The sequence below is a fragment of the Seriola dumerili genome, unplaced genomic scaffold (genome assembly GCF_002260705.1).
Source record: "Seriola dumerili isolate Sdu_G_001 unplaced genomic scaffold, Sdu_1.0 BDQW01000149.1, whole genome shotgun sequence".
Lineage (NCBI taxonomy): Eukaryota > Metazoa > Chordata > Actinopteri > Carangiformes > Carangidae > Seriola > Seriola dumerili.
This window is the reverse complement of record NW_019174404.1, coordinates 1,964,870-2,035,789: the sequence shown is the minus strand read 5'-3', so window position 1 is coordinate 2,035,789 and position 70,920 is coordinate 1,964,870. Positions and strand designations below refer to the sequence as shown.

The window sequence follows — 70,920 nt, the reverse complement described above, 5'->3', positions numbered from 1 at the left end:
ACCCCCAACTCCCCCTTCCTTGCGTGTCTCCAATCAACCAGGCTGGTCACCGGGTAAGTGCCCTCTGCTCTGTGTTGGATCCCTGTTTTCTGCTTGCTCTTCTGCCTGCCACACTAACATGGGATTTGAATTGGGATTGCAAAGCTGTGGAGGTCTGCTGTTTCTGTGTCTCACAGCGCAACCGTGCAGTGATCTCTGCAAAGATGCTTTAATGATACTTTTTCTCAGCTGTTGTCCTAAACAAAAAACTTACTCATGACTCATTTAGCCAAATAAATACAGATTTAAGACAGCAGTAAACATAAAGCTTCCATATTAGTTTTCTAGAGCTTTTAAGAAACCTGTGGCACAGGTAGGGTAGGAGTAATATTCCTTAAGTTTTACGAATTAAATGTAGTATTTTTCCCTGAATGAAGGTTTTCCAATTCAGATGCTATTAGAAGGCCTGATTTTAGCAGTTGTTGGGTGAGATTAAAGCCAATTATGATTTATTTTGCTAGAAAAACAGGAATAAAAATTGATTGAGATTTAGTTACTCAAACAAATGAAATATTCAGCAGTGAGTTGACGATGCATGTGTATGAAGTGTCAAAAAATATTCCTATAATCGCAAACATTCAACCTTTGTCCCTCACTCACAGTTCCTGGTTTGTCTCAGAAATTCACCAGTTTTTCAGCTAATCTGATATTTGGTGAACGATGAGACCTTGAAATGTTGGTTTGTTACTCACCACAGTAGTAACTACTACTACAACTAATATTTGCAGAGTCTGTTTTATAGCCACTGGAGTTGTTATTTATTATGAGACCCTCAGGTTTGTTGGTGTTTGATTCTTTTTGACTCCTTGTATCCGTATGTCATATATCTGTTATTGAGTGTCTGAAATTCAACTGTGCTGTGTCAGTCCACATTTTTCCACTATTGTCTGTTTTTGGAATAAATAAGGAGAAACATTCAACACCCAGTTTGAATTCAGACAATCAATAGAGCTTTTTACTTACAAACATTGCTTATTTACAAGTTTGAGCTTTATGAATTTACCCTGATGTTTATCCACTGTACCAAATGAATCTGGAGAACGTTGTTGTTCAGGTGCAGTAACATAAAACGGGACACTATTTGGATTGTTTTAAAGAAGATAGAAGACAAATGAATGATAACTAACAGAGGAGTACAGTGGTTCTGGTGGAGTGTGTGTGCACAATCCTCTACTGCAGAAATGACCAGCGGCGTCCTGCAGTGCTCTGTCTCAGCCAACTTCTTCTTTCAATGTTCAGATGCCACAACACACAGTCTGCACTCTCCCAGGGCTCATCAGTTGGTAACTAACCTGAGTGTGTGTGTGTCTGCGTGTGTGCGTGTGTGTGTGTGTGTGTGCGTGTGTGTGATGCTATCAGTTGGTCCTGGTGTTAGGTGACCTGCACATCCCCCACCGGTGCAACACCCTGCCAGCCAAGTTCAAGAAGCTGTTGGTCCCGGGGAAGATCCAGCACATTCTCTGCACAGGAAACCTCTGCACCAAGGAGAGCTATGACTACCTGAAAACCCTCGCTGGAGACGTCCACATAGTCCGAGGAGACTTTGACGAGGTCTGTATGTGTTTGTAGACAAGTTACACAGGGATCTGCTCGTCCTCAAAAATCCCTCAAAGCATTGAAATCAGATTCTTAAAGAAAGGCCTCAGGAGGTGTCAAGGTTTCTTTAATCAGAGTTAGGGATAAAGATTAATTCTGTCCCTTATAAAACAATTGAATGCAGAAGAGGCACTCAAGGGCAAGCAGCATGTATCATATGAATTGGGCTGACAGTGTGGGTGCGAAATGAATATTTTAGTAGCTGACTGCACGCAGGTCGGTGTGGAAAGTCTCTAAGTCAGCAGGAGACATGCTGCTGTTATTTTAGATTCAGTAAAAAATAAGAAAGGAAAAAGAGGGGGGATCTGAGGATAAGTACAAAGCTAAAAAGCCATAATTTATGCAGCTGAATATTTAATTGCAAGGGGGAAGGGAACGGATCTCTTGCAGGTACTAAAGACTAATTGCTGTGTAATGAAATTGTAATTACTCCCTCCTCGCAAACTGAGTTTTTGAACCACAGCTGATTTCACTGTTTGCTGCGTCATGTTAAACCTGTGCACAGGGGCTGCTGCTAACCATTATTTTTATTATTGATTACTGCTTATTATCGTTTCGTTAATCAATGATTCGCTTTGTTATTGAAATGTCAGAAAATAGTGAAAAATGCCCGTTATAGCTTCCCACACCCCACAGTGACATCTCATCTTCAGATGTCTTGTCCGACCAGCTGTCCAAAACCCAGAGATATTATGTTAATCAACTAATTGATCATTGCATTTCTACAGTGCACATCACAGTTTCCAGTTGTAGATGATTTAGAGCAAGTGTATTGTGAGTAACCCTCACTGTGCTTGTGTTTTTGCCCCTTTGTTTTCCCTCCTGCCCCCTCTCAGAACCTGAACTACCCGGAGCAGAAGGTGGTGACAGTTGGCCAGTTTAAGATCGGTCTCATCCACGGCCACCAGGTGATCCCCTGGGGCGACATGGCCAGCCTGGCGCTGCTCCAGAGACAGCTGGACGTCGACATCCTCATCTCCGGGCACACGCACAAGTTCGAGGCATTTGAGAACGAAAACAAGTTCTACATCAACCCTGGTTCTGCCACGGGAGCCTACAGCGCACTGGAAAGGTAGGAGGGCCAGATACACTGATGAAGCTCTGTTTGCTTTTTAAACAGGAGCTGCACAAATGCAGACTGCAGGCCCTCACACTCAGTCCTTGTGGTTATTATATGAGATCACAGTGTTGTTACACATACTTCCTTTTTCCATTCTAGGATGTAACTCATATCTAATACCAATATGAACTTATAAGGACATCAAAAACACAAAAAACATAATTTTGTGTTAAGTTCTTCATTATTTACCACCCTAGAACTCACCTGGTGATCCATTAGATTGATCTGTGGAGCTCTTGTCGGGCTCCTGACTAGGGCTGCAACTATTTTTCATAATTTCTTAATCTTCTGATTATTTTTCTTGACTAATCAATACATTCTTTGGCCTATATAACATCACAGTTCAAAACCCCAAATAATCAATTTACTGTAATATTAAGACAAGAAAAAAACAGCAATAGGAGAATGTACATATAGAAAACACAACAAAAACAGCAACAAATCGTTTATTATGACACTTCTTTGTATGTATGAGAATAAACAGAAGAAGACGGACAGTTGGTTCTTGAGGAAACTGATTTCCAGTGTGACGTCCAGTACAACAGGTGTAACTGTAGAACAGGCTGAGTATAATTACAGGCAGCCACAGGTCAGGGGGGCAGGAAAAGACCTGACCTAAAACACATCTGTCATCTCTCCTTACAGCAACATCATCCCCTCTTTTGTATTAATGGACATCCAGGCGTCCACGGTGGTGACGTACGTTTATCAGCTGATCGGCGACGACGTGAAGGTGGAGAGAATCGAGTACAAGAAATCTTAAGGGATGTGACGGGGAGGAAGAGGAGACAGAGTTGGGTTAACGTGGCTCAGTTTATCATTTCATTCCTTTCCACTGGGGAGGGGGGGAGAGCAGCAGCACCAGCAGCAGCAGCTCCCCCCCCCACTCCTGCCGTCACCACAATGTTAATCCTGTAACAAACTGCTGAGTAAGTTAACTCTAAAAGACCTGTGTATTATATTGTTTATATGTCATCAGCATTTGCTTGATTCCAAGCCTTCATTTGGTAACTGTAGAGAATGCAATAACGTCACGTGTTTGTTATCAAAAGAAATATTTGGTGCCATTTTCTGTTTGTTCTTCTTTTTTAAATTCTAACGCTCATGTCCTGTACATGTAATCAACAAGACTTTAGCTTCATTTAGTCAACGTTTCAGGCATTTTTTTTCCCACAATAAAGATCTTATTTCACTCCATCTGTTGTTCTGTCTTCAATTACAATCACAACAATAACACCCATGCTTACTTGCTGTTGTAGACAGTAACATTTTGTAGTACAGTCCATGATTTACAGTGTCATTTTGTTGGATGAATCAGGTACCACTGACTATCAGGTAGTTAAATGTAGTTACAGTGGAAGAAAATGGGGGAACAAGAGAAATAAATTATACTCCAAGTAGGAAAAAACTGGAGTTTGTGTGAAATGATGTTAACGAATCTAATATTTGATAACTGAGAACATTTCACAGTTACAATACACAACCAAAACTGCAGGGGCACAGTAAGGTAACTAAAGTGGCTTTGGAAAATCTACTGAAATTGAAGAACAGTAAAAGGATCTGGGTTCCTGAAGTTGACGGGCTGACTCAGCTCACCGGTGCTTAGATACAGCAGTGGAGACTGGAGGCAGGAAGCTCAAAGTAAAAGAGGGGAAATCAGAGAATAACGAGGGCCAGTCATTTATGTACAGCAATGTAATTACTTGTGAAAATTTAGAGCTCAGCTGATGTGTTATCAGTTCAAGGTGTTTAAAAAATATAAACCAAAAAAGGCAGTAAAAAAAAAACAAACTGAAATCTACTGGATTTCTTTTTTATTTGACACTGAAGCTGTTCATTAAAAACTACGTATTTAACTCGTGGCCCATTCAAAGAACTGATCATGTGAACACTTACGTTTAAGCAACGAAATGTGATCCCAATGTTAATCGTTCTTGGAAAGCAGTCAGTGAGCACGTGACTTCCCGGACATTAAGTCTTTAAAATAAAGTGTCGTCTCTCTGACACTGGAGGGCGCCAGAGCACAAAGGGACTTCTTGCAGGTTTGTCCTTGTTAACAACACTGCAAACTGAGCTGCTACTCTTGATCTTCAACTTGACATCTCACACAAACTGAACTTAATTTTTTTAATAGCTGAGTTTATTAAGGAATTACATCTACAGTTAACCTTCCAAACAAAAAGTACAGAGTTTGACAACACGAAAACCTTTTTCTGGAACTTAACACAAACACACATATATACACAAATGAAAATACTTGATAACATATATATAAAGGTTTGTTGGCCTTAACTGGATCTATGAAAGTAAGTTATAGATTATATGGACACGAAATCAGGGTTTAAATCTATGACTTAACACTTTTTAAACTCCACATAGAATGTAATTTAATAACAGCCTTTAAATGAAAGAAATCAATGGAAACGAGTAAAGATGATACGGCCTAGAATTATTCAAGTGCATGAGATTATTGACATTTATCACATTTGTCTCCTACTCAGCTGCTTTCTCAGCTAAGAATATCATTAAATAATCATTAAACCTGACCTAGACCTGAATAAGCAGCAGGAAACAAATGGATAAATGGAAGAATTAATCAATTAAAAAAAGCTCTACATATGAATTTAGACATCAGAGGTCTAGGACAATGATACTGGAGGTTTTCTAGTAAGTTTTTGCAAACAACACATACAAAAGCACCTATCATTACTGCCCAAGAATACCACAAAGAACCAGCTAAGACATTTGTAAATGAAATTTAAGAGTTTTCAAAACCTTTAAAAGACATTTTTTAAAGTAAACTGAAATCAAGACTTTTCCAGACCTACAGAGACCCTGAAAATGTCACTGTGATGATGTTTTAAATTTCCAAAAATGTCATAAGTCTGTGAAGGTGTTGTCATCCCATTCTCCCATGAAGAGTGAACTGAAGCATTCATGCAGGGAATCGTCCAGTCCTTCCTCCTCCTCCTCCTCCTCCTCCAACAGCCTGATCCCAGCTCCTACTAATACATGGTACAATAAGATAAATGTTCTGGATATAATGAACAAAATGACTCTATATTAGAAGCAGTGGTTTTAAAGAAAGCCCCAGATTTAGCTCAGCTGAGGAAGAAACTACAGTCCTGAACCTTTTTTTTTTTTTACTTACTTCTCGGACTTCTTCCTCTCAGTGTGGGAGATGTTGTACGTTTCTTCATCTTCTTGTGTTTTGATGCTGATGCTCTGGAAGGACTATATTATAATTACACATTAGATGTTAAATGTCTTATATTTTCATTTTATCGATAACTAGCTAATTTAACCCTTTTCAAAAAATAAAGCTCATTTAGGATGACGATTTTAAGATGTTTAAAAAAGCATTACTTGATAACTTGTGTCCCACCTGGCTTGTCTGTTTGATTTCCCAGGATGCCTTGCACTAGTATTTATCTTCCCCTTGTGTTTTGCCCTGGAGGAAACTTGTGTTTTTGATGATTGATGTTTTTCACTGTCATTCTCAGGTGAGGTCACAACAATGTTGTCTCTCTCAGGGTTGTAACCTTCAACCAGAGCCAAGATAAACATGGTGTTAAAAGTTCCTGTGAGGACGTGAAGCAGCACTGGACAGTTAAAATATCACCAAAGGGTTATTTGAAATGCATTGTCACAAGAAAAGTGTTTGAAGTTTTGATATCTGTTGGAAGATTTATTTGTGGTTTTAAGAATCAAAAACCATCTGTATAGTTTTTCATCTCCTGTCTCAGGCTTCTCTCTGCAGCTCCAGTCACAACAGGTCACTGAGTCAATCAGAAAAGAGGAGGCTCTGAGCCTCTCTTCTGATTGGCTGACTCTTTTCTGAGTGATCTAAAAAAATATAGCAGATTTCAGGTAAAACACTCAGAGAAACCAGATCCTGCAAGGTTGGATGGTTGGTTCAGGTGGGCGGGGCTTGGAGCATGGCTGAGAGCAGTGACTGCTTTGTTGTGACACCACAAAGTTCAGGAAGTCCTATGTAAAATATGTAGATAAAGGATTCAAGCCAAAAGTCAAAGCTGTCAGAAATGTGATTTGAAGGACAAATGCAGCTTGAATAAAACACATCAGTTTTTTTTCCCCCTACCTGCTCGTATACGTCTGTGCAGCACGTTCATGTAGTGTTGGGTGATGACGTTGCGCACGTGTGCAGTGCTGTGGGAAGCTGCGATGGAGTACAGATATTCCTTCTGAGCTGGTGTTAGTGCTGTGTGCTGAGCGACAAACAGAGGTCAGGTTTCACCGCTGATATCCACAATCAAGCTCAGACACAGACACAGTGTCTTTACAATACTGCGCTTCATTGGAGTTGTATTGTGTTGTATCCTTTCACCTGTTTCGCTCATAGGATTATACAGGCGTGGGGTTACAGTTCTAACATGAAGTCAAAGGTAAATAAACTTGTAGCATGATGACACGATGGTTTACCTTCAGGAACGGGGCTGCAGTCATGGCTTTAGGGATTTCTATCATTGTCACGTGTTGGAGTCGAGGTTCAGTTCTGCTGATTTTCAAACCGCTGTTGAAGTTTGCGCCGGCATCTTTTAAAGCTGTTACCAGAGAGAAAACAGACACTAAACTCAAACAACAGCCTGCTGTTATAGATACAATCAACAGTTAGCAGTATGACATTCCTTTGTGTCTTTCTATTCTGTTTGGTTAGTGTTTTTATTGATTTAGTGATTGTTTATTGAGCTGATTAAAAAAGTTGTAAACATGGGAATCTTTCCCATCATCACCTTCCCTGTTCCCTCCAACATGACGTGAATGCTTTCAAAGTTTCAGTCAGTTCACTAGTTAATTAAAAAGTTATTTTCCAGTCTAAGACAATCATCTTTGGCTGGTGAAGTGTTACGTGTATTCTGTTACACCTGAGCCAAAACCGTAGTCGGTATGTCGGCTTTGTTAAACCATCAAACCAAAGAGCTTCTAATTAAGAGCGGCATGAGTCACTTTTCCTTCTGTAACTTATCAGGCGTGACTCAGGTCAGGTTCAGGTGTAGGATTTCCCCTATTTCAACTGATAACCTCACACCACTGTGCCCTCAATACAAACCCTGGCTCTCAGGTTTCCAAGCAGACAGGATACTAGGACATGTTTTGTTCATTAAACAAGGAAATAGTGCATGTACATCTGAAATCTGAACTGAGGACAGACAGTGAAATAGGCAGAATACAGTGGATTCAGTATGCTGAATAAAAAGTTGAAATGGCGCAGTCACTATTTGGGTTTCCTATATTTCTGCTTACATTTTTCTTCTGTGCTGAGTTGTTTATTTTGAATAAAAATGTTCACTGTAGGATTTTCACTCACCCAATTTCGACTCATTCATCCCAACACTCCTGCAACAGAGAGAGAGAGAGCGCAACATTAAAGTGACATTAACGCAAACTCACGTGTCAAAAAATATAAATAGCAGAGAATAGTTTTTGTGCACATACAGTGGAATTCAATCATTACTTTACCTTTGCAAAGCCTCGTCTTGATGGAGCCTGTGGACCGTCCGATTCTCCCTAAATGTCACTTGTTTTTTCATGATGGGAAGATGCACAAAGACTCAAATTATCCTTCGCACAAGCAGCAGTTTACAGACACATCGGTCCAGATGATTAAAGTAAAGAGGTTGTCTGGTCTTACTGAGGACCTTAAAGGCCAGTGGGAGTGTCCTCTCCCGTGAAGCTGCAGCTAGTTCACTGTAACACAAGAAAGGAAACTTTGAAGATATATTTAATCATGCACTAAAAAAAACATGGCTTCAACGCTCAACAAGACTTTTATTCAGAGTTTGAATGGTCTCATTTGCAGGTTCTTTTAGTTGCTCCGGTGTCAAATGCAAATCAGGTGAACTGAGGGTTTTGAATTGTGTTTAATGAATAAACGGTCATACATCTGTGCAAATATACCCTCGTCCCTGAACAGGAAAAGCAGGTATGTAAAATAAATTAAACTAATGAGTGAGTTATTTAGTTACCTGTAAATGTTTGGTTGCATGAAATCCACTTTTCTATAAATGCAATTTAAAAACAGAATTATGAAGCCAGACAAAAATGTACTTTATCTTTTAGTTTAAATGTTAGCTAGTTTTAGACATTACTTCTAAAATCATATTATGGTAGCCACAATGCGTAAGTAAAAAAAAGAATATACTTAAGAACTATCTATAGCTAGTTATAGCAATATTACTTTCACTATAGACAAAAGATAAAGTACGTTGATATAAAATCCTGCACATGCATTTTTAATTTTTATGTCTGGCGTTTGTAACAAACCGAACTGCTGCAAAATTGTATGACAATTCAGTGTGACAATTATGATTTAATTCTGGATACATGCCCTGTCTTAACAGACATACACACATTATGAGGTGTTGATGCAATGACTTTTTTACCCCACTGTAGATAGACAGATAGATAGATAGATAGATAGATAGATAGATAGATAGATAGATAGATAGATAGATATTTGGTGCTTGATGACTCAGCTCCTGATTGGACAAACAACAGTCAGACAAAACTCTGGCCTGTTTGAAAACACTTAAACAAAAACGACACTCTTTTTACGACCCAGCAACTCATCTGAAAGTATCAGCCAAGTGGTTCGTTTGAATTTGGGCTCCACCCACTGATGTTTTGCTCAACCAGTCAGACGTAGTCTGCCTCAGGTTGCATCATAAACAAATTGTGACATTACTACCGTGTCCGTTTGTTGGGATTTAGGGGAATATCCGACTGTCCTGTAACTGTTGGATAATGAATATCTGAGGCTGTCTCTTACTTTCAGACAGAGTGGGGGAATATCCCCGACCACTGAATTGTTCTTCTGGGGAAATTTAAGTGGAATACCCGCAGGATTGGACACGACCACACAAACTGCAGATGTGCAGAGATTCATTCATCAAACACACACTGTAAAAAATAAAAAATAAAAATCAACATTATATACAGTATGTTGAGGAAAATAATACACCTGATTAATAATTCTGTCTTATCTTGAATGATAGAGTAAACGATCTAAACACAATAAATATGGAGTTGAAAATAAAATACAGTCTTTCATTTTCCTAACCATTAGCCAGCAACAGCAGTGAAAAGGTTAGTCCTGTACTTGCCCCACAGTGGGGGAAATTGCAATGCATGAAAACAAGTGTAAGTGTTTCCATTTGCAAATACCTCTACCTATGACTCAGTAACATTGCAATGATAATACACACATAGCTGCAGGTGCATGGTAAATAATGACACCCACTCACTAGCCTGCTCTTTTGTTCTTTCAGGTTGGCAGCAAAAGAAGAAAGTCATCCATGCACAATGGGCATAAAAGCAAAACATAAATAATACTTTGACGCTATGGCTGTTGTTCTGATGTTAGTTTTGGTGCGTACAAAAAAAGATTGCATTGTCTGTGTTCTTTCAGTGCCCCATTTTTGAAACCTTAATCTAAACAGGAAGTTTCTGTTCTCTAATAGAAACACCTCCACTTCTTTTTACCCTAAAGTCACAACACAAGGGCAACAAGCTGTGAACACCTCAATGACATATAAAGTCATTCTGACAGTTGTATGCAGCAGAAACAGGCTAACCCTAATTGCTCCACTATGTTCAAAAAACATTTAATCTATATGACCAAGCAAAGTAAAAATGACTAAATGTGTGCAAACTTAATGTAAAAGCAGCTGAAAGTTGCATAGTCATCAAATCAGTTTCATTTAAACTGCAGTAACAGGGAAGACAATAAAGACAAAAGGCCTGTAAAAGGCTTCATGGAGCATGTTTGTGTTTTTTATAATTAAAAAAAGCATAATTTTACAAAAACGATTGTTTGTGTTTTGTGTGTTTTTATGTCCAATATATTGATAAAGCATGTCAAAATAAAACACAATCGTTAGGTCATATAGATGATGTTTTGGTGAAAAAAAAAAGATACCAAACACTGGCATGGTACATGTTTTAATGTGGTATAAAAAGCCTTTCTATAAGTTGTGCTCCGGAGTTGTTTTTTTTTAATGATGCTGCACTGAAAACAAGTTTCACCCACTCTGCTCACGTTGCCTTAAAAGTGAAGTGAAAGTGAAGTTAAAGGAACATTTCCATATTTCTGAGCTAAAGCGCTAATAAATATTACAGTTTGTATATCTATATTTACATCAGCACTTTCAATTATTATTATCCTTAGCTGTAGTAGTGATAATATTTATCCCTGCACATGATGTAACACTTTTCTCTTCTCCAGTGGGACTATAGTGGAAAACGAAAGTACTGAGTGATGATGATGTTACAGGAAATCCCCATTATCTGCCTTTTATAGAAGCTCACACTGCTGACTCAGATAACTCGCACACGACTGTGAGAGGGAGCGTGTAAACATCTGATGCACTGCAACATTCAACCTTCAAAACTAGATATGAAGAACCTTTTCAAAGGAAGAAACAAGGTTCAGAGGAACGAGAGCAGGACTCCTTTAATGAAGGAAAACAACAACAACGTGGAAGATGGTAAATGTCTGTTCTTATCATGGCTGTGATTTGTGGTTTGTATGTGTGTAGATCTGTATCGTAACACAGCTTGAAATTAGGCTTTTGAACCATCAGTCCATGTAGGTTAAATATAGTATTTTCTTTATCTGTGTTTATGTGTGTGTGTGTGTGTGTGTGTATGTGTGTGTATGTGTGTGTGTGTGTGTGTGTGTGCACAGACAGTCTTTTACCTCTGTCTCGCTCCTCTAAAACCCTGAAGCATGTTGAGAAATGAGAGTTTAAAACAAACAGATAAGCAGCAGATGTGGAGGAAAACTGTGACAGTGCAGTCCGAACTCAGACCAGATCAAACTGGTGATAAACGCCAGGGATGCAAGGGGATTCCCACGTACAGCACCTCTTTTTTTCCCCTCAGAAATGTTGTCCAGCAACATATTGTGCTGTTGTGCTTGAAGAAGAAGCAAGTTGTAATTTTTCCGTTCTTGTTGAGCCTGTAATGTGTAAAGTTAATTTATTTCAAGCCATCACACCTGCAGAAACCGGTTATTCTGCTTCGATGTGACTGAATGGAAAACCTTATTTGAAAAGGAGTAAAGGAGTCAAAGGATCAGCCAAGTAATAACACTTTGTATGGACAGGAAAAACACTTTTAGTTTTAGACCCATAAGCAGAAACTGAATGTAAAATTAATTAGATTTAATAACAAAATGGAGTTTAAAACAAAGGGGAAGGTTTGGGGAATCGGGGCTGGCGTGGGAGAAAAGGTTACGATGAACTGGGACAGGAAGGTTTGTGGTGTGGCAGGGAGCGGCATGGTGAAGCTGATACAGGAACCTGAAGTAGGAGAGGGAACTGAGATCCATATGAAGATAATGGCTGATGAATGTGGAGTGATGGGTGAGGCAAGCAGCTGGGCAGCAGAGGAATTCCCAAAGAAGAATCAATACTAGAAAATACTTCAAGTACAAGAAATTGTCCAAGCGCTTGTTACCACAGAGATTGCAGAACATTCTGGCAATGGGTGGAGACCAGAAGACCAGAGTATCTGTATTGTGGCTGTTGAGATAATACAATAATTAAATGCAGGTGTGGGGTAATCGCCAAGGGCAGGTAGAGAAAGCCACGCCCACAGCACCTACACACACACACACACACACACACACACACACACACACAAACCAGGGGGGTGGAGACACACAAGGGAATGCAGGTAGTAAAAACAGTAAGTAGTCGTCTGATGGAGCAAACTGTGGCAGCAAAGTCCTCATGATTCATGTCTGGCCACAACATTAGCTTGATTTAAAAATATTTCTCTCATTTCAAGATCAATACAAGAAGTCATAAAGACTGAGTCTGCAAAAACCGACGTGCATTTATAATTTCTTTAGTATTTCATATTTGTAGTGCCCTAAACATCTTAAAATCTCCCTCTCTCGTAGGATATAACCAGGCAGATGACACCTTGGCTCGGTACACCTCGAACACCCAGAGGGAGCAGGAGTTCACATATCAGGAACTCGCTGAGTTTCTGAGTGTGGACCTCCCCGACACCTTTGAGGATGGCTGCTGGTGCAAAGTTCAGCCTGGACAGCACAACCTGAACCTGAACATCATCCGCCTCATACAGAAATCTGTGCTCAAGCATTTTCCAAAGCCACCGTCACATCTGGACGAGAACCTTCCCCAGCACCTGCTGCATGTGCAGGGCACCGTGCTGCATGAGCTTATGAGGCTGGGTCCCCAGTTGAAGCGTATGGGGTGGATGGGATATCTGATTGATTGCTACCATCATCAGACATTTGAGCACCTGCATATTCTGCTGCAGAACGCCACCACCGCCAAGAACACCTTTGTGCTGATGAATTGGGTCCAACGTGTCTACCTGAGGTATCTGCCAACCTATACCTGCATTTTCACCTACTGCAACCTTATTTATTGAGTGTGTTTTCATGCACTTCAAACTCCGATAGTTCAGGGTTGACATTTTGCTAAATACTCTTATTCACCTCATACAAGAAAACTGATATCACTCAGTTCTCTTTACAATAAATATTAAGCTCCCCCCAGCAACTGTTAGCATAGCTTAGCATAAAGACTGCTATCCCAGCTCTCTTTAACTCAACCCTAACTCTAATAAAAAATCTACCTACCAGCCCCTTTAACTCATATCTTATTTGTTTGAGCCATTAAAAAAAACCAAAAGTATTGTTTTTACACTTTGGTTGTTTGGATTAAACAAACACAAAATATAATTAATGAGCTTAAGAGGTGCTCTTAAGTAGAATTGTTTCCTTTGAACAGAGCCAGGCTAGCTGCTTCCAGTGTTTGTGCTAATCATCTGTTAGCTGTAGGTTCACATTTAGGGGAAAAATATGAGCATCAATCGTCTCATGTAACGTCTTCTCAGAACTGGTTTCTAAGATGTCCAACAACACTGGAAATCAAAAGTGTTTAGAGTTTTTCAGAAAATCTTTAGTTTACCACAAAGACTCAAAACAAGAAAACTAGCTTAGCTAATTATTTATTCAGTATTTCTGAACAGTAGAATATTAGATAGAGATGTGAGACACGCTGCTGATGGTGTTTGTATTTGTGGTACTTTCCCAGTAAAGAGCTGCTCGGTCATCCTGACCTTCAAGAAATTGATCCCACTGGAAAAGTCGATGTAATGTTCTTCAAGGAATGGGACGCAAAAGCAAAGGACAAGCTGCTTGAGAATGTGCAGGTAAGAATACAAACTCTTCCAGTGTTGGGATTGCTTCATGCTTCATGAGTCATGAGGAAATGCATGCAAGGGAGAGTGCAAGGTTGAAGTAAAAGACATACGTGTTTATTGTTTCCTTTATCTTGGTGATGATGTTTCTTTCTCTTGTGAAATTAGCAGTTTCCTTGAGGCTTCCAGTGTCAAGTCCCAGACCTGATGTACGTCTGTTAGAAATGCAGCTTATTTTGTATTTATTTCTATTTTGTCCACAGAAATCTGTCGAAGGGTCCCTGAAGATCATTCTGCAGAATGAGATGGCCCAAGATCAATGTGATTGTGAGGAAACTTACATTGGACTCTCTTTGGACATTATTCAGGTACTTGGTACACCAGAAGTTATGTGATTGACCCTGGAGAAGATTTTTTGCTTGCTGTCCTGTTATGATAGATTATTTTAGTAACCGGGTATCTGCCTTTCTTTGTTTGTCTCTATTTAAGTGCATTGATGCCATGCACAATGAAGCGAAGAAGATCTCTTCAGAACTGCCTGATAGTGTGAAGGAGGTTTGTTTCCAAGAGCTGCTGATGTTTCTGAAGAGGTGAGCGTCTGTTTTTACCTCAGGAATACAATATTTATTGACAGAGATTCCCAAACCAGACTCTATATTAAAAAAATACCATTGATTTTGCCCTTGTAATGAAATCAACATAAATATCACCAATTAAACTCAGCATGTTTCATTATTTGGTCTGCATATTCTCTTTGGTTTTGAAGGTACGTCGCTGAGCAGACTGAGGCTCTGGGGGAAAAAGCAAAAATGGACAAACCAGAAACAATACATTTCCTCAGGACTTTGAAAACTTGTAAAGAACTCAAGTGAGTATTTGGGCATTTTTGTCTTTTGGACAATTATTAATTCACTTCAATTCAAATTTGTAATTGTGTCTTAGCACATTTTATCTGCAAACAAGGTTTAAAAGTTTTATTTCCCCTCAGGCAGTACGTCCAGACTGAGGGCGCAGGGATCAAAACTTCCCTTCTGAATGACATGGTGAGACTGCTTGAAAACATGGAGGCCTCTACTTTTAATCTTCTGATTGACATTGTAACCGACATCGCAGAGGTAGCTGTTCAACTTAATCACAAATATACAGTTTTCCTAAATTCCTAAACGGGAGAGCGGTACATTACATGTATATATTCCTCTGTTTCTGTCCCGCAGAGCCACCTGAAAAAGTATTTCAAATCCCATAACAAGCGGTTCCTCCTGTGTGCTGCTGTACAGAAGAATTTCCCCAAGCTGCAGTATGGTTTGGATGAACAAAAGGTGAGGATATACCACCGCTGTCAAATGTGCTAAATGTAATCTGTAAATAACTGTGTAATAAAAGTGTATTAATTTGCCGCCCTTTTCCATATATTTGTCTCTTTGTGTCTCTCAGAGAGTGATGGACGAGGCTTACAAGCTCATCGTTCGTATTTACATCAAACATCTTGTCCGAAGCAGCCAGAGCAAACTGAAGAAGCGCTGGAGTCCTAATGTTGGACAAACGGTCATTGAAGATGCTGAGCTTCTTCACAGCATCATGTCAGACCTGGTGAGATTACTTACTGAAAAGAGACTGCTTGTTCTCACGCACTGTAAATGACATTTACCCATTAGAAATTAACCGACCTGTATGTGTTGTGATGTGTTGTGTCAGGCTCCTGGTGTCCAACAGTGGAACCTCACGCTGCTGAAAATAGCAGAAATATTGGAGTGCAACAGCGTCGACACACTGAAGATAGAATGTGCAGCCATGCAGAATCACTGTCTCACCATGAGGTAAACTATACTGATGACACATGCTTATTTTACACACCAGTGTCCAATTTCTCCAGTGTTGTTTTGGCTGCATTTACATGCAAAAACCACCGAATCACAGATTGTAGAGAAATCCTGTTTTAGCTTATGTGACGTTAAGTTTCTGAGGAAGCATTTTGAGTTGATCTCTTGAGTACAGTTATGTTGTTTGGTTAGGATTAAAGTAATTTAGATTGTTAAATGTCAATGTGATTTATTTTTTTTTCGGTTGACTTGTATTTCCTCTGGTTAAGGGTTTTCCTGTTGGATTATCTTAAAGTCGCCATCCGGTGGTCATTAGAGGAACTGCATCTCAGTAACTTACCTCTCTTTTGTCCTCACCTGCAGCGAGGATATGGAGCTCCTGCCCGCCGTGCTGCGATGGAAGGGTGTTTCTAATTGGAAGCTCAACGAGGTGCTGTACGCCCTTCCTCCTGACCTTCAACCCAGACCTGATCCTGACCGTCAACCCAGTCGTACCAGATCCTGGTTCTGCTGTTTTAACTGACTTGGCTTCTGGTGACGACTGAGGCGCTCCACAGAGGATCAACCGAAACAAGCTTGAGAGATTAAGATTGTGCACACAGTTGCCTATCCATGAGAGTGTCTCTGATTTTGTTTCAAGTGTTGCTGTAGTTTCAGGAAAGGTAAACATGGTTTTTGATCTTGTTTGCCAAAATTTCCTCATTTTTTTTTTATTTATGTAAATAGAAATCATCATATACTGTATTTGAGATTTTGCATAATCGCAATTTCTTCCTCATTCATTCTCGCTTTGTAATGCACAGAAAGTTTACTAAGTTACAGGTCAGAAAAAACTGAATGAAGAAAAGTATATAGAAGTTGTTAAAGTTGTTTACATGTTTAAGTTTTTTTTATTTTTTATCTTTAGGTGGGATCTTGGTTGTGGGAAAATTTACATGACGTTTCTGAATGTTTGAACACCGTTTACAGTAAATTTAGATTTTGTGGAAAAGGCCAATAGTGATGATTCAGCTGAACTTCAATGTTACGTGGTTTGGAAAAGGAAAGTCATTTGTCGAGCTGAGTAGTGAAAAGAGCAAACGAACAAACTATTTAAAAGAGATTGTTAATTTAACTTATTTGTTACGTTTCTTTTTTTGAGCCAAAACCCTCAAATGCATTTTTTCCTTTTGTTTCATTTTACGTTACATGTGTTCATTTATTGTAGGTACAAAAATTGAAAGTTAAAGAATGTCAACATAGAGGTAGTGATTTAATTGCACTTTTTCATTAAGAGCTTCCACAAGAAGAGTAATCATGTTCTCATATTATTATATAATATTATTTATTATGTTTTGATTATTTATTTATATGAATGTACAATTTTTGTATTTACATAACTGACAAGAATTCACTAGGCTTCAATCAGTCATTAAAATCTAATTTTACTGTTAAAAAAAAACAATTCTTAGGAAACTCTTCTGAATTACACTTGAGCTGTTCTTTTAAAACTTTATTTTTTTATAAGATTTACTGTATAATTTACTATTGTACTGTAATTCTTTTGAAATTCTGAGCAGATATCTGCTTCAAAATCAGATGAAGAGCTGTGTTTACTTTTGAATACATAGTGTCCCTTTTGTATGAGGTGTACTGTGCTGGTTTATGGGTTTGAATTTGTTAACCTGTGATGAGAAGGGCTGTGAAAATGTGCCTGTCTTACTCTGTCAACAGTTTCATTAATAAAATTCTGTATTATTTACCACAAATGTTTTTGGCTGTGTATTCTTTGTGCCACCAGTGAACACCACTAGATGGAGCCTCACATCATCTAACTATAATGGGACTTGATGAGTAATGGTCCACATCGTTTTAGGGAGTGTTTCACAAAACAGATCCCAGAACAGTGGTTGCTGATCTGGGGTTTGGGACCATAAAAAATAAAATCTGAGGCTTCTCAAGGTGATTAAAGGAGATGGATTTCATACTTTTGTTACAATGTTCTGTAAAGATGTTTCTGTCTTGTGAAAGATCTGGATGTTTTTACCACTTTCAGACCTGAAAGAATCTTTAAATTAAGCTGCTCACAACTCATGACACACTAAAACCACATGTGACCTGTGATGAGAACTCACATCAATAAAATACAATTTATTCTAAAGGGTCACAAGCTATAACACACTGTGAACCGCTTCCTAATAGATTAGTATCTTACTGCATAAATTAGGCAAAGCAAAAAAAAAAGTTAATCTCATGGTGGCGGAAGAGGAAAAGTCAGAGTACCGCTGGAGGTCAGTAGGATTCAGCCTCTGGGGACCATGAACGTGATCATTGATCAAATTTCACGGAGAGCAATCCAATAATTGTCAAAACATTTTAGCCAAAACAAAAAATGCCAACCTCATGGTGGTGCTAGAGGAAAAGTCAGAGGATCACTAAAAGAAAGTAGGATTCAACCTCTGGGGACCATGAATGTCTGAACAAAATGTCACAGCGATTTATCTAAAAGTTGCAGGGATATTTCAGTCTGGACTAATGTGGTGGAAAGACATTACCATTCACAGTCACAGCGCTGCAACAAAGAATAGTTTCATTTCATTTCATCCACATGCATTACTAAAAACTGACAGTGAAGTTAAAATGTTTCAATAAATAATGAACATGCCAGCCTGATGACTTCCATGCAGTGACTCAGACACACTTTGGCAGTGGTCCTGTCCACAGCAGGAAAGCACCGTCGATTTCCACCGTGCGGCTTCCTGTTAACAGGCCAGCCTGATATTACGAGTAGCTTATCATCAGTGGCTTTAATGACTCTCACTCCCGCACGCTCTCCAAAGAGGAACTTGTAGCTGTGGCCTCTGTCTTCCCGAGCACATCCTTCCTCTTACACCAATATACAAACACAGACAGACTTTCAGGAAAGAAACCACATGCCGGCAGCTGCTTGCAGTAACTCCCTCTGTAGATTTACATCCTTCCCGTAACATCAAGAATGCCATTAGCCACAGTTCATTTAAGAATAAAGAACTTGAAACACCTCGGCCCGGTGTGTACAGGTTCTGTTCCCTGATGGGAATAATTATTTCCCAGAATTGTTCAAGGCTGATTTCACTGCTTGTTATGTGTGTGAGTTAAGTCGGAAAGGAGGAACTTCAGATCAGTGGTTTTAAGACTCTCCTGATGCAGCAGGACAGTGATGAAGAACTGGAGTCTTTACAGGCCCTGACCTCTGACCTGTGCCTGTGGAAATGTGTCATCAAAAAGCTTCTTGTTGTTTTTGGCTGCTCTCGCGACATGAATCCAAAGTCACCCGTCCACCACTTTTTCCTCTACTGCCACCAGCGGGTCAAACGTGTCCCTCACCCTTCCCTTACCCTGTGAAGTATCTCAACATCTACTCTGTTGACTGGCACATCACTTTTCAGGGACATTCATGGTTCCCAGAGGATGAATCCTGCACCGCTGACTTTTCCTCTAGCACCACTGTGAAGTTAACATTTGTGGTTTTGAGTGAAATGTCTCAACAACTGTTCAACAGATTGCAAGTTTGGTACACACATTCACGTTCCCCTGAGCATGAATCCCAATTGATTTTCATGTCGTTCCATCATTAACCCAAAACTGTAATATGTCTGCAATTTTGGTTTATGACCAAATACCTGAAAAGCTAAAGACAATCCCATTAGCTTCGGCTAGTTCTGCTAGTCAGCAAATATTAGCTCCAAGCACCACTGTAGCTAAGAGATGCTAGCTTGGCTGGAGATTTAAACACACAACAGCTGTATTGAAAATCACTGTCTAAACAAACTGAGGTTTCACCAAATTTATTTATAAATTTAATTTACATTAACATTCTGTTCATCAGATGAAAAAACATGTAAAAATATAAAGCTTGTTGTCTCCCTTATTGTACACGCATGGCAAAAAATACATAATACATAACAAATTTTAACATTGATTTGATATTAAAAAAATATAAACTATTAGAGGAATACACTTGCAATTACTGACCCTGTCCTTTTTTTTCCTAAAACACAAAAACAAACACACACTCACGCCAACCTAACCAGATTTTTCTTGCAGTGAAAAGGACCATATTAACCGGCACTAAGTTGAACTGTAGCTTATACATTCATACAGTAGCTACAACACTTGATCCAAGCTTATTGTACATTATATTTATGTTAGACGTAACATAAATCTGCCAAACACAGACATTACACTGTACAACCCAACTCTCAGCCGGCATTAAGACGACTGAAATAAGGAGAACTGGATGAGAGCGTCATCCAACCGTGCGGCTCATTTAACCTGCACTTTGGAGAAAAACGGCCGAGCGCCAACGGCGGCCGTTTCTCTCAGAGTGTCCGACAGAGTCGCTTTGACGGTTTTCCTGTCGGCTCTGGAGAAGTTTGTCTTGAGCTTGAGCAGAGCCGAAACATGTCTCTCACTGTCGGGGAAGGAAAAGAAAGAAAACTTTAAAATCAACATTCTGATCCTGTGCAGCATTAAGTTAATTAGTACAGGATTCTTATAACGATCCAATCAATTATGTTGGATAAAGCATAACTTTTCTGTTCTTCTCTACAACAATTATTTAATAGACGGTTGACATTTGGGGAAATACACTATACAGATGGTTAGCTTAGCTTAGCATAGAGACTGGAAACAGGGGGAAACAGCTAGCCTGGCTCTGTCTAAAGGAAACAAAATCAAAACAAAACTTCTAAAGCTAAGTAATTAACATGCTATATTTGATTTGTCTAATCTTACAGAAACATAAAAAGGATGGTTTGTTTTAACAATACCAGTGAGCTTAAGAAGTGCTGTACACACTCTCATATCAGTGTAAAGATAAGAGCCGTACTTTTATCATTGAACTCTTGGCAAGAAGGCAGAAAAGCATTCAAACCAAAGTATTTGCATGTGTTACAACTCTGACTCAAAGAACAGAGACTAGGACTTCAGACAAGACGGATTACTGTGTCACTGTAAACATTTCAAAACAACTCGACCTCAACAGACTGTTTACTCTGACACGCCACACAAAAGCTCCACCAGGTACTCCTCTGTTTCAAGACTATTTTTTTTTATCTGCAGTGCTTAGCTAGCTGCTGTTACTGACACTGATAACAGGGCCACTTTTTCTTGGCAGATCCACTGAGTTGTAGCTCATAATATCATCCTGCGGCCGGAAACATCTGAACACATCAGACGTTTTGGCCCCTTCTCATTTCCTGCTGCATTTCAGCTCTCCCTGAAAAGTGGGTTTGTTTATCCTCACCCTGCTGTCATGTAAACTACTCACATCATGATGCTATTCTGGCCTATTAAAGCCTGTTACACTTGAGACCACTGCACATGCATGTGAAGTATGCTGTTTTGTATAAATATATATATATATATATATATATTTCTGTTTGTGCTGTGTTAAAGATTGAAAACACAGAGTGAAAATGTTACCTCAGGTCAGGAAAAGCACTTCCCAGTGATGCCACTTGCATCTGTATGGCAGGGAGGTCTTGGAGTTTCAGCACTTCTGCAATCTTGGTCAGGATTTCCTTCAACCACTCCTCCTTTGAACCCTGTGGGAATGGAGTAGTTTCGTCAGTCTCGATCCCTCTCGTGTTAGGGAGATTTTTATCTTGAGTGGTTTGAGAATTTTTACTGTGGATTTTCCCTGGTATCACTTATTAGTCACTCTCTGTGGTCACTTCACTGAAGCTTTTGTATTACTGATACAGATAGCATGCTATCTGCATTCCCTATGCCCCTGAAAACCTTGCTGATACATTTTAATTTTGGAGTTACAAAATATTGTTTTATGTTCTTCCAACAAAACTCTCACCAGGACCTTGAGCCCTTGGCCTTATTCTGGCTTCTCTCCAAGCCTGATTCTCTCTCCTGTTTCCACTCGACATGGAAAGTCAAGTAGTTTTTGGCATTTTGTATTCTATTGTTTAATCCTGTGACATTATTTCCTATATTTGATGCTTAAACCAAAAACTAGCAGTCTCAGTATCAGATGTTCCTGTGCTCCTGTGACCACATCAATACAATGAATACGATGAAGTCTCACCATTCTGATGAATAAATTGTGCAAACGCTCTGCGTTGTCTGTCACGGTCATGTAGGCCTTCTCCTGCCGTTCCTTGTCCTTCAGCTTGACGTCTCCTTTCAGGAGCCTCTTCACATATTCCACTGTCACGTCCTGATGAAACTGGCCGATCAGCTCCTGAAATGAATCCAATCATCAAATCAGAAACCACACTGCGCTTTAGAGTTTTGAATGTATTTTCCTTAAAATACAGGCAGCCATTGGTCTCCATTAATTGTACAATATGAAAACCATTTTACAGACTCTTGAAAATTTGGACTTTTCAGATCAGTGACCTCATAATCTGTATTACCATGCAGTGTGAAAATCTGACTTAAATATCGCAGACTTGCTGATCATTTTAATGGATTATGTCCACTGACTGTCACACTGGATGGAGATGAATGAAAACAATTTGCTCTTTGGTGCTTTTTTACCTGGTGACAGGATTCTTTTGACCCCTGAAGGTTTTCGATCTGATCTTGAATGCGGATCAGCAGCTTCTCAAACAGGGGCTTGTTCAGCCATTCGCTGGTTCCCAGCTTGAGGTACTCTGGCTGAGGTAGAAACACAAGGCATTAGACAGTTCACTCCACAGAGTAGCACAGAGTTTGCAGTAAACATAGCATTGCTTACATGTCAAATAAAAAAACCTGGGTTATTCTAATAAATTCAGTGGAACATCCTGAGTATTAAACCTGTGAGGATCTATATTTGTATGTTAATACAACTCAGATTTCTGTGTTTATATAATAATAATCCATGCCAAATGCCTTTATTGTGAAGAAATTTGTAACCTTTATTTTGAAAAACGCCATATAAATAACTTGATTCAACTACAATTACGCCACCAAGATGACTTGGTGTACATGACTCCCACAAAAGAAAGCAGTGGTCATGTTTGAGATAAGAGTGAGGAAAAATATGTCTAGTCTGTTGATTGAGTCTGACTTCCTGATTATGCAGAAACTTTTTGTTTGTTGCAGTTAAATGATGAGGCTTCTATAAAATGCCAAAAATGGTTTCTACTGAAGATTTTTATCTTGATAGTTTCCTTTAAGAAAAACCCCAAGAGTTACATATAACAGCTGGACTGTGTAGTTTTGCATCAGGCTTTGGATACACACATTGCAATAGTCCCTTGGTCATTGCTGGTTTGGGTCTTTTCATGGGATTTGTTGAAAACAAGAAAAAAAAAGTCTTTATATCTCTTGTAAACAAACTTACCTTGAGGTCCTTGTGCACAGGGTTTAATAAATATGCGTGGGCAGATTCTTTCATGTCAGTCAGAACATGCAAACAGTTTTGCCGCACATCCTCCAGGAACAGATGGCCGTTCTTACTGAGGACTTCCCTGCAGATAAACCACAGAATCCACATCAGCTCACAGTGAAATACTCTGATGTTACATTGATCAGATCTTAATACGACCGAACTTCAGTCTAATGTCAGAACCGTACCTGAACTCTTCGACACAGCCGAGGTTCGCCTTGATGATGGCTTTGCTGTTGGGTTTGTTTTGCTTCATGACCTCGTCCTGGAAGATCTTGAAGCTGCAGGAGTTTGTGTTTGAATGAGAACTGTTGATTTTCATCTCCACAGTGTTTTTTTATTGCGTAAAGTGTAAAAACAGAAATGGATTTTCAAAATGAGACTAAGAAACCGATCAGTGTTTCTTACCTCTGCATTAAACTGTTCAGTTTGCACGTTATGGTCTGGGCCTTGTACAGATCTCCCACCACTTTCTCAGCAGAAGTCACCATACCGTTGATAAGCTAAAGAGAGATGGAGGACACAAGTCAATAACAGCATTTAAAACTCACTGTAGACTACTGAGAGAAAGCAAGTCATTCATTCATTTCGACCTCTTTCACATTGTTGTGATGCATTATTATAAAATATTGATTATAGCCTCTTTTTACATCATGTTGTCGTATTGATACTGTACCTGAATGATGTCGTAGGCCACAGGACTGACGTAGCAGCCGTCCTCTTTCGTCGGCTCCTCTCCGTTATTCCACATTTGCTTTGCTTCCTCCAGGACACGGCTGATGTACGTCATCAGCTCACTCTGAATTCAAAACAACATGCTGCTGTCACTTATATAGTCTTCAATACATAGTTCAAGTTTTAGCTAAAAACATCTCCAATTCTACCTTTAGAAAACTACACAAAACTCAAAGAATGGCACTGGAGACCCTTTAGATTTCTTGTTTACAACTGAATGTGGCCTGATGATGGTGCTTCAGATTTGAAACATTAGGAGTCATCCACTGGGGACCATGAATATCATAGTTGTTGAGGTGTCTCAATCTAAACAAAAGTGTTGGACACACTGAAACTAAACCTGAAACTCAATAAAAATAAACCAAAATCAGGTAAAGGTGAGCTCTGGTTACCTGTTGTTTGTTCAGGTACTGTTCCTCCAGAGGCTCCAGTAGCTCATTCGGCAGCAGCTTTCCCAGCGCTTCGTTATTTATGTCACTTGCCAACTCCCGCTTTTGAAGCAGTCTGACACCAGAAGACGAGAAATCATAACTTTTACTAACACAGTATTACATATTAAGAAAACAAAATTCAATTTCACTCAATCTGTGCTGTCAGCTGTGTGAGTTACTGTGTCCATCAACCAGCCTCAGTGTAAAGCAGGGCTTCCTCATTCATTTCACTGATTTCATATAATAAAATAATGACAAAACAGATTCAGATTTCAGAATAATTGTCTTCACCAGACAGTAAAGACGAGAAAAAGTCTAATTCAGCCCTGTTATTGTTGATCTCTTAAGCTGAGGTTTCCATCGTGTTTGGGTTGTAACCCCTTCAAACAAATGTCTATGTCTACAAAATGTGGCTAGTTTGACCAAGAAGTAATTTTCTTTTCTTAATTTGAATAAGAAAGTCATGAAGAAGTAAAATAAGAACAAGAAGAAAAGCAAAGATTAGCGGAAAAGTCTGTAATAATAAACATAGCTTTGTTCCCTTAAAACTGACATGTTAATTCCACTGAATAAAATGAAAGCAATAAACAGAATGGACAGATCTCTGGAGACCATGAATATCCCCAACAAATTCATGCAACAAAACCCAACACTTTGGTATCACGGACCAAAGTCTAGTAGGAAAACAACATGGCCACCAAAATGACTTGGAATCATCCTCTGAGGATCTTGAATATTGATACTGAAGTATTCAGATCTTTCAATTACATCAAGCATAAATTAAATTCATTACTCACTCTGGATAAAACTCGTTCACCCAGCGCAGGAGGAAATTGCAGTCCTTGTCCTCCAGACCATAGTCTGCAATCTTTCTGAGTCTGGAGCTAAAGGTTTGGTGGTACAGCCGGGCGTAAAAATTACAGATGTCCGTCTCTGGTGGGTAGCAACCCTTCACCACATCCACCACCATAAGTAGGTCCATCTTCAGCTGCCTGCCCATGCCGTTGATGTGTGCTGCCACAGACGACTGCTCTACCTGGCTGGGAGGGGGCATTGAAGGTTTGTCCATACGATCCTTTACCAAGGTGCGGAGAGTTTTGTCGTGGAGCTCCTTCCAGCCGTTGGGCCTCCAGCTCGGGGCTGTCTGACCCCTCTGCTTCCACAGTTGATCCTGCTTGTCCTCCTGGTAGACGGCCTTCACAGCAGACATCAATGCCTTGGTGCCGACCTCTCCCGCAGTGACAGACAGACTCTGCTGTAGACTCTGCTCGATGTGACGTTTCAGGACGCTGTAGTCTGCAGCAAGCTTGTTCACGTTTTCCGCATGATCTGAAAGTCCCTCTGCCTCTGTTATCTCCCCAAACAGACGTTCCTCTCTGTCCATCAGCAGCTGGCTGGCCTCACTAAAATGGCGTTCCTCGAGGTGTTGCTCAAATGTGATGATCACTGCGAGAGAAAAGCAAAGAGGAGGCTCTTTTAAACTGTGCCAAATGTTGTTTATAAGAAAATGAGGCATCTAAACTTCATAGAAGAAATGCAGATAAACAGAGTTTCTCTATTATTGGTTAATAGTTTGTTGCTGCATTATAAAATAGTTTCTCTATGGTTGCACACACAACCTGACAAATATTTAATATTTGTCAGGTTGTTTCCATCTCAAGGAGACTTAATTACAGATAAGTGATTTCCTATAGTATCACGTCAGTATTGGTGCAATAATTCCTCGCTGAAGTTGTATTTTACACACCATGTAAGTAATAAAACACTGCCAGAACACAACTGTACCTCTGTTCCTTGTGCTACTTGAAGGTGAAATGTGAACTGCACCCTCATTCAAACACATTCAACACAACATTAACATTAGCTACTGTAAGAGCAGGGTGTTAATTAAATGTCTGCTACCTTGTTGAGACAAATCATCTCTGGGCGAGGTGCGTCCATCAGTGGTGAAGGGGGCTGTGACACTGTCCTGACCTCTGGGGCCTCTAAAAAGTTTCTTGAACCAGCATCCCGCTGATTTAGTACCGTGGCCGGGGAGAGAGTTGAACTTGAAGCCGTCTGGCTCTGTGGAGCCTGACAGGGTCCGCATCCTTGTCCGGGCAGAGAAACGGGAGCAACGGACTGAGAAAGGCGCTGACAAATCTGTGGAGACAAAACAGCGCCAAATGTTGTCAAGGAAAAGTAAAAAGTAAGTTACAATCTGAAATTTGTATGTTGGCAGTTCACCTAAGGCTAACGCTAGCTAACTGACTTAGCGCGCTAAAATATTTGAATTTAGTTGTTGCTGCTTTCCTACTTTTTGTATTTTAGTTAGCGATTTTTAAAAACAATTCTGTCTTTTCGTTTTTAAAATACTACATAATGATATGTTCTTATATTTTAAATAAAAAGAAGGCTTCAAAATCGGTGCTAGCTAAACAATTAAGCTAGTATAACTTCCTGTGTTATTTTCAAAATAAAACCCTAATGAGCATATTTTGTTTTTTGTGCAAAGGCTATCGAAGATAAATATGAACCTATACTAGAAGATGAATCTGTAGTACAAGGGTTGCTTGTTTTTTTTTTTAAATTGATGAATAAATAAATACATTAACTTAAATTAAGTTACAAAACTATTAGCTACAGAAGAGAGCAAGTTAAAACTCTGTGGTGTTGTGGTTCAACATTATCATCCTCATCACAGTAAGTACAATCTTAATATTCCATGAGTAAAACAAAATTAAAATATATAAAAACATGAAAAAAGAGGGCATCAAGTAACATGTGCAAATATCAGGTAATCCAAATATACGTTTTCTATTATATTGCTCACATTTCAACCAAATGTATGAATAAAAATAATAAAAATAAAACAAATATGTATAATTAAAAACAATCTAGACATTATAGACATAACTAAAATCTAAATTGACTGAATAAGCACAAGGGAGTTCAAACTGAAATCTCACCCAGTCCCTACAAATTAAATTAAACAGTACTTGCTTTATGAGTTTAGTTGAAATATTCTTGAGGGTAAACACTCAATAATCCAGTCCAGAGTAGACGTGGACATAAAAGTCTGTTGTGCCTTCTTTTTCTTTAACTACCCCAGAGCATGTTACTCACCTCACAGCGGCTGTAAATGGTAACAGTACAGTTTGAGGGTCCTTTTAAAGCAGCGACAAGCTCCTCCTGTTTAAGCTCATGCATGTGGAAGATTGGAAAGTCCACACACACACACACACACACACACACACACACACACACACACACACACAGACTCACACACACACACAGCTGGGCTTTTTTTAGACACACTTGAGCTGAAGTAATGTTGGAATCTGCTAGAGAGGAAAGTATTTTATCAATACTTTTGAAATTCTGTACAGACATTCATGATGCCTAGAGGAGGAATCCCTCTGACTTTAGTGATCCTCTGACTTTTCATGTAGCGCCACCAACAGGTGGAAATCTCCACTTGTCCAACACCACTTTATGACAGGATGCCTAATGGCCAACTTCCTGCCAGAGATTCATGTGTTTATACTTTCATGTTAAGAATAGCATACTTCATATATGTAGGGCTGAAAGATTATTTTAATTTTCTCATAGTTTTCTCAGTTGGTCAATGAATCATTTAGTCTGTAAAACATCAGAAAATTACAAAAATACCCATTTCAATTGTCCTCTTTATGTGAATTTATAGATATATGATTGACTGTAATTAAACATCAAACAAACCCAGCAAAGTCTCACATTTAAGAAGCTGGAGCCATCAAGTGTTTGCTTGAAAAATAACCCAAGCAATTAATAGATGATGAAAATAGTAGTTGATTAATTTCTCTTGTTCAACTTCATGATTAGTTGGCAAATAGACTTTACATGTGTGATGAGCATTACAACCTCAAGGCAGCGCTAGTGTGGATGTGAACCTTCAGTGTTCTGGTAATTATTTCAAACTCAAAACAACCTAATGTCCAATTGAGTTTATTGTGACATGTAAATAATGGCTTCTGTCCTTCAGGAGCAAAAGCAGAAATGACATGGGACACCACTGTACACATCCTGAATACTGGTTTCCATTAGCCGTGACCACAGTCATACCCTCAACCAAGTACCAACACATAACCGACCGCAATAGTTAATTATTTTAACAACTAATTTGCAACAGTTAATACGTTTTAGGAAGCGTAATGCCGACCAGATTAAGTTTTCTATTTAACATAATAAGGAAATGTTGTTAATTGGTTAATATGAGTAAATTTTCACAGACAACTTAATCATTTTCTGCCAAAATACTGATCTTGCAGTACAATATTCACCCATACTGACAGTATGGGTGAATATGGGTGACAGTATTAAACTTAACTGTCAGCAGCATATTTGTGTTGTTTACAACGTATTCAAATAGTCAAATAGTTTTTAAATTTAGTAAACAATAGCTTTATTCACTGGTCCCATTATATTTGTGTTATTGTCTTCAGAAAACATTCAGGCCGTCTCCACTTGTCCATCATTATTTCACATTTTATATTTTACCCTTTTTGCTGTCAGTATGTACAACCCAAAATAACAACTTAAAAAACAGGATTTTAGACATTTTTACAAACGTATGAAAAATAAAATCCTGAAATGAAGACATTTCAATCAATACTCAGCAGAAGCATCACTTGCCAATGGGTAGATTTCCCTATTTCCTCCTCCGCACCTCAGTCAGGTGACGCTGGTTTTCTTCTAAGGGACTCTCTGAATTTTGTCTTTAGTTCATCATTCTGCTTCTTTCGGACAATCCCCGTTCTAGCTGTGGATAATCCCTGTATTATCAACATATTTCACTTCTTTTTTTTTTTTCTTTTTTTTTTTTGGGGCTTTTGTGCCTTTATTGGACAGGATGGTAGAGAGAGACAGGAAATGGGGAGGCAGATTCGAACCGGGGCCTGCTGCAGTGAGGACTGTAGCCTCTACATATGGGGCGCCTGCTCAACCCACTGCGCCACTCGACGCCCCATATTTCACTTCTTAAAAGTACAAAATACTGTACATAATGTATTCAGTATTGTCTCTATGTTTGTTCCGACATTATATCAAAACTGCATGATGACTAAATTGAAATCCCAGATGCTTTTTATAGGTGGTCTTCATCATTTTGTTTCCCCAAACTCTGCTGCACATATTTAGTGTCTTTGGGTTCGTTCAGGACTTTTTGAGACATCATGGTGATGATTCAAATGTCGAAAAAAACCATAGGTCTCAGAATAAAGATGCATCAATATTTTCTAAACCTCAGGATAAGATTTTCTCCCACCCACACTGACCTTTAAGAGCACAGATACCAATACCTGACACCAACATCAGCACTTTCAATGAGTTTTTACACATTTTAATGGAGATATTGTTTTTCTTTTGCTTCCACTTCAGCTGCAGTATTTTTATTTATTTATTTTTTACTTTATTAGAGCTGGTTCATCTCTGAATAAAAGCCCTTGTATTCTGGTGTGCTTATATTGCCTCTATAGTTAGATAATATTCATCATATCATCGTGTCTGTGTGATATAAAAACTCATGCAGCAGCAATGTTTGCAAAGTAGCTCAGACCATAAGTTCTGTGATAAGGTGTGTGATACAATGACTGTATTGTCCTTTTGTATACAGATAAATAATGCAATGAATTCACTCCATAGTAATGTACAATAAGATTAAAAATATTAAATAAATCAGTCTTTAATACTCCTAAAAGGAACCATTTAGACTATATGCATTTAATTTTTTCAAGTATATTTTTATGTGTTATATCTAATGTGATGCTTTTTGCTATATAAGGTTGTTCAGTATGTAATGCAGTATAACATATGTTTACAAGACATGGTATGTTAAAGTAAAACTAACAACTAAGTAATTTGTTTTATGATAAAAAAAAATATTATAATATAAAATATTATTCTAATATACAACAGATGCAAATTGTATATTTTACAATAAATAGGATTCTAGCAAGCCAATTCAGTCACCGTCACCTGTTTAGTGTTTACATCACCTCGGATGATGCTGTGAACTATGAACAGTTTGTCTCACCTTCTGCTCTGCGGCCTCTGTAGGGAAAACAGCAGCAAAGCTTCCAACACATCGCTCCTGAAGGCAGCCGGACTCACAGATGTGTAAAGTTCATCTGTCTGGGCAGCAGCTCGAGCAAACGCTGAACCGAGGGTAAGATGCAAATAACATTTGATGTCAGGATGTAGGTTAAATTATGCTGTCAGAAACTCAGCTGATTTCCATTTATGTGCATTTCCTTTGAGGGTTTGTGATGCATGAATCCTGTCAAACTGACGTGTGTACATTATATCACGTAGTCTTTCACACTGTGGGCCAGGTGTTCTTTTATGGTTCTTCATGAATTCATACTTCTCAAAGTGTCTTACAAAGAGGAATGAAGTTCATACCACAAACGACCCACAATTAAAACTGACATACTTCTGCAGAAAACAGAGAAGTCTGAGGCGAGCTCAGGTTTAAATTTGTTTTCTCTGCTTTAGCCACAGCACCTTGTATTTTATATGTTGCTATAGTGCGGTAAGAGTTTGTAGTACACCTTGCTTGTTCAGAAATAATCAGTGTGGTTTGTAGAACTTCTCACACATGCAGCTGACCTGATTTAAACCTGTTGTTACTCAGGTCTGCAGGTCTTAAAACAGCAACATACATTTGTTTGGTATTTGTTTAACCCGTCCTACCTGTGTGTGTGACACAGACTAAACCGAGGATCCACTAACTTTCTGATTGTAGTTTAGTAGCTTTTCCACACGTTTCAGTGGTTGATGCCTTTGGAAAAAGTGGCTGCTGAGAAGAAATTATTTTCAGATGTGATCAACAGTTACATAATATTGTCATTGGAAGCCTTTATTTCTTTTACTTTCGAAAATATTTCTTTGGAAACAAAGAAAACTGCAACCCACTGCCTGTTGGGATTTACCTGCAGCTTTCCAACAGAGGAAATGAATGACACTGATGGACTCTGTGCACGTGTGTGTGTGTGTGTATGTGTGCGTGTGCCCAGTGAATTGATTTTCACCTTATAAATCTGAGTCATCTAAATCCTTGCTAAACTAATCTCAAGCCAAAAGTTTGATTCAAAGGTAGAAAATCTGCCTTTTTTCTTGAGAAATTCGGTTCAATCACATTGTCTTCATCAGCAAAGGTTTTGTTTTCTTATCTATCTTTTTCCCCTCAGACCAGAAGTCCTTGAAGTGCTGCAAAAATGCAGATAGCTGCTGATGAAGATCATGCAATACAACCAAAAGCTCCAGGACAGCAATCAAATGGTCATGGAAGGTGAGTGAGATTGTTTTCTTGATGGCTGTGACGCAGTTAAAGAGTGAATTTTGAACCTTAATCTTTTTGTGTTTCTCAACCAAACATAATTCAAAATAATGTCAATTTTACTCCCTTGTATTAACCTCTGCAGCAAAGTAAATATTTACTTTTGAACCGTTAGATTGTGTGTTTAAAGACTAATATGGATGTGGGATTCGGATTACACATTTACTTGAAAGAGGTTTAAATCAATTTTTGATAGTGATCAGCAGTTTTCATGTGTCTGTGTTTACAGAAGAGGAACTGGTTTGTATTTCAATATTTTCTTTCATTGACAACGTTTTCACGAAAAGGGTTTTTTGACATAATTTTCCTCCATAATGTCCCAAGAGCCGTTGTGGTCGATGTGACATTCAAACAACATGTTGACACACCATGGCTTTGCAACACAAGTGAACCAACCAAACTAAAAGTGAAAGTATCAGAAGCACAAACTTTCATCAGTGATAGACAGCAGATGTCATGTGAAGCTGAAAGTAGCAGATGCCACAATGACCACAGGTACAAAAAGTGGAAACGTGTGCACATGTAAGAAAGAAGAGAATTTACTGGAAATAAGGTGTTTATCATCCCCTGCAGCCAGTTTTGCAGCAGATGTTTTCAGTATTTTACATGTGATGAAGCTGTGATCGTAGGAGGTGTGTCCTTCTGAATCACAGGAGACCACCATGAGTAAAGGTCCACGTCTCCAGGTATAAGACCCTGAGAAACATCAAGAACAAACCAAGACTATACTTTCAGGGATCATTTCTTTAGTCCTTGACTTGAGAAATGTGTTTCTAAAGAGTTTGGTCTCGCTGCCCACGATGAAGAGTGAAGATGTTTCCTTCAGAGCAGGAAACTGGTGGGAAGACTTTGTTTCTTCTCCACTGTTGAAGACTGTTCAGTGTTTCTGAAGGAGACACTGATGGAGGAAACATGATCTGAGTGGACAGCTGCTTATTTAATAAAGTGAAACTAAAAGAAGGTTTTTAATCAACTAGAGTTTAAAAACAAGTCAGTGATCTCTGTCTTGTTAAAATATTCACTCAAAACGCAGAATAGTAGCTTCTAGTAGTAAATGTGAATTAAAAGCCAAAAATGTCAAACACACAAAACAAAATGAAAGTAACCAGTAGTGATGTTCACCTGTGTATGTGATCGCTGCAAATTGTGTTTTTCATTTCTGAATTTTGGTCCGAAAATATTTTACTTTTAGTTCATATAAATAATTTTTTCCTCGACTCTTTTTACTTGTTTCTTGTTTGATTTCTTTTCTTCTTTTCGTGAGATATTTATCACTTTGTCTTCTCTGTCATCACAGCTGGACGTGTCCAACATTTCTTACAATGAACTACAACGGGATTTTTAAAGCTAAAATTAAATTCAAGATTTCAATCGAACATAAATTTTGAAACGAATGTTACTGTCATCTCCAAATCTGACAATAAAGTGACAATAAAGAGAAACTTCTAAGTGATTCATAGTTATTAGTTCTAACAAGTGAAGCTCCAACAGTAAAGATAACGAAGCTGGAGACGAAGCTGTGATCGTAGGAGGTGTGTCCTCCTGCTCCACGTGACTCCACCAGGAGTAAAAGTGGTCGTCTGTAGATATAAGACCCTGAGAAACATCCAGAACAAACCAAGACTATACTTTCAGGGATCATTTCTTTAGTCCTTGACTTGAGAAATGTGTTTCTAAAGAGTTTGGTCTCGCTGCCCACGATGAAGAGTGAAGATGTTTCCTTCAGAGCAGGAAACTGGTGGGAAGACTTTGTTTCTTCTCCACTGTTGAAGACTGTTCAGTGTTTCTGAAGGAGACACTGATGGAGGAAACATGATCTGAGTGGAGCTTTTGGATTAATCTAAAATAGAAATCAGCTTTTGAACTGTGGTTAAAACTTCTAAATGTAGTTAATCTGTAGAGAGTAAATGAAACTGCTGGTTCTCTATAAAAAAATAATTTGAGATTTAGATTAAGGGTCAGACAGTTGTTTATTGTTAATGACCTGTTGTGCAAAGAAACACAAAAGGTTTATACATGACTCATTATGAAATACTGTGTGTGTGAGTGTGCGGTAAGTATTCAAACACACACACATACCAGCACCAAGTCGTTAATGATTTACCGACATGATTTACTGGATGAAGTTGTCTTGAACTCACTCTTTTATTCAGACAAAAAGACTGAAGAGATTTGAAACCCTGATCTGCATTTGTTTAATTGGCTGATCATGTGATTTCAGCTCGGTGTGTTGGGAAGCTTCTCAGCCTGAACTGGAGCAATAGATTCATGGATGTACGTCTCATTTTATTTCTTCCCTCAGTGTTACTGGTGTAATTTTTTTCCTACATTGTGCTCCATGATGTTTTCACTGTTTCCACAGTTTCACTTTTAAAAACGTTGTATATGTGTGTGTCTGAGGGAAGTGGAATGTGTGGGTTTGAAGTATTTTAACAGATTTTTACTGTAGGGGCTTTTTGGAGCTTCAGTCTTGTGCCAAACTTCCCTTCCTCCATGTGGCAAGAATGAACTTGGCTCAATATTCACCCACAGAGTTCACAGACATCAACATGCTGAAGGGGTATTCAAGCAAGACAAGGAACCCAGTCTTTCCAGGCTGCTCTCTTCCTGTTTGTCACTTTCCCTGTTTATTACAGAAGGATTCGACTTCTTAGGAACGCCTCGAGGCGGTCAGAAAACTTTATTGAACATTAATCGTGACAGTCTCAAACTTGCATCAGAACTCAAACCTGGAACTAACAGAAACCACATCGAGCAGCGGAGACAGTTACACACACGGCCTGAATCTTAACAGGAAACAAGTCATTCATAACTTATTGTAATATACTAAGAATGATTTATCATTTTGGCACGTTTTATGTGAAATATTAAACAAAAACCACAAAAAAAATTAAATAAGTGCCTGTTTATAACCTGTATTTCCAAATGTGCAAAAACTTAAAAGTAGACGATTTACCTTATGATCTACAGTTTATTTACTTTTTTTTTTGTGCTTTTTGCAACTGTGAGTTTCTCCCTTATTGATGATGTGCAATGCATTGTGGGGCAGTATTGTCCATCAACATCAGACTCAAATTCAAGAGATTTTAGTCGCCTTCCAGTCTGAAGTTCATATTATATACTGAAAACGTGGTAAAAAAAAAACAAAAAAACCCCACTAAAATCAAGATCCACTTACCAGCCCTTTCTGGAGCTTTCAGCTGTGTCACATGGTCTTCATCGGAGGAGGATGTTAGGAGGATCCCATCCAGCTGTTACTGACAACTTTCATGCTTAACTCAGATGATGATGATGAATGAAGTAAAAGTGCAATGAAATGATGATGGTCCATCTCCGTGACGGCCAGGCAGACTCCATCTGCTGATGAAGACTGTGAAATATGATTGAAAGCTCTGGAAAGGCCTGGTAACTGGACCTTGAGTTGTGATTTGTTTTGTAGAATATGCTGCAGTGAGGTCCCAGACCACAGAGTGAGATTAGTGGATTATCCACCTGTCTTCCCAATATCATGGAGCTGCCATCAATTGACATTTTTATAGATCGGTCAAATAGTTTTCCGTCTGCACCCTCGGTTTAAAACAGAGCTTCTGACAAAGAGAACGATAGTTTACCACAGTAAATACCTAGATAATGATGATTAAAAACTGTATTTTAATTAAAATTCCTTCATTCCCGACAGGATTCCTGACAGTGTCGATGCTTTTACGCTCTTATCCCATCACTGTTGCTCAGAATAATATGACTTTGTGACGATCAGCTACTTCCAGCTTCTTACTTTAATCCAGTTCTGTGGTTAAACATTTACATTTCACCTTGCTGAATATCACTTCTTGTTGTCGCTTTTTTAACCAAACCTCCCTGCCGGTCTCACCGTGTCGTCCCCTCTCATATGAAGTTCTTCATGGTTCTGATTTTACTGCTGATGATTAACGACTCCTCTTTTACATGGACGCTCAGTGCAGCCAGGAAACACAACGAGTCAGACGAAGTTGAAGTTACTCTGTGGTAAAGGGACCAGACTTATCATACAGTGGAGATACAGGGTTTGTGTTGTGCAGGTAGAGTTTCAGGTGTACAATCCAGCCTGTAATGCCCTCAGGTAATTTTTATTGATTAATGTCTCTTCACAGGTGGAAAGTTCTAGTTAACAGAAAACTCATAACCTCCTGCAGGACAACGTTCCTGTTTCTTTGCATGGTTTTTAGTTTCCCGCGATTTTTTCCAAATGCTGTTCTCACAAACTTTTACACTTTGATAAGAAAAGTGTGGAGGATATATGGAAGAGATTATCATGTACAATAAATATTAATTCAGTTTTTAAAATCTCAATCTGGCTGAACCATAGAGATCATCAGACGAACTGACCTACGAGTTCAGTACAGAGAGCTGCAGACTTTATTTAGCTGTTTGTCAGCAGAGTCACGCTGTGGGTTTACAGTTAAAAGGAGGGGGTGTTAAAATAAGGCTGATATCTGAAGGTGCAAACAGGAACACAGGAGGGAAACTAAACTCCAAACCACAGAGATTCGGGTGGAAAGTACGAATGCACAGAGAAATTTTGTCTCTGGTCACCAACAAAGTTTATCAGAATCACAACAGGTTCAACACAGATGTTACAGGAACACATCAGCTCGGCTCAGTATGGTGAAGAAAACCCCTTTACTTCAGCTATTAATAAAACTTTATTATAAACAACTACATCAGCTCCACTCAGATCATGTTTCCTCCATCAGTGTCTCCTTCAGAAACACTGAACAGTCTTCAACAGTGGAGAAGAAACAAAGTCTTCCCACCAGTTTCCTGCTCTGAAGGAAACATCTTCACTCTTCATCGTGGGCAGCGAGACCAAACTCTTTAGAAACACATTTCTCAAGTCAAGGACTAAAGAAATGATCCCTGAAAGTATAGTCTTGGTTTGTTCTGGATGTTTCTCAGGGTCTTATATCTACAGACGACCACTTTTACTCCTGGTGGAGTCACGTGGAGCAGGAGGACACACCTCCTACGAGCACAGCTTCGTCTCCAGCTTCGTTATCTTTACTGTTGGAGCTTCACTTGTTAGAACTAATAACTATGAATCACTTAGAAGTTTCTCTTTATTGTCACTTTATTGTCAGATTTGGAGATGACAGTAACATTCGTTTCAAAATTTATGTTCGATTGAAACCTTGAATTTAATTTTAGCTTTAAAAATCCCGTTGTAGTTCATTGTAAGAAATGTTGGACACGTCCAGCTGTGATGACAGAGAAGACAAAGTGATAAATATCTCACGAAAAGAAGAAAAGAAATCAAACAAGAAACAAGTAAAAAGAGTCGAGGAAAAAATTATTTATATGAACTAAAAGTAAAATATTTTCGGACCAAAATTCAGAAATGAAAAACACAATTTGCAGCGATCACATACACAGGTGAACATCACTACTGGTTACTTTCATTTTGTTTTGTGTGTTTGACATTTTTGGCTTTTAATTCACATTTACTACTAGAAGCTACTATTCTGCATTTTGAGTAAATATACATTAACAAGCTGGAGATCACTGACTTGTTTTTAAATTCTAATGTTGATTAAAAACCTTTTTTTAGTTTCACTTTATTAAATAAGCAGCTGTCCACTCAGATCATGTTTCCTCCATCAGTGTCTCCTTCAGAAACACTGAACAGTCTTCAACAGTGGAGAAGAAACAAAGTCTTCCCACCAGTTTCCTGCTCTGAAGGAAACATCTTCACTCTTCATCGTGGGCAGCGAGACCAAACTCTTTAGAAACACATTTCTCAAGTCAAGGACTAAAGAAATGATCCCTGAAAGTATAGTCTTGGTTTGTTCTGGATGTTTCTCAGGGTCTTATATCTACAGACGACCACTTTTACTCCTGGTGGAGTCACGTGGAGCAGGAGGACACACCTCCTACGATCACAGCTTCATCATTGACGAGCCTCTTATTTTGTAGTGGAGAGAAACTGACAGTGATGAAACACTGTCTGAGGTTTACATCTAAATGTAGAACAAAGTTTAACTGAATTTGCAGAAAATCAGCCAAAGAACATGTGAGTTTAAGATCATTTCCATCCACTACTGTCATCCCAACATTAGGAGTTGGTTTGTTATATATAACATATAAAGGTGAAAAAATCCTGGAGCCAATTCAAGAAAGATAAAAAGGACATTTACTCTCCTACATGATCAATACCTGGTTCAGGAAGACACAGCTCCTCCAGATTCAAGTCACTTTATTTATAGAGCTCATTTAAAAACAAGTAAATCTGTCAGTGTTGAAGCTGTGATCGTAGGAGGTGTGTCCTCCTGCTCCACGTGACTCCACCAGGAGTAAAAGTGGTCGTCTGTAGATATAAGACCCTGAGAAACATCCAGAACAAACCAAGACTATACTTTCAGGGATCATTTCTTTAGTCCTTGACTTGAGAAATGTGTTTCTAAAGAGTTTGGTCTCGCTGCCCACGATGAAGAGTGAAGATGTTTCCTTCAGAGCAGGAAACTGGTGGGAAGACTTTGTTTCTTCTCCACTGTTGAAGACTGTTCAGTGTTTCTGAAGGAGACACTGATGGAGGAAACATGATCTGAGTGGAGCTGATGTAGTTGTTTTAAATGAAGTCTGTTTCTTAATTGCAGTTCAAGCTTTGTAGATGTTCAGGTTGAAGTTACAGATAAAAGAGAAGTTGTAAAATGTTTTGCTAAATCACATGTGACAAGGAAGTGAGATGTCAGTGAGCTATACTCTCACACTGAGGAAACGTCTAATCAGGCTACATAAGTGAAAACACCTCTGCAGGTTCCTCATGGCTCTTTAAAGTACGTGGTTGTTTGTCACGTAGGGTCGAGATTTTTTAAGTTTTCTTTCAAAACAAAACCGGTGCCTGAGCTGCAGGAACACAGTCTCAGGTTCACGACTTCAGTCTGTGGAAAAAAGGTTCATGTGGAGTCACAAAAGATACAAGTGCAAATTAATGGAGCTGGTAAAAAGTGCATTTTCAATTTGCACATAAATAAACTGGAGAGGAAAACAAAAGTTTTTTACACTTGACTGAAGTTGGAAACTTGATGAATCAATAAAAACAAACATGAAATGGAAATAGGTTTATTGAATTAACCATGACGAACATGAAGCTTGTGACCTAAACATCGTCCGAAGAGATGAAACACAGCAGCAGTGAAAACATCAGATCTGTGTGCAGTGATGAGGAGATTTTAACCTTCCTCAAATTTATACATAAAACAAACATATATATTTTATCTCTGTCACATTTCCCAGGTTGTTTTTCTCTGTTTGAGGTTTGGCTCTCTTTCAGTTACGTCACCTCGTTGCACTCTCGTTTTCAGTAATGTTTTAGTGATGCCGACTGTTTGTCTCAACGAACAAACTCCTGATGTCAGTGTGACAGTAATGGATGGAAATAATCATTAACTCACATGTTGTAAAGTTGATTTTCTCTAAATTCAGTTCAACTTTGTGCCACATTTGGATGTAAACCTCAGTCTCGTCAGTGTTGAAGCTGTGATCGTAGGAGGTGTGTCCTCCTGCTCCACGTGACTCCACCAGGAGTAAAAGTGGTCGTCTGTAGATATAAGACCCTGAGAAACATCCAGAACAAACCAAGACTATACTTTCAGGGATCATTTCTTTAGTCCTTGACTTGAGAAATGTGTTTCTAAAGAGTTTGGTCTCGCTGCCCACGATGAAGAGTGAAGATGTTTCCTTCAGAGCAGGAAACTGGTGGGAAGACTTTGTTTCTTCTCCACTGTTGAAGACTGTTCAGTGTTTCTGAAGGAGACACTGATGGAGGAAACATGATCTGAGTGGAGCTGATGCAGTTGTTTATAATAAAGTTTTATTAATAGCTGAAGTAAAGGGGTTTTCTTCACCATACTGAGCCGAGCTGACGTGTTCCTGTAACATCTGTGTTGAACCTGTTGTGATTCTGATAAACTTTGTTGGTGACCAGAGACAAAATTTCTCTGTGCATTCGTACTTTCCACCCGAATCTCTGTGGTTTGGAGTTTAGTTTCCCTCCTGTGTTCCTGTTTGCACCTTCAGATATCAGCCTTATTTTAACACCCCCTCCTTTTAACTGTAAACCCACAGTGTGACTCTGCTGACAAACAGCTAAATAAAGTCAGTTATTTGGCAGCAGGAAGCTGAGGCAGGAGAACGGCAGGTTGGACAGGCAGTCTGTGTTGATGGTCACCTGCATGTCACCAAAAAAAACCTAGTTTTTTCTTGAGCTCCGTGAATCGCTGCAGGATCAGCTGGTATTCACGGCCTCTCACCAGGCCTCTGAAGTTCAGGACAGCAACCAGGTGGCTCTTGCTGCAGGTTGGTGAGGAACAAAGAAACACAACACTGATCAGTTTTCATGCTCATGCGCTTGTTGATCTGAAAATGAACCACAGCAGCAGTTTGTGAAGGTCGCTGAGGCATTTCATCAACATTTCCTGAAATACCAGAGAGTCATGGCGGCAATGACCCGACGAAATAAAAGTTAAATTCGTCACTGATCGTAGGAGGTGTGTCCTCCTGCTCCACGTGACTCCACCAGGAGTAAAAGTGGTCGTCTGCAGATATAAGACCCTGAGAAACATCCAGAACAAACCAAGACTATACTTTCAGGGATCATTTCTTTAGTCCTTGACTTGAGAAATGTGTTTCTAAAGAGTTTGGTCTCGCTGCCCACGATGAAGAGTGAAGATGTTTCCTTCAGAGCAGGAAACTGGTGGGAAGACTTTGTTTCTTCTCCACTGTTGAAGACTGTTCAGTGTTTCTGAAGGAGACACTGATGGAGGAAACATGATCTGAGTGGAGCTGATGCAGTTGTTTTAAAGAAATGTAATCTGTAAAGCTTTCTCTTGCTCTGTAGATGTTATTTGTTTGGTTTTTAAGTGTTTTAACACTTTAACCCACAATGAAACAGCCCAAAGGACTCACTGATATTATTTTAAAATAATAATAGATAAAGTTGAACTTGAAAACTGTTAGTAGATTTAAACTTTTCCAATACTTAGTGGAAAATACAGTTTTTTTCTCTGATATCTTCAGATACACAGTTTTGCAACGTGAAACCACATTTCCAAATCTTATTGTGACACTGTTTGTTTTGAATTTCCCTAAAACAGTATCTGTCCATCTCAGCTTTTGTTACTTACTGTAATTTTGGACATTCAGTTCCAGGTTTTCTTTCCATCACTCACACTGGAGATAAACTCGCTGAGGGAGGAAGTTCGGAGGACTTAATAAAGCAGATTGGGAGACATCATTCACTTTATCTCTTTGCCAAACATGAAATCACCCAATGACCAAACCCTGTGATCACTGATCCTTTACTGTAAGACTCACTGTGCTGCCGTCCATTATTACACAACATCTGGACTGACACATTCTCAACAATACTAAAGTCATAAATACAGTATGTAGTCAACACCTGCTTCATGTTTCATGTTCACCTATTCCAACTTTTCATCATTCCTGCCTTTTTCTTTTTTTTGTTAAGAGGATTTACTGACTTATTGTTGTCGTGCACTCCCTGTGGATTAAAGATATTGTTCTCTGTTATCTCTGAGTGTATCCAGTCGGAGCCCAGCGGTTATGACACATATTGTAATTTTTCTGCCGGTGTTTGCTGTCTTTATCTTCGCTCTCTGTCCAGTAAAGGTGAAAAGTCCAACAAACAATCTCGAAAAGGAGAAAAAATATTTCTGACACATGTAAAAAAAAAAAAAAAATCGCTTAATAATGACGGTAAAATTCAAAAAAATTCTGTAGAGACCAAAACTGTTTTTGTACCCGACTGTAAACATGTTTATTTCTGCTGTAAAGTCGGACATTTTAACACGGGAGTCTCTGGGGACTGACTCACTGTTAGAGCCAGACTCTAGTGGCCATTAGAGGAACTGCAGTTTTTGTCACTTTAGTGGCTGCTTCATTTTCCAGCCCTGGTTGGTCAAATCCAGCATTTTTCTTTCTTCATTTCTTTAAAAAGAACAAGTGGTGTTCTTGTCAGCCGGCAGTGAGAAGCCTCACCTGTGCTCATGATCACATCCTGAAATTCTTTGCACGGTAAATAATAACAACCCACAGCTGCTGTTGAGCAGTCGCCCTGCTGCGACCTCCGTTAGTAAGAAGTGATACTGGGTTTTTTTTTTTTTTTTTAATTATTTCAGTTAAAATCAGGGACTTTTTCATCCAAAGAGAAACAATCCAATGTTCTACATGTTTGATCTGTTTAACGGATAGTAATAATCTCAACCACTTCTTTTATTTGTTTTTTATTTTCAGTCATTATCACATGAAGATCCACTGACAATTACATTTTAATTTGTTTAAATGTTTTTATACTTACTGTAAATATCCACTCACATAGCACTTTATTAGGAACACCACACTAACACTGGTTAGAGCCTCTGAGACTCCGCCCCATGTTGACGTGATGCATCACATCATTTGTGCAGATTTGTCAGCTGCACAGTCATGCTGCCATTCTCCTGTTCTACCACATCCCAGAGGTCTGTCTACTGGTTCCAGATGTGGTGACTCAAACCAGCCCGTCCGGCACCAACAGTCACGCCACAGGCAAAGTCACCGAGATCACTGTCGGCTTCTCTTCGTAGCTGTGACAGCAGGAGAGCTGCTAGAGGCAGAAAGTTCAAATTCCCCTGATTCAAACCGTCCTGAGTCACTGAACTCTTCATCTCTCACACACACATTCAGATTCACAGATTCATCAGCAATGTACAAAAACCTATGAACTCATCAGGTTGCAAAGAAAGTCAAATTTCAAGCTGGTTTTTCTGCAGTTGTGTTCATATAGCAACATCTGGAATGAGAGATGTGACAGAAATAGAACCACACACATATTTCCCAAATGAACCTCCCTCATATTTTACAGTCACAGTCCAGTACCACGTCCACAAGCGTCACTTCCTCGCTCAAGAGCACATGACAGGTTCACGGCCGAGGAGGTCCGACACAGCCGTTAGAGAAGATGCAGTTTGCAAACAATAGTCCCAACGTTACTGCAGAGTGAAGAGCTGTTGAGAAAACTTCCTCACAGCAAAATTATTGGCATCGAAACCTTTTATCTGTTGCATGAGTTTCATCATTTTCATCCACGTTTCCCCCAACCAAACATTGAATTTCATCCAGTTCACTCAATGACTGTTTTCTTTCCCACAAAACAATCCCTGCAATTCCTCACAATGCTGTTACAAACCACATGCGTCACATTTAATGAGTTTCATACCATTTTTAAGTGATAACACATTAAATTTCAACATTTTCCTGGGAGTTAGAGGAGACATTATTGAACTAATTAAACAATGTTTTTCATTTTTATAGGTTCACACAGTCTTATTTGTAATTTGTGGAAAGACAGTTGATATATAGCCATTTATCTCGTTCATTTATAGCTTCATTTAAGCTTTTTCCTTATTTTTCTTACTGTCAACAGATGTCATGAAAAGACACAAACCAACAATGTATCTGCAATAATGTGGCTCTTAGCTCGGAGCCCATTGGTTCCTACTGTGAATGTAAATCTTTAAAAAAAAATAAAATAAAACAACTGTCAATTCCTAAAACATCTGGACACTGTAGTCTTAATAAACATTGCTCAAAACAGGAGGAAATAGAGCATTTGTTGGGGACTATTTTCAGCGGCGGATTAATCCACATTTACTGGATTTCTTATGAGAATATTTCATCTTTAACCTCTGTACTGCGAGGTTTGAGTTTTCAAAGTCACATTCACCAAACTTTCTTTTTTACACAGACTTGTAAACTGCTCAATATGCCGATAAAATCCTTCATATACTGTATATATTACATATGTATGTATATATGTACATATGCTGACTTCGCACCTATATTATACAGTAAGTGTATTTTGTGACGCACTGTAACTTTGGTTTTTTAAGGTGCTATAGTCTTATTATTATATGTATATAAATATTTATTTGGCAAGCTGTGATTATGGTATAAATAATATTCTGAAAGTAAAAAGTTTTGTTTTTAAGATTTAACAAAGGTACCTGATTCTGTGTAAAAGCTGCAGTTGGTTTGAGTTTAGTTGGCTGTGTTTGAGAGCAAGTCATGTGTGATAAGTCACCTGAGAGGAACTGTAACTGTCACAAATCCCCGTCTTCAGCTGTTATTCCTCTTCCATAAAACATTTCCTCCTCTGTGTTTCATCAGTTGTTTGGCAGCAGGACGCTGAAGCAGGAGAACGGCAGATTGGACAAGCAGTCTGCATTGGTGGTCACCTGCATGTCGCCAAAAAAAACTCGGCTTCTGTCGCCGCCGCCGCCGCCGCTCAGTTTTTTCTTGAGCTCCGTGAATCGCTGCAGGATCAGCTGGTATTCACGGCCTCTCACCAGGCCTCTGAAGTTCAGGACAGCAACCAGGTGGCTCTTGCTGCAGGTTGGTGAGGAACAAAGAAACACAACACTGATCAGTTTTCATGCTCATGCGCTTGTTGATCTGAAAATGAACCACAGCAGCAGTTTGTGAAGATAAGTGTTTCTGAAGGACACACTGACGGAGGAAACATGATCTGAGTGGACTTTCCGTTTTAGATATATTTCGGCTGAAATGCTTTCGCTTTGTTCTCAGGCTTTTCTCAACTCCTTATCTTTACTTCATAAAAACAAATTTGTGCTTCCTCCTGATGATCTATCATTTAGAGTTGGTTAATTGAGATAAATGCTAAACAATGATGTCATTGGGTGTGCCAATTAAACCTCAAATGGTGCAAAACAATGTAGAGGATGTGATGGAAATTTGGCATTAATGTTTGTTTCATGAATTAATTTAAGCTCGCTCCACACAGATCTGCGTCGTGATTTATTCACTAATTGTGTTTTCATGGCACTTTGTTGCTTTTATCTACAGATGTACTTTTCCACCTCAGAGGGTAAAAACATTTGAGATATTCCAATATCTTTTTGATTTCCCAGGGTTTCCACTCAGGGGTTTTTTATGCAGATGGACGGAAACACTCGTGGTTAAAACACTAAACTAGTGGAGTCGTGAGAGTCGTTAGAGTCCGATGTCTGTCTGACATTACACTGATGCCAGCTCGAAGGAAATGCCCCTCGTAACGTTACGTCTTTTAATATTTCTTTTTTAGTACTCTGCACATCAGTGTCACATGTATTTCAGTGAGACCACTGTGTTGCCACAGCAGCTTTATCATTAGTCAATTAATCAATTAATGAACAGAAGAATATTTTTTCTGATTATTCTGATAATTGTTGAGTCATACTTTCAAGGTTTCTTTTGTCATGTCATTATAAACTGAATATCTTTGGGTTTTCAGACTTTTGATTGAACAGAACATTTTTAGTTTATTTTTTAACTATTTTGTGACACAATGAAACAATATGTTGCAGCCCCAGTCCCGACAACGAGGGATTTAGTAAAATATGAATCATGGATATGGAGAGGAAAAACTTTCCAGAGTTATAAAATCATCTCTCATGCAAAGTTTTGGCATCTGATCAGCCTTTAATCTCATGGACGCTTCTCAAACTGGTCTTTGTTACACCGGTGCAGTTCTCCCTCCTCTAACACAGGCCGGAGGGGAAAAGTTGTTTGTTACTGTGGCTGCAGGAGGTTTGTTTGTGCGCCAGGAATCTGTGAACAACTCTGCTGGAAATTTAACCTTTGCTCTGTTAAACTCCATGTGCTAATAAATATGACAGAGGCTTAAGCTGCAACAAAACTAAGTGAAGGGTGAAGGAGAGCACATGAGCCCTGTGCAGCATCTTAGCAGCTCCTGCACACGCACACACACACTCACACACACGCACACACACACGCACACACACACACAGGTGTTTGCAGTTACTCTGATTATGATTAGACGTTTCCTCAGGGTTCGAGTTGGACGAAGCAAAACTGGGAATAACATGAAGTGACCAAAACCAGGTTTATTTCCGGTGTAAAGTGGGACATTTTAACATGGGAGTCTATGGGGGATTGACTCACTGTCGGAGTCAGCCTCAAGTGGTCGTTAGAGGAACTGCAGTTTTCGGCACTTCCATATTGGCTTCATTTTTCAGGAGGAGGTTGTTGCCACTTGGAGATAACACTGTGTCATAAAGTCCTGATACCTCTGACTTAGAATTACAAGTGGAGAGATCGATGTGAATAATTACAGTTAAAACGCCAAACGAACATTAACGTGGTATAATGAGGTACACATGCACATTTGCTGCTGAGAGTCACACACTCAGTCCTCAGGGTAGAAACATGTAGAAAGCTGCGAGGAGCAGCAGAAACCTCCCACACTGGCTCTGACAGGAGGTGTAATCAGGAAACATAATTGAAAACATCTGTTAGTGAATGTTGGCTGTGCTTCGTGTTTCTGTGGCGTGTGGTACTTGGCCGTGTGGAGTTGGAGGGTAAAGAGCAGAGTCTAGAAACAGGTATATGGAAGGTTTGATTAAAGATGTTAGATTTTGGTGCCGTGGTGTCAGCTGATTAATTAAAATACAGTGTTTAACGTCACAGTAAAATAACTCAGATTATCTTTTACTTCTATTGACTGGTGTATTTCGGGGGGTTTGCTGTGATACTTCATCTCTTACTACAACACAACACGCTGGTCTGGTTTTATGTGACAGTCCGGGTTAACCACATTTGATTTAACATATTTATGCATCGTCAATGAAGCAACACATTTCCTGACTTAGAGACTTGCACTTGGAGCAAACAGACTCAGACATCTGCCCTCAATAAAGAGTCAAGATGTTTCTATCAGCACAGAAAGTTACATCACAAAACATTGACTGTAGCGCAGTTTGTGTAAACTGGAAAACTACTGGGCTGTTAAATGTGTATGAAAAAAAAGAAAGAAGCATTTTAAAAAGGTTTTTTGCCAACACTTTGTTTTTACAGCTACATAACATCCACTCAGAACATGTTTCCTCCATCAGTGTCTCCTTCAGAAACACTGAACAGTCTTCAACAGTGGAGAAGAAACAAAGTCTTCCCACCAGTTTCCTGCTCTGAAGGAAACATCTTCACTCTTCATCGTGGGCAGCGAGACCAAACTCTTTAGAAACACATTTCTCAAGTCAAGGACTAAAGAAATGATCCCTGAAAGTATAGTCTTGGTTTGTTCTGGATGTTTCTCAGGGTCTTATATCTACAGACGACCACTTTTACTCCTGGTGGAGTCACGTGGAGCAGGAGGACACACCTCCTACGATCACAGCTTCATCACTGACAGATTTACTTGTTTTTAAATGAGCTCTATAAATAAAGTGACTTGAATCTGGAGGAGCTGTGTCTTCCTGAACCAGGTATTGATCATGTAGGAGAGTAAATGTCCTTTTTATCTTTCTTGAATTGGCTCCAGGATTTTTTCACCTTTATATGTTATATATAACAAACCAACTCCTAATGTTGGGATAACAGTAGTGGATGGAAATGATCTTTAACTCACATGTTCTTTGGCTGATTTTCTGCAAATTCAGTTAAACTTTGTTCTACATTTGGATGTAAACCTCAGACAGTGTTTCATCACTGTCAGTTTCTCTCCACTACAAAATAAGAGGCTCGTCAATGATGAAGCTGTGATCGTAGGAGGTGTGTCCTCCTGCTCCACGTGACTCCACCAGGAGTAAAAGTGGTCGTCTGTAGATATAAGACCCTGAGAAACATCCAGAACAAACCAAGACTATACTTTCAGGGATCATTTCTTTAGTCCTTGACTTGAGAAATGTGTTTCTAAAGAGTTTGGTCTCGCTGCCCACGATGAAGAGTGAAGATGTTTCCTTCAGAGCAGGAAACTGGTGGGAAGACTTTGTTTCTTCTCCACTGTTGAAGACTGTTCAGTGTTTCTGAAGGAGACACTGATGGAGGAAACATGATCTGAGTGGACAGCTGCTTATTTAATAAAGTGAAACTAAAAAAAGGTTTTTAATCAACATTAGAATTTAAAAACAAGTCAGTGATCTCCAGCTTGTTAATGTATATTTACTCAAAATGCAGAATAGTAGCTTCTAGTAGTAAATGTGAATTAAAAGCCAAAAATGTCAAACACACAAAACAAAATGAAAGTAACCAGTAGTGATGTTCACCTGTGTATGTGATCGCTGCAAATTGTGTTTTTCATTTCTGAATTTTGGTCCGAAAATATTTTACTTTTAGTTCATATAAATAATTTTTTCCTCGACTCTTTTTACTTGTTTCTTGTTTGATTTCTTTTCTTCTTTTCGTGAGATATTTATCACTTTGTCTTCTCTGTCATCACAGCTGGACGTGTCCAACATTTCTTACAATGAACTACAACGGGATTTTTAAAGCTAAAATTAAATTCAAGGTTTCAATCGAACATAAATTTTGAAACGAATGTTACTGTCATCTCCAAATCTTTTTGAAAGACGCTAAGTGACAATAAAGAGAAACTTCTAAGTGATTCATAGTTATTAGTTCTAACAAGTGAAGCTCCAACAGTAAAGATAACGAAGCTGGAGACGAAGCTGTGCTCGTAGGAGGTGTGTCCTCCTGCTCCACGTGACTCCACCAGGAGTAAAAGTGGTCGTCTGTAGATATAAGACCCTGAGAAACATCCAGAACAAACCAAGACTATACTTTCAGGGATCATTTCTTTAGTCCTTGACTTGAGAAATGTGTTTCTAAAGAGTTTGGTCTCGCTGCCCACGATGAAGAGTGAAGATGTTTCCTTCAGAGCAGGAAACTGGTGGGAAGACTTTGTTTCTTCTCCACTGTTGAAGACTGTTCAGTGTTTCTGAAGGAGACACTGATGGAGGAAACATGATCTGAGTGGAGCTGGTGTTGCCTTAAAATACAAAGTCAAGATTTCATCTTAAAGTTTGGGGCTCAAGAAGCAAATATCAGTTTTCTCAGCTTTAGTTTAAGGGAGCAACTTTATAATTTTTAAACCAACATAAAAACAACATCAGGGAGCTGAAGGGAGCTACCTCACCAGTGAAATAATCTGAATGCATTTCAGTGATCTCAGCTCAACATTGACACTGTTGCATCATCACTCTCTTTACTTTTCCTGTTTAATTGATTAATCCCCTCACATGTCTGCAGCCTCATCACCTGCCACTCAGCTGTTTATAACACGTGATTTCAGAGGTCCCGCCCCAAAGCGAGTTTTCCATCTGTATCAAAAACATGACATGTCCTTTGAGAGTCACGTACAAACGTTGTGTGTGTTTGTTTTTATGTAAACACCGGATGCAGCCAAATGATCTCTGCTCTCTGTTTTTCGGTTAAATCATTTACTTAAACATCTTTGACTTCCTCCTCGTTCTCCTGGTGATAATGTTTTACGTCCAGTTCGGCTCACTAAAGTCCAAACGGGGATTTTAATGAGGTCAATCAGCCGACCTTTGTCCACCACCTAAACAGAAATGACTACTGACACAATCACAAAAGGGAAGCTTTGACATTTTTTAAGTCTTTCAAAAACAAATGAAAATCAGGATGTTGGTTAAAAGTTTTCATTTTGGGGTTTTTCTGTGCTTTTTTTTTTGTTGTTTTTTTTCGTTGGTTTGACTTGTTCAAAACCGCTGCATTTCCACACAAGCAGTTAACCTCCATGTCGGGCCTGGTTTGTGAAGAACGGGCTGCCGGTTCTTTTAATATAACACTGCCAGTTCTCCTTTGAACATGCCAAAAGAAATCAATCTATACTTCTACTAGGTGTTTTATATGTTTATTTAAAGATGTAATGGTAAAATCGAAGTGCGGACCATTACACTGAACGACGGTTTCATCCATATTTTGACACTTTATCGTCTCAAAAGTTATTTGAAACATTAAGGTAGAGGTTGTAGTTTTATTTGAGATGTTATTTACATATATAAAATCACTTCTGTTCATTTAATTTGATGCGGACACAAGAATGGGCACGTCTCGGCTTTGACCCAGTCCTAAAGACTGTGAGTGACACGGACTTTTCTTGGATTGAATTTGTTGTCATGACATCTTGCTCTTGCAGAATGATCGCGTCTTAATGAGTGAGTTGCTCTTCATGCTCACCTGAAGTCGGGGTACTGCCTCACTAAAGGTTCAATGTGGTTCTTTATGTCCGTCTTGTTCTTCTGTCCGATGATGTTACACAGGTCTTCTCCTACTGATTGCAGCCACTCGTGAGTCAACTCCTGCGACAGAAAAAACAATAATAATGACGGAGCTGCTGCTAAGTTTGAGTTTGATTTTAATTCTTTGAACAGGAAGAGCTGCTAAAACAAATTAGGATTTACTGGTGCTTATGTTCATTTTTTCAGAATACAGCCCTTTAAAGAGGAACTTGACTAACTTACACGTAAAAGGTCCGTTTATTCATCACTGAAAAGGTCAGGAAACTTCTGACTCTGTCTCAAGTGCAATAATAAACCACTAAAGTATCTGTTTATACAACTAAAAGTAAAAAAAGTGGAACAAAAAAAAGAAAGGAAAAGTAAAAATAAAAGAAATATTTCAGTAAAATGTGCTTTCAGTAAAAGTAGTAAAATTGCATTTGTGACTGATTATTATTATTGTTTGCAACATTATCAGATTACTGATGCAATAATGTGTAAAGCAGCATTTTATTGCAGCTGCTGGAAGTGGAGCTTTCAAAGGGTCACAAGATAAATCTGACGGGGTCATGAAATGATGAATGAGGCAGGAAAGAAGAAAAAAAAACAAGTTCTGTTGTTTTTTTTTTTTTGTTTGTTTTTTTTTACCATATCATCAAACACGTCATCGAGTTTATTCCACTGGTGACGGATCTTGCTCGCAGCATTCTCGTGTTTCCGGTTCTTGCACGAGTAGTTATTCTTCATCAGCTGGCCGATGTATTCCCTCACCACATGGTAGTGCAACCGACTTGCAAACTCCTGTCGCCGGGAAACACACACACACACACACACACACACACACACACGTGCGCGCACACACACAGAGAAGAAGGGAGGTGGCAGAAAAACAGGATAGGCACAAAAAAAAAGGGGAAACATTAAATGTGGTCAGGAGGCATTTGTCTTTTTATCAATCACACGACCAGCAGCTCTCGGATCATCTGAGCTGACACCTCCACTTCCACCTATTCATTCGTCCCGCTGTCACAGTTTAATCCTCTAATTTAGATGTTTTCTGCAGTTGCGGCATCCGGCCAAAAACAATGGTGCCCAAATTGATTCATTGGAACTTCCAAGAGGGTTGGTGAAAAGTAAATAAGGATTTCCTCTGCAGACCTCCGAAGCCGTTACAGCGAGAAAACCTTCTCAGTAGATAATTTTTATATTTCATATTCTTCATCTTTTGTGCTCATTAAACCAAGCCTACATTTTTAATTTTATTTTATTGGAGACCCCAGTTATTTTGGGTTTGTCTATTGAGGACGGGGAAATTGCCAGTAAAGTTTTGACCCTGTCTGGGAATTTAATCAGATAATTTTCTTTGGAAAGCAGCCAATCGTGATTATGATTCATGTGCCGTTATTGTGTGTTTAATGATTTCGCTGGCAACTTCAGCGAAGTCGGTCGGCCCGCTGACATTGTTTTCCTCACCTGGAGGTGCGGAGGCCTCATGTGAGCGCAGTGCTGGGAAAGAGTCTCTGTTCGTTTGTAAAGCTGAGTGAAGTCGCTGTCATCATTCAGCCACTTCCTCGTCATCATCCCCCTCAGATAGGGCTGGACAGAAACAACAGACAGGTGGTTCAAACTGAAGAACAGCAGACGTGTTTTGCAAAACAATCACGACACAATGGGATGTTTTTTTTTTAATTTTTTGCTTATTTAGACGCCTGTAACTTTCCCATTTCCTGCCTCGGGCTGAAGGGATTCACATGTGCAGCAGGTTGGATTTTAACCTCTTGAACGATGATTTTAATCAGGAATCATTTAATTAAATTAAATGAATCGTTTAATGTTTCATTCTCCACTCAAGCTTCACTAACTTGCTTGCCGCCTCTTCATCAGCAGTCGTAGTTTGAGGTTTGGGTGGATGGATGTGTAAATAAGAAGAAAACGATGCAATTAATGTTTTCATTCATCGTAATTTCCCGCCATAGGTTTATTTCACATATGTGGAGTTCGGTCCTTGAGCTTTAGACCGTTGATCGGACAAAAGCAAGTAATTTGACGACACATTTAAATGTTTTCTGATATTTTATATGCGATTCATTGATTAATTGAGAAAATAATATGTATGTTATTTAATAAAGAAAAGATTTATTTAATTGTAGCCCCACCAGCTGATTAGGCTTTTAGGCCAGCGAAACATCTTTACCACTGGAGTTTGTTTGGTGACTGTCGATAATCCTGTTGGCTGTTCTGTAGTTTGACAGATATTTTCAGATCAGAGAACATAATATTTATATTTTCCTCATGTGGAAATGAATTATGACTGATCAAAAGATCAAAGAACAAAAAGACTTAGTTTGTAGTTTTATGTGGAGGAGGTTTGTGTGAGCGGTTGGATATAAAAAGAGAAGTGTGTTTGCGTGCCCTGTTTTATTTTATCATGACTACAGCCTTTCCTCAGTTTAATCAAACATTACCTAAACGTTAACATGTAAGGAAGTCACCAGTTCCCTGTTTTGTCCTCTAGATTGGGCGACTTGTGGAGACATTATCAGTTCATCTCTGGTTAGTAATTTACCACACGACTTAGGTCCTGTTGTACGCAGTAATTATGTTTTTCATTCGAGGTTCAGGAAAGGAGTAGCTTTTCAATTCCCTTTTTATTAACCACAAAAGAAAACGGCTGCTGGGTTTTGAGGAAATGATTCGATGAAAACCAGAATCAGGTTTTCCCCTTACAACCCTTACATTATCTGATACACTGGTCCATTATCCTACCTTGACCTCCTCTTTGAACTGGTCCTCCAGGCCCTGCAGCAGCCTGACAATCAGACGCTTCACCTCTATTCTGAAGTCTTCCACCTCACCTGGACAGGTGGCCAGGTATCCCTCCATGTGCTGCCTGCAGGGGGAAAAACACGACATGGGAAAGAGTCAGTTTCTGACTTTGTAACATGATATTAGATTATTGTAAAGCACTGGCACGTTTCAGTCGGTAAAAACTCGCCTCCCGTGATCTGCACCTGACTTACTTTAGTTGGTCAGAAAAACGTGACGCTGAAGTACAATTTTTAGACGCTTATTTATTCGTTTCTTTCCAAATTAAGTTCTTAAATACAAATTATTGTCTAAGTTTTTCAAATACAAGATCAGATCAGTGTTTCTCGATATTTTTGGGTTTGAGATATTTCTCAACCTCATGGTGGCGCTACAGGAAAACTCAGGGAATCACCACAGTCAGTGGGATTCGTCCTCTGGAGAGCATGAATATCTGTGTGTGAAATCACACTGTAATCCATCCAGTAGCAGCTGAGATATTTCAGTTCCCTGACGTCTCCACAGACTCCACTGGAATGTGTTTTTTTTTCCAGAAACAGAGTCCCATTTTCCTCGGCTCCATGAACTCCATGTGAATTGTTTTCATGGACACCACTTCCTTCTAAAAGAGGAGCATTTTTAAATGCCCCCCCGCCTTTAAGCCACAAAGCTGAACGGGGGAATCCAAGGGTGATGATAAAAGACCCGAGAGGTTCTCAGTCCTCGTGAGACATCACCATGATGATAGATAATAAACAATAACAATGATAAACTGTAAATTACATCTGTTGTTTAAACTGTAAAACCTCACAGTTCTTAGAGTTCTTGGCTTTTGCCGTCTTGTCAACCCGTCTTGACTGTAAATAAAATCCACCCCACACGAAACAACCTTTTTCTGTTTTGACATCTGACATCTTGTGTTTTCCGGGAAACAGACACAACTTAATTTTAGCGTCTCATCCTTGAGTGTTCTCAATGTTTTCCTCCTTAAGTTTTCTGACGTTCTTGTTCCAGTGATTCTCTCACTTAAATTATACTTTTACTGAATATTCAAACCCTTGAAACCAGGTTTTAGGTTTTAAAACCTACAGATTATGTTAATTAAAAAAAGTTTAGTTTGTTTTGGACATAATTTCTTGAACACTGCTCTTTAATTCAGCAAGTTTCTTGACTGTCAGATTTTGAAAGTAAGCGAACAGTGCTTTTCTGCTCAGCCCAGCTCTGCAGCATCAGATAGAGAAAGCAGACACACACAGACGTCTGTGAATGACCCGACACGACCCACAACTGCTTGTGTTGTGACTGTCAGAAGCAGTTGGAGTGGTTTTGGATGTTCCACAGTCAAGTCTGCTCTCTGTGCTTTCTCTTTCCCCTGCTCATAATGCAGCAGCGCTTCATGCTCGCGGCCCTGATTCCCGGAAATCACACCAGGCGGGTCCCAGTCCAGGGCCTGGCACGTTGTTGTTTTCTCTTCCAAAGAAAAGCAAGTGGCATGACCTCATTTTAAATGGGTATTCAGGGAACCTGTCCTGTGCATTTTAAAGAAGCAGTCCTCCGAACAACTCCGAGCCAGTGGAAAGATGTGTTGGCACGAACGCTGAGCAAAGCGAAGAATAGCTCAGGGATGAATCATCCAAACAAAAGCCGCTCCACAGTCTGTGCCCTTAACCGTTTCAATCAAGACACAGACACAAACTGTTTAAAATCAACAGGAACAGGATTATTGACGAAGACAGTTTGTGAAACTGTCCAGGTTTATGTTAAAGTAACTTATGTCATGGCTTGCCTTCAAAATAAAAGCTCATGTTTGTTTATAGTTGGAAACAGCAGCATGTTCTTACACCGAGTATTATGCATTAGGCATCTGCAGTGTTTTATTTTACATTTTAATGTATTGCATTTGTATTTTTCACTTTTGCACTGTGTTTTACACCTACATTTTTTCTACATGTTTCATGATGTTTTTGTGCTGCTGGGCTGAAGATAATTTTCACTCTGCTGGACAATAATGTTGAATTCTTTTGTGGTGGATACAAATAAATAAATGTATTTGTAGACATTTTGAGCTTTTATTTTGAAGGTCAAAATGAGTTTGCTTTTAGCGTTCTTCCTCCTGTGAAGAACCAGGACTCTAAAAACTAAACTAAGTGCATCTTAAATCACACATCTTTATCAGGATCTTAATTAACATTCCCATACTCTCATTTCTGCTGCAGCAGTTGTAAATGCTCTGCAGGGCAGGTTAGATTCCACGCTGTGCAGAAAGTCATGTGACTTACTGTAAAACAGTGAAGGTGTTGATGTACGTTATCTGATACTCTGTCCAAAGAGGCTGTGGTTTGAGAGTGCCGCAGTGACGGTTGAACTCCAACTCAAACCTGCAGAGGGAAGAGGAGATTAGCCTGTCAGACGACTGAGAGGGTTTCAAACTCCCAGATCCACAACAGGGTGTTTACCATTTATTTCTAAAAACATAATAATCACAGAGTTGGACAAAGTAACTGGAACGTCTGACAATATTTAGGTTACATTATGTAGGTTGATTATTAGTCCCACTAAAGAAATTCACATAAGAATCACAAAAATAAACAAGATAATAGACACTAGTTAAGACATAAAATAATAAAAAAAATATAATGAGCTTAAATCTTTGACCTGAAACCGAAAAACCGACTCTACATTTACATTTATGTTATGGTTTGGAGAGTGCATCACATGTGGGTGTAATGTTCATGGCGTCCTCATGAAGTCTGTATTTGTAGGAGCGGTGAAGAGTTAAGGTTTATTTAATATTCTCAGACTGTTTTCTTCCAGTTGTATCACCTGCACAGGTGTTTATTTAAATAGATCATCTCTGTGTTTATGTGTTTCCTTTTTCATGTTAGTGGATATTTAATGCCATGGAAATATTATATCTTCTGAGGGAAGAGGAGGAGTTGGGAGTCTCATCGGATCTTTTTCTATTATGGTTTAAAGAACGACGGGGGAGAAAACAGACACATGATTTCTCACAAGACCTTTCTATTTGTAAAACTGTGGGGTGGCGTGATGAAGTTAAAAACAGACAGTGGAGATATTCTCACATTGCTTAATAGAAAATTGCAATAACTCTGTTTTTTGCACGGAGGGGCAGGATCCTGTTTTTGCTTTGTTTTGCTTTGTTTTTCTGTGCAACAGTGGGTAGGTTCCCTCCTCACACTTGCACCTTCCTCTTTTAGCACTTCATCAATATTATTTTTTAATACACTATACCAATAACGCTCTTAGAGATACTAAAATAAGTTATTTCGAAAAAATTGATAAGCAAAAATGACTGAAAGTAAATTTTCTCTCTAAAATCTCTCCCTCCTGTGTTGAATAATGACCAGGGGGGTTTTTTGGGAAATAAACTATCATCACTACATTTAACTTATAGAGTTAAATTATGGCAAAATTAGAGAATGAATTTGTGAGTTATGGCCAAAAATGTGTTTGTTTTTTAAGTCACAGTGACCTTTGACCTTTGACCACCAAATTCTAATCAGTTCATCTTCAAGTCCAAATGAATGTTTGTGCTAAATTTGAAGGCATTACTGAGACATCGCATTCACGTCGTGTTGTATTGTTCGCACAAACGTTGCTTTATAAATAATTCATTAATTCATTTGTTTTTCTGTTTAAATGCTGCTGTTTTAACTGAGGGGCAAAGAGGTGACAATCTTCCTCTGTGACATCACATTGCCTGTTAAATATTTGTCTAAATAACTCAAAACATTTAGTATTTCTACACATAATATTAATAAGATGCGCACATTTGTTCATTTATTGGGGCGTTTTTTTTTTGTTGTGCTGACATACCGTTTAGGAAACGGTTTCAGTTCCTCGAGGTAGGAAGACGTGACTCTCTGTTCCAGCTGGGCATCAATTGCTCGAGAGTTTTGAACAGCTCCCTCCATTCTCTGAGGAGAGGAAGCAGAGTCGGTCTGAGTTACAGTGTGATGGTGAAGTACAGGTGAAGCTCTCTGCTGCCACCGCGTGGACAAAACACTGTACTACAACACGGTGGACCAGGAAAAGAAAACAAATCAAGCATATCTGATTCATCATCAGGTCTAACAACACAGGTGACACATTTATAAATATGTAGGTCTTTAATTACCTGTTTTTTTAAAAATATTTTTTCAAACAAAAACAATTTAAAGTATTTTTTAGCTAAATTAAGTCATATAAATTAACGTCTTCTAATATAAAAGTGCATGCAATTGGATTTGTTGTTTTGGTTTTCACATGAAGGAAACGTGATGTCTCATCTCTAATATCTTGTGACAGTGTCGTACCGTCCAGATGTCCATATGCATCTTAGAGTCAAAGTAGTTCTCCTCCGTTACTGGATGATTTTTGACCCCCCAGAATTCTTCAATTTCAAGTTCAATGAGTTTGTTGAGTGAAAACCGGATGTCGTCCTGCAATAACGGAGAAAAGCCGAGCAAGGTGAGTGTTGGGAGAAATGTGCGACAATTTCAATATTTATATCTCAACTCCACTATTAAGTGAAACAACCATCAGCGTGGTCATTAGTCTTTAATATGTGTAACTCTCTTTTCTCCACTCTGTTGTGGAAAATCTGAAACGTTACAATTATTACATGTAATCACATAAAATAACATTTTATTTCGACTAAAGGGCCTGTTTCCTTTAACTCTCATGGAGAAATACTGAACACTACTGAATACTGAACACAAGGTTACTAAAATCCCCAAACACCCAGGACAATTACGGCCCATGTGACGTCGGTGTCCCTCACCTTCGCTCTGCTGCAGAATTTGTCTTTCAGCTGCTTCAGGAAGTTTTCCTCCAGCTGCAGCTCGGTGCTTTCATCGTTCATATCCGGCTGCAGGCACTGACTTCCCATAATGCTCTCGCTGTCGGGGAGAAACAAGAACCATTTCATTGAGCTGCAATCTGAACTAAATGTCCAGGACGTGTCGCCTCATGTCGGGGGAACAATTCAGATTTTATCACAACTTTGTGGTATGAAGGGATTTGAAAAACAAGGAACAAAAAATAGATTAAAACAAGTTATAAAGGTTTAAAAAAAAAGGTAAAACATACAAATATAAAAGAATGTGTAAGAAGAGTGAATCATTTCTTTTAGTTCATGAAAATCCAATCACCATTGCTGAAGATTTACTGCATGTAATGAGATTTTAACTTATTTGTACAACACAGAAAAGTCAGTTAAAGTACATGAGGTATGGTATACAGTATAAAAAGCTGCTTTACATAATCTGTGAGAAACGTGGACGTGACCTGATTATATTTTTCCATTTCGGCCTCAGGAGAGTGTTGTGCCTCTTTATCAGATCAGCTGTTTATTTTTGGTCTCCCTAACGCTGGTTTGAGCAGTTTTTTGGTTTGGTGTGGCCTGATTCAACGAATAATGTCAGCAGTGCTGCCTCTTTTTCAGCTGCTTCTCCAGCTCACGCCCGCTGTGGTGGTTAGGTGGTGTAAGGTGTCCACTAAATCTGTCTGCACCATCTGTGAACTCATCTTTTGTATGCAGTCGAGTGTTTTAAGATGTGTTTGGTGAAACGTCCTGCAAGTGTGAGACTGTAAACATTCTTCAGGAAGACAATCGGATCTACTTTTGTTATTTTCTGAGAACAACAAACGCATCAAACTGAACTGCAGTGACGTTAGCAGCTACGTTTACATGCTGCTTAATGAGCTGCAGCTAATTAGCTATCTAGGCTGCAAACTGAGGTTGGCAGTGCTCTCTCCCCTGGTGAATGTTTGTGCGGTGGCTCCTTCAACAAGCCGAGGGAGAGGCAAGACGTGTGTGTACATGTCTGTATGTTAGATAAGGAGTCTTAACAGAGTAGCTCAGTGTGACTGTGACTGACCTTCCTGCTTCATGCACAATTTAGTTTGCTGTATCTTAATGTCTTCTCGATGTAGACGGGCATCGAATAGTTTAACGTGAAACAAGGGGCGCCATCATAAAACCAAAAAGCCATTCATGACAAATGATTTATGGAGCAAATGTGGACCGTATGCTCTAGAGTGAGAAACAAAGCGACAAAAAATGGAAGTTGTGTAACTTAAATTTATATGTATTTCTATATTTAAAGTCATAATTTACACTTCACCAGTGTTTTATTTGAATTGTTGATCCATAAGAAGATATAAAAACCATCTCAATGTAGTTTTACATCTCCTCTCTCAGGTTTCATCTCTGGAGCTCTAGTAATAACAGATCAGTGATCCAATCAGAAGAGAGCAGGGTCTGTGCCTCTCTTCTTATTGGCTGACTGTTTTCTGAGTGACTGAATAAAAATATGTCCAATTTCAGGTAAAAACACTCAGAGAAAATGGGTGAAATGTATCCTCACTAAAGGAAATGTGTTGTATCTTGATAACCCAATAAAAAAAATATATATGGAAAAAAAAAACACTCAGAGAAAACAAATCCTGCAAGGTTGGATGGTGGGGCCAGGTGGGCGGGGCTTGGGGCATAACTGAGGTCAGTGACTATATACTATAGTTGTGACATCACAAAGTTACAGAAAGTCCTGACGGCTGGTTTTAAGGCTCAGTTTCTGAATACAGGCTGTGTGCATTTCTCTGTGGACTGAGCGCTTGATACTTTCACAGTATTAATATAGAAGCTAGACCTGATCTATAATCAAACACCACATGGACATCTACCTTTAGACAGTATGGGACCTTTAAATTATAGTATGGTAGCTAGCTGATTAGGAAAGCACTGATTGACTCTCTCAAGTCAAGCTTTTCCGGATGACTAAGGCATTTTTATTAAAAATAAGATTTTTTTTCAGTGTTCTTTAATTATTACATTATCATCTACATAAGCAAAGCAGGTGTCAACGTGTGTTTCACATATGTCATTGTGTTTCTGAAAAACAGCCGTGCTGATGCTCTGACCTCTTGTACATGTTGATGATCCAGTCCAGCAGACTGTACAGTTCCCTCAGCTCCGTCGCCTGCTGCTCCAGCTTCTTCAGATGCTGCGCGACGCCGCGGTGGTAACTCGTCACGTAGGTGCCGAAGACTTTGAAGCTGGGCGGGTAAGACCACCGCAGCTTCCTCTTCACGTTCTTCAAGTCCTCCACGATGGTCTTACCCAGCAAACCCAGGTGATCAGCCAGCCAGGAGGGCTTCTGCTCCCTCTGCTCACTCTGCTCCAGACGCACGCTCTCCAGCTTCGCCTTCACCCCCTCGCCCACCGCCTCCCTCCAGGCCTCCATCCAGCTGCCCTGCAGACTTCCCGGTTCCTCAGCTCTCTTCTCCTCCTCCTGGATGATGCGGGCCAGGGGGAGCAGCAGTTCTTCGTTACCGAAGGGAAGAGAGTTGGAGTCGCGCACTATGGCGGTGATCTTGTTCCTCAGGTTTCCATAGAGGAGGCTGAGGTCTTTTTCCTTCTTCATGAACTCCACGGGTGAAACCTCGCCGCAGCGCTCCTTTTCCTGCTGGAACTCCTGACGCAGGGCGAGCAGGTGAAGGTGAGAATCCTCCAGCTCCTTCATCTCTATCAGTTTGCTGATCTCCATCACTGGAAATAAAAATAAAATAGTTTCATCTTTCCCAACATGCAGTTACAGCAGTTAATCTCACAAAATACAGCCGGACTTTTAACTAAAACAAGGAAGAGGTTTCAGCTTCACTCCACTGGCTCCCAGTATCTTTTACAATAGATCTTAAGGTCATTTTACTTGTTTAAAAAGCTCTTAATGGTTTGGGAGCAGCTTACATTGCAGATTGTCATTTTATAATTGTTCATGAGCTCTGCGATCCTCTTTTAAATACACACAATTTTTACGTACAAGGAAACAGGCAACGCAGCTTTAACCCTGTAATTACCTGCCAGGAGCTTTAAGCGGTCTGAACATTTTTAAACGACAGCTGAAAACCTATTTTTTAATTAATTCTTTCATATTTTACTATTCTTACTGGTTTCTATTTCTATTTTCATTTACACATTTTATCATCTACTGTCTTTCTGTTATCTCATTTCATTGTCCTTCTATTCACGCTTATTTAATTATAGGATTTCATTTATTATTGTAAAGCACTTTGAGCTACATCTCTTGTATGAAGAGTGATCTATAAATAAAGTTCATTATTATCATTTATTTATTTATTTCCTGTCCTTTTGGGCCACACTGCATCTTTTCATACTCGTGGGCTCGGACTTGTTTCATATTTCATTCGTTCCATTAACTAGTATTTGAATTATTTTTTACATGATGTATCATTATTCTATTAACTCTTCTAATTATTAACATGAGAGGAAATCACTTGTGGCTGTTGTTTCAATAGTTAAACTAATAACTCTTCTTTGAGCGTTTTAAATATTTCAGGCAGAGGTGTCAGTGTCTGCAGACAGACTGAACCCCCGTGTATTTACACCAGGAATTAGACTCGTGTTATTGTTGCCAAAACAGAGAGAGATAAAGAAGCAGAAGTTGAATGTATGGACAGAGGAAGAGACGCCAAGGTGCCTTTGAGCGAGACACACCAGGGAACCCTCCTCGGTTACCTGAGGTATGAAAAGGTGCGGGCGAGACTGTACCTGACAGCAGAGTGTGGGGTATTTCTGGCAGTGTGTACGTCTCCTCGACCTCTGTCAGCACCTCTTCCTTTTTCTCCTCCTCCTTCTCCTCCAAGGTGCCTTCAGGGACAGCTTTATTTTCTTTAGCGTTTTTATTTTTGTACCTCCTGCCGAAATTCAAACTTTGAGTTAAGTTTCCTCTTGTGAAATATTCATGGGTCGCCGACATGTTGGGATCTGAGGATGGAGAACACACAGTTAGCACACAGTAACCGCAGCAGTAACACATGACACCGGGTTGTACTGACCCAGACGCGGCCTTTTGTTTTCCCTCCATTTTTTAATGTCGTGTCAGCAGCTCCTTGTGTTGTCAACTCGCTGCTCAAAATCAAATGAATGGATCATGGTTTGATTTTTGACGTCATTTATTGTTTTAAACATTTTAATGAAGTTTTAACTGATAGAAACTTTGAATTTGCTGCTTTGCTCTTTCAGTGATGCACAATAATGAACTTCCTGACAATATCTGATATCTGATGACAGGTTTTCTCACAGCAATAGCACAGGTGCAGCTATTAACATCACAGTTGGTTCTGTACAGATATTATTAATGTTAATTTTACCTGTGTTCCAACTGCAGTGACCTGTCAATTTATCTGCTGTGATCAAGATTCATTTCCATGGTCATTATGGCCAAAGACGATAATTATAACAAAACCAATGACAGTATTTTTCATTTCATTGCGTTAGTTTCTGTCGGGTGTGATGACGACGATGATTTCCTGCGTCTCTCTGTTTTGTGTAATTGGAAACTGAATTTCTCTGGGTTTTTGATTTGTGGCTCAGACAAAACAAGATGTCACCTTTTGACATGATTTATTTTTGCCTTTGGTCATTTATTAGAAAGGAGGAGAGCAGCAAGTATAGCGAGCAAAATCTTTTGTGAAGTCCCAGATGAAACCAAATGAGAAATGAGAACTACATATAGAGAGTAAAGCTTCATTATCCTGTCCTGTGAGTTGTCCTGGATAGTTCTGTTTTTTAATGCTCTGTGGTGACAAGTTCCTGAACTGAAAAGGATCAGCAGAATAATCAGCAGGTTTCCTTTCTCTGTGCGACCATCTCCAGTAAACGTGCGGTTCAGGGTTCGACCTTTGTTCAGCTCGTGTTTTTAACTGTAAGCATGATGTGCGTGGTCGGCAAACAGGAGCACTGATGCGCTGCATTTGGGAATAGAGAAGCTGGGGTTCTTGCAGGTTGCTCAACATTTATTCACCGCGCACGTCACAACCAGGACGCTGGTGTTGTGAATGTGACCGAACCTTCACTCCGACACCTGAAACACAGGTGTTATGAAGGTGGAAACTACTTTACAACGGGAAAGCAGCGCAATCCTACAAAACTATACGTATGTGTCCGAAAGTATGTGGACAGGCTTCTCCACATTCTTTTGTACTGTACTTCCAGGTCTAGCTGCTTGGTTCAGGCCCTTTAGTTCTCATTATGTGAAATCTTAATGCCACAGTTTGTGTTTGACCATTTCCTGTTTCAACATGTCTATAGAGAAATGGTTCCCCCTGTTTGTTGTGGTTGAATGGGCTTTGGCCGTATGTGATGTAGGAAAATATATATTTTTATTATAAGTTATGTGCAAGAAAAAAAAATCTATTGTCCAGCATTAAATAATAATCACTTTACCTGTCTTTGTTCGCTTTATAGGTTTGCTTTTCTGTTGAGTGACGTCACCCTCGTCTTCCTGTTTGCTCTGGAAGATGTTTCCAATCATCTTCAGAGGAGATTTAACCGGAGAGCCGGCGCTCGGACCTGACGGAGAGGCGGAGAGAGGTGGGTCATAATAAAAGCACAAACACTTTTCAGCAGAACTGGCTCTGCTGCTCCTGGTTTCACAATCACGTCTCTTTCTCTTTGTCAAGGCAGCAGGAAAAGAAATCAATCTGATGCGGTTTCAATTTCTCAAGGTTCATATTTACACTTAATGTGGGTCTGTGTGTGTGTGTGTGTGTGTGTGTGTGTGTGTGTGTGTGTGTGTGTGTGTGTGTGTGTGTGTGCGCGTGTGATTTGGCAGCACTTTGTCTTGACTGTGACCTAAGAGCTAAACCCAGAGAGGAATGCAAAGATTAACTTGTGATGAAAACACACAGGTTAGTTTGGCTTTGCTCCAGAATGAAAAGTGAAAGTCACCAGCCGAGGTTTGACAGCCGTCTGTCCTTGTTTGTGCTGACGGACAAAACGATTTAAATGTATCTGCAGGACTTGCGCTAAAATGAAATGATGAAATGAGCTGAAATGTGTATGACTAAAAGGGAAGTTAAAAACGTTCACTGGTTTCCTGCATCTATGTTGTGTATCTTTGTTCTGTAGAACATCTCTCACAAACTCACTAAGCTGCAAGACCTCAGTCTGGAAATCATCTGCTTTAGAATAAATTCAGATAATGAGTGATAATAGTCAAATGAGCCACAATTTCACTGATGATGATGATGATGATGATGTGAGCTGCTGCCTCTTATTAACAGCTATTAAACTTGAAGTAGAGGAGATCTAAATGAGGCTGAATGATTCAGTATCTGCTTCATTAAAGGGTCACAGGACAAATCTGAGGCTGGAAAACAACAATAACTGTGATTTTCCAGATTGACAGTCGGCAAAGACAAGAGCTTAGCAAATACTGCATGAGGAACGAAGTGTAGCAACGAGTTCAGTGTCAATCATCTCCTGTACAACACAGTTAACATGATGTTTAACTCGAGGTTAGTCATTCATAGCCAGGCCACACCGAAAAGGTGTGGATGAATGGATTTACAAACACAAAGACTGAACAAACCAAACAGGTCGGTCTCTTCCACCAACTTTCTTTTAGTCTTGAAGGTCAGAAAACTCCAGAATCCTGCACACTGTCCCGCACTTGAACTCACTTTATCAACACGTTTCATCAGCTCCTGTTTCCCAAAGTGTTTAATTGTGAAGGCACCTTAGCTTAGCTGTAGTAAATAGCAATAAGAAATTAATGTGATAAGAAATTACTAATGAGCAGTGATGCTACGTCATACAGGAAACGCCACGTATCCAACAGTGAAGTGAATGTTTAAACGCTCTGGTACTTTCTGGGGAAAAGCCTGGAAGAACTTGAGCGACTGCTCTAAAACCTGATCAGGTGGATTTCACAGCACATCACACTATAGTTTACTGTTTGCTTTCTGCTTTGGACAGTTTCATTTGTAAAATTATTTCTCCTGTTTGCACATGTAGGTCTGCAACTGACAATTCATTTATCGATTCATCGTTTGATCCACGGATAAATTCTGCAAGAATATAGTGAAAAACCCATGTTAGTGTCCTCAGCTTGTGTTATCTGATCAATGGTCGAAATCTCAAAAATGATCAATTTATGATCACAAAATCTTCTTTTTTTTAAATCACTAACATTTGATCAGTTATCAAAAGAATGAACCTGTAGTTTATTCTGCCTTAAAATAATTTAAAAGAAGGAAACAAACAGGATTTTATCTGCTGCTGTTTGCACCAAAAGAAGCCGACCACCTTCAGATATTTCTTGCTGCCATAACAGAGAGTGAAGTGATGTTTTAACAATTATCCAAATCAAATCTACCCCACAGAGACACATTCCTTCATCCACAGCAGCAACACAGGGTTTGTTTTTCAGGAAAGTGTAATGATTCTTGCCTTTTTTTTTCTTTCTTTCTTTTTTCTCCTCTGCTTTCTTGCTCTTTCTGCACTATGCTCCCACGTCATTGCTCTTTCCACCTACACACTCAGTATCACCCACAGCTGAGGGAAACAAGTTCACACACATTTTCTTGCGAGCGTTTCAAGCCGTCAAATCACTGATTTGAGGAGAATTAAAAGGAGGCAGGTTGAGGCAAAGCACCTTCACCTAAACAGGCAGCTGAACACAGAGTGACAGATGTTTGATAAAAATGAGATATTCCTTATCGCATTTTATATTAGCTTGTTTTTCCAGTTATTGCCTCGCTGTAGCTCGCTGGGTTAGAAGTTCAATTCCCACTGAGCTCAAACTATACTCTCTCCTCATACTGTACCATACAGGAAGTATTCAGACCTCTTCACTTTCTGCACACATTGTACACGATGTAAACCCTGAGTTTTCTAATTCACAAAAGTATTCAGACCCTCACACCAGTGCTTTGCAGAAGCTCCGAGTCTTCTTGGCTGAGACTCTACAAGCTTTGCACACCTGGATTTAGGAGGTTTATCAAATTCTTCCTGTCAGTTCGTCTTAAACTTTGTCAAATTGGATGGGAAGTGTCTGTGACCTGCCACCTTCAAGGAGCTGTGTGAAGTCTGGGCCGCTGCAGCGTTGTCTTGGCTGTACCTGAGCTGTAGGTCATCGTCATGCTGAAAGGTGACCAGTCTTAGATCACGTGCACTCTGGAGCAGGTTTTCCTCAACACTAGACTGTTATATTTGATATGTCAAGATGGCGTTGGAATAGGACGTTTGAAAGACGCAGGATTTTGGTTCCTTAACAAAAACAACTTTAAACCAAACAAACTATCAACGTCAGCTGTCGTCGGTTTTCTCTGTGTCTAACTGACGTTGGCTTTGGACGCTGCCCTGATGTCACAACCTACATTCAACCAAATATCAGCGTCTCACGATGCTGGTGTCCAGCTTCGCGCCTGCAGGGCACGTGTTTCTATCTCTCAGGTAGAGAACATTTCTGTATCTGCTCCACCAAATCCCGTGTCTCATGAAAACCATGATGGTACTCACTGGGTGAGGGAGGCGTTTTTAACCCCAACTCTTTTCCAGATGTGTCTTCCTTGGGTTTGACCTTTGACCCTTTGCCTTCAGGTGAAAGTGGGTTCTTCGCTACAGTGCGTCGGACGCTCTCTCTGAACGTCCGCATGATGCCCTGCTTCTCCTTCGTGACACCGCAGGCCGGCATCTTCCCGTTGCTCTTCAGGGACACTGTGTCCTCCTCCGGGCTTTTAGTGGACTTGTCCATCGTGTCTGTCAGCGCATCTGTTGATTAACATCCAACTGTGAGGAGAGAGCATCGGATTAAAGACTGAAGCCAGCAGAGGAAATGTCTGCCTGCACTCTGCTCTGACAGGAGTTGTATGTGAAACAGCGGTGAAGGTGTGTTTTTAGCTAGTGTCGCTGCAGTCAGCGGGGACGAGGGGATCAGTCTTGTTTACAGATAACAAAACAACCCGCCGGAGTAGTTCCTGACAACAAAGTGTTAAGAGCTGCAGACGTAAATGACAATGAGAAGCTGCTGAAACGGCAACCGCAAGAACTCGAGAGCAGAATTTCCTAATATTAATGATAGCACTAATATTTGGCCACTGCAATTGACAACAAATCCAGAAGCTCTGTGTGTCGACATGTCCAGCAGTGTTGCATATACTGTGCAGATACTTTTGGTCTTATTGAGTGTTGAATGTCAGACTCGGCGTCTGTGTGTGGGCGATAAGTTCAGTGAAAGTAAACAAGCAGCTTCTTCGGTATCCTCCACAACATGGGTTCACAGTGCAATTACAGTTTTACTAAGTGTGGGTAATTAATTTGGATGCACTAAAAGTCGTCTGTTCATTTGATCCTTTTAGCAAAGGGCGAGAAGAAGCACAGAAGTGTCTGTTAAATATCAGTGAAGTAAGCACCTTTAGTTGAAATAAGTCGTACTCTCCACCCGAATTTTTAATACTATTTTACTATTTTAGATTTTTTTTCAGTGTTTTTGACGAGAGAAAAAAAGGAGACTGGAAAGAAACAGGGTGAAAGTTGAGTGTGAGTTTATAGATATTTCTTTAGCCCATGTGAACACATTAATATAAATATAAAGGTAAGATTGCTTCTGTTTTGGTCCATTCTTACATTAAATTTCCTATTAATTTCTGAGAAATCTCTGATCCCATTAAAAAAAAACCAAGTAATGTCAATTTAAACTTCTTCTGATGACCAAAACTCATTATATTATATTATATTATACAGACTTGTCGTGTCATTCTTTATGTCAGACACGTTTTATATTTAAAACAGTTCTGAATCAACACATTAAAAACGCACTAATCTGCTGAAAACAGCGTAAAAGAAAGAACAAATACCCGGATATATACAGCACATACAGGGCGCCATAGATTGTTGTTTCACCAGACTGTCGCTGATCGATCAAAAACTTATCACCACGTCTAAAGTCAAAGAGATAAATATTAAACCGACACACACTGACCGAACACTAACATTGTAAAACAAAGACGTGTGTCCTTACCTGCGTAGCTCAGGTGAATAAGAGGCTGTCGGCTCTGCTCTTAAATCACCTCCTCTCTACCTGCTTTCACTTTCTCTACCTGTGCAAAGCTTTTCATCTTTTGATTGATCAGATGAACCGATTTACGGTGGGAGCTGTCGGTGCCTGTGTGTGACACTGGAGGGAAAAAAAGCGGAGCAGTGTCTTTTTTTTTTTCCTGCGACAAGGACGAAGGTAAAATCACCTTTCAGCCCGCGAGGTGATTAGAGGATGAGTTAATGATTAGATGGTTATAAACTGAGGGAGCAGAGCTGGTCAGGCGGCTCTTTACACGGAGGGTTAATCACAGGAACATTTGTCTACTTTTCTCTACAAACCCTCATCAGTTTACAGGTAGATTTTTTATTTTTTTACCTGGAATGTGGCGTTGAAGAATGTGAGTGACTGTGCTGCGTTTAAGAACCTTTGTACAAATGAAAGTTCTTTATTCTAAATTGCACTGTTGTAAAAAAAAAAAAAAAATACCAGAAATTACAATATTACTTAAGTGTGAATGTTGGAAAGTAACTAAGCACCTTTACTCCACTTCTATACTTCAGTACAGTTCAAGGTGCTTGAGTATTTCCACTTTATGCTACTATTATGAACTATAGTTATTTTTTACTGCACTACATTTATTTAACAAGTTGCTTTCCAGATTAAGATTTTACACAAAAACACGTGATAATCTTGCAAAATACAATGCATTATTAAATATTAATTAAGTGTTTTTCAGTTTCTAATTGGGACCATTTGTCATATCTCAGGTTTCATGTTGCCGTTGGAAACCACTGGACTAACCTACTCACCCATAAAGTAGTTAAACCAGCTCCTAATTTTCAACTTGTAATGGAGTAATTTTATATTGTGTTATTGATACTTTCCTTTAATCAGCTAATTAATTCTCAGTTAACTCTTGCTTTTCACCCACATATTTTCAGGTCAAAGTGTTTCCCTGGTTGCAATGACCTGTAACGCCATTTCATCCACTAGAGGGTGATATGTGCCATGTTTGTTTCAGCCCAAAATTTATGCTTGTGCGTAGATGAGGCCCTGTCCTCACCTTTCAAGTGCAGGTGGTAGAAGTTTAATTAACTTTACACGTGTTGATAGAAAACAACAGAGATTTGTTTTCAGCTGCTGTTTCACCCAGATCTGACATCTGCTCTGCTGCTCCTCCAGCATCGGACATTTCCGGTCCAGATGAATGGCATCGTGACCAGCTGCTCCATCTTGTGTGTGTGTGTGTGTGTGTGTGTGTGTGTGTGTGTGTGTATGTTTGGGGGCATCTGTGGGTGACATACACTGGGCGGATTATAGATGCATGCAAATGAAACAGTTCCTGAGCTGGTATCTATAGTGTCAGAGACAGCTTAGCAGAAGTCACCACATCCTGTTTGATCCGTCCATCATCCCTTTTTCTTCTTCTTCAGTCAAACCCAAATTCTTTTATGAAAACTGAAGGTGGAACTTTGGAAAAAGAAAACATGTTTCAAATTCTTGTTTGTGAAATTAAAAAAAACAAACATTTATTCATCATCATTATTATTATTCATCATGAAGATCTATTATTATTATTATTATTATTATTATTTACTATTATATATATAGCACATTTCTTTACAACTCAATGGATTTTACATACAATATACATAACCAAAGGAAAACATCACTCAAAACAGTAACATGTTCTTCTGTATACTTCAAATACATTGTACACTGAGTCTGCTGTACTTGTTTTTTATGCTTCAACTGAGCGACTTATTGCTGCTGCTGATGTCCTGGTTTGGTCTAATCTCTGTGTATCCAAGCACTGGATTGATTTAGTGTCGTCTGATGTCACGAATCTGTTTCTTCTTCAATTCCTCTTCAGTACTGATCTTTGTATTCTTGTTGTTCCAAGAGATTAGTCAGTCGTTTCTGACAACTTTTATTTGACTCCTCCCAGCTATAAATTCAACTCAGTAGTTGAACAGGTTGAGCAGAAACTGTTCTCCCAGTAAGATTTTACTATCGTGAGCGTAACATAACGTCTGTGTGCCAGTGCCAATTACAATCCATTCACATGTTTAACTTTCCATTCCTGTTGATCTGTTTCTCTACGTGTTGGCTTTGGAATAATACTTATTGTATGACCGGTTCCGCCAGCAGTCCAGGGATTTCCACACTTTCCACACAATGGCTGCGGCAGAGCTCAGGCTTCAGATTAGTGTTGCGTAATGAAAGGAAAGCTGTAGCGTGAGTGATGTATGTGTGCGTGTGAGCCCAGATGTCAACGGGCTTAGTGACCATGGTGAATGTTCAGTTAAACTGTAGTACTATGAAACACTTATTGTCAATCTGAGCAAATGTTTTTGAGATTATTAGATTATGCTTGTCGTGTTGTTGTATTGTGTGGAGTTTGTTTATTTAACTGAGCTATTTGTAAATTTTACTATTGCTATTGCTATTGCTATTGCCAACGCTAGCATTAACAGCTACTACTGAAATTAGCATGCTAACCAGCTAGCCCCAGCTTGGTCGTCACTTGCCGATACCGAGTCACTGTAACGTCCAGTCAGCCCAGGAAAATTAGCGCTGCTCAACGGATGTATTACAACCTCTTGTCTATTAAATACGATGGCTGAAGCTCTTAGCAAGACTGGTAAGTAAAAAGCTGTTAATGCTAACGTTAGCTATGTAGCAAGAGAAAAACTTACAAATAGCTCCTTTTAATGAATTTGTATTTTGTTGCAGCAGAGCCATCTTGAAAATGGCAGAACTGGTAACTGCACTTTCTGCATTCTGGACGATGCTTATCTAGGCTATGTTGTAGGAAACTAAACTCTCTTATGCTATGTAATGTATGCTATACCTGACATTGTAAAATGTTAGGTTAAATAAATGATGCTGATTATGGGGCTGCCACTTTTGAAAAGATCAAGTTGGAACGTGATTTGATAAATGCCATTTTCCCGTGTGTCACTACATTAAAAATTGTTTGGGGCAGGTTGGGATTATTTGAGCTACTTTTTGCACCATTTGGATGATTTCCACCTACGAAAAGAAGCTACGCTGTATCCCAGTAAATCAGCCTCTCCTCTCATCCGCAATCAGTGTTGAGATTTACAGCGCACTAAGTAGCCTCAACTCGGCTGCTGTCTGAACTATTTCGCTTTGTTCTGCCATGCATTTCATATTATATATATATATATATATATATACATTTGGATTATGTCATGTTGTATTACATTGGTGTAAATAAGGTATGTGATGCTGAGTCCTAGTTTCACACACCGACACCCACGCGCACGTACAGAAACATATACCACCCACATCGCTATGTTGTGTCACCTTGTACCCACCGGCAGCCCTGAGGTGAAGAGGAGTCTTGATTCCTCATTTGAATACACTGACAGTGATAGCTCAGTGCTGATACATCCTCCACACATACTGACATAACACAGATTGATGATATTTGGACGAAACATTACATTCCTCTGCGTGAAAACGACCACAACCGCCATATGGAAATGAGGTCCATTCCTGGCTGTCAGTTGGCCGGTGT

The 70,920-nt window shown here is 39.4% G+C and overlaps 5 protein-coding genes across 6 annotated transcripts in view; 2 read left to right on the top strand and 3 right to left on the bottom strand.

Moving 5' to 3' along the window:
- vps29 (VPS29, retromer complex component) overlaps window positions 1-3,603 on the top strand; it is a 4,979-nt gene extending 1,376 nt beyond the window's left edge. The window contains exons 2-5 of one of the 2 annotated variants that reach the window (XM_022751235.1): window positions 42-53; window positions 1,399-1,590; window positions 2,472-2,707; window positions 3,401-3,603. In XM_022751235.1, coding sequence (XP_022606956.1) covers window positions 42-53; window positions 1,399-1,590; window positions 2,472-2,707; window positions 3,401-3,518 — 558 coding nt within the window. In that variant the 3' untranslated portion in view covers window positions 3,519-3,603. The remainder of the gene's footprint in view (window positions 1-41; window positions 54-1,398; window positions 1,591-2,471; window positions 2,708-3,400) is intronic. The other variant, XM_022751236.1, reaches the window with a different exon arrangement.
- A 2,029-nt stretch (window positions 3,604-5,632) lies between these two features.
- LOC111225664 lies at window positions 5,633-8,439 on the bottom strand. The gene is made up of 7 exons (XM_022750671.1): window positions 8,237-8,439; window positions 8,085-8,113; window positions 7,199-7,320; window positions 6,858-6,984; window positions 6,141-6,297; window positions 5,907-5,989; window positions 5,633-5,757 (listed from the first exon to the last, which is right to left on the bottom strand). The coding sequence occupies exons 1-7, from the start codon at window positions 8,305-8,307 to the stop codon at window positions 5,633-5,635; spliced, it is 714 nt and encodes a 237-aa protein (XP_022606392.1). The 5' UTR covers window positions 8,308-8,439.
- Window positions 8,440-11,121: 2,682 nt separating this feature from the next.
- On the top strand, window positions 11,122-17,471 carry LOC111225952 (exocyst complex component 3-like protein 4). Its single transcript, XM_022751017.1, has 11 exons — window positions 11,122-11,262; window positions 12,684-13,131; window positions 13,852-13,969; window positions 14,221-14,325; window positions 14,447-14,547; window positions 14,724-14,825; window positions 14,946-15,072; window positions 15,172-15,276; window positions 15,392-15,547; window positions 15,653-15,774; window positions 16,141-17,471. Exons 1-11 carry the CDS (start codon window positions 11,139-11,141, stop codon window positions 16,298-16,300), a joined length of 1,668 nt encoding a protein of 555 aa, XP_022606738.1. The 5' UTR covers window positions 11,122-11,138; the 3' UTR covers window positions 16,301-17,471.
- A 2,260-nt stretch (window positions 17,472-19,731) lies between these two features.
- tnfaip2 (TNF alpha induced protein 2) lies at window positions 19,732-30,433 on the bottom strand. Its single transcript, XM_022751304.1, has 12 exons — window positions 30,347-30,433; window positions 26,197-26,436; window positions 25,092-25,740; window positions 24,256-24,367; window positions 23,805-23,927; window positions 23,537-23,631; window positions 23,317-23,409; window positions 23,084-23,210; window positions 22,294-22,413; window positions 21,839-21,994; window positions 21,223-21,344; window positions 19,732-20,209 (listed from the first exon to the last, which is right to left on the bottom strand). The coding sequence occupies exons 1-12, from the start codon at window positions 30,396-30,398 to the stop codon at window positions 20,062-20,064; spliced, it is 2,037 nt and encodes a 678-aa protein (XP_022607025.1). The 5' UTR covers window positions 30,399-30,433; the 3' UTR covers window positions 19,732-20,061.
- Window positions 30,434-43,780: 13,347 nt separating this feature from the next.
- On the bottom strand, window positions 43,781-67,509 carry exoc3l4 (exocyst complex component 3 like 4). Its single transcript, XM_022751323.1, has 14 exons — window positions 67,356-67,509; window positions 65,855-66,124; window positions 62,777-62,902; window positions 61,100-61,315; window positions 59,452-60,079; window positions 57,311-57,428; window positions 56,844-56,969; window positions 56,365-56,465; window positions 54,807-54,905; window positions 52,489-52,612; window positions 51,196-51,318; window positions 50,371-50,523; window positions 49,682-49,803; window positions 43,781-44,071 (listed from the first exon to the last, which is right to left on the bottom strand). The coding sequence occupies exons 2-14, from the start codon at window positions 66,087-66,089 to the stop codon at window positions 43,849-43,851; spliced, it is 2,394 nt and encodes a 797-aa protein (XP_022607044.1). The 5' UTR covers window positions 66,090-66,124; window positions 67,356-67,509; the 3' UTR covers window positions 43,781-43,848.
- Window positions 67,510-70,920: the final 3,411 nt, after the last annotated feature.

Coding starts and splice junctions, on each gene's coding strand:
- LOC111225664 (XM_022750671.1), bottom strand. CDS start 8,307: ATGAAAAAACAAGTGACATTTAGGGAGAATCGGACGGTCCACAGGCTC. Junction 5,990..6,140: donor AAATCAAACAGACAAGCCAG/GTGGGACACAAG, acceptor ATTATAATATAG/TCCTTCCAGAGCATCAGCAT. Junction 5,758..5,906: donor GAGAGGAAGAAGTCCGAGAA/GTAAGTAAAAAA, acceptor ATGTATTAGTAG/GAGCTGGGATCAGGCTGTTG.
- LOC111225952 (XM_022751017.1), top strand. CDS start 11,139: ATGCACTGCAACATTCAACCTTCAAAACTAGATATGAAGAACCTTTTC. Junction 13,132..13,851: donor GTCCAACGTGTCTACCTGAG/GTATCTGCCAAC, acceptor GTACTTTCCCAG/TAAAGAGCTGCTCGGTCATC. Junction 15,775..16,140: donor AATCACTGTCTCACCATGAG/GTAAACTATACT, acceptor CCTCACCTGCAG/CGAGGATATGGAGCTCCTGC.
- tnfaip2 (XM_022751304.1), bottom strand. CDS start 30,398: ATGTGTTGGAAGCTTTGCTGCTGTTTTCCCTACAGAGGCCGCAGAGCA. Junction 23,928..24,255: donor AGTACCTGAACAAACAACAG/GTAACCAGAGCT, acceptor TTTTGAATTCAG/AGTGAGCTGATGACGTACAT. Junction 23,410..23,536: donor CTGAACAGTTTAATGCAGAG/GTAAGAAACACT, acceptor AAACTCCTGCAG/CTTCAAGATCTTCCAGGACG.
- exoc3l4 (XM_022751323.1), bottom strand. CDS start 66,089: ATGGACAAGTCCACTAAAAGCCCGGAGGAGGACACAGTGTCCCTGAAG. Junction 62,903..65,854: donor AAAAACGCCTCCCTCACCCA/GTGAGTACCATC, acceptor CCTCTCCGTCAG/GTCCGAGCGCCGGCTCTCCG. Junction 54,906..56,364: donor CTGAAACCGTTTCCTAAACG/GTATGTCAGCAC, acceptor TTCCCTCTGCAG/GTTTGAGTTGGAGTTCAACC.